This window comes from Pseudorca crassidens, chromosome 5, assembly GCF_039906515.1.
Source record: "Pseudorca crassidens isolate mPseCra1 chromosome 5, mPseCra1.hap1, whole genome shotgun sequence".
Lineage (NCBI taxonomy): Eukaryota > Metazoa > Chordata > Mammalia > Artiodactyla > Delphinidae > Pseudorca > Pseudorca crassidens.
The window spans coordinates 128,382,076-128,454,164 of record NC_090300.1 but is presented as its reverse complement, the minus strand read 5'-3'; positions in this window follow the sequence as shown (position 1 = coordinate 128,454,164).

Sequence of the window (72,089 nt, the reverse complement as noted above, 5' to 3'; positions counted from 1 at the left end):
GTCATTGACATAAATGAGTTGCCAGATGCATCTAATCCTCAAGTGAGCAGGAAAAAAAAATGCAAAAGAACTTCATAAAATGTGTCATAACAGATTGTGGCAATTTATGTTAAGCCAAAGAAATGATTTCAATTTCCAAAATAAAATACTTTTAGAAAGGTAAGTTATTTATTTTAAGAATATAACCAAGCTCCATATTTTAGCATTTGAAGATTATATTTTGTCTTCTATCTCAAAGCATAATTATAAACAAACCAAAGCAATAAATGGACAAAAAATAATAAATGCCTCAATTAACAAAGACAATAATGGAATGTATAAATGTAGCCCAGTTAAAATAATAGGATATAAAAAAAAAAAAAAAACCTCTTAATAGGAGCATCTGTTTACTGAGAATTTTTTTTTTTTTTTTTTTTTTTTTTTTTTTTTTTTGCAGTACACGGGCCTCTCACTGTTGTGGCCTCTTCCCCACTGCGGAGCATAGGCTCTGGATGCGCAGGCTCAGTGGCCATGGCTCACGGGCCTAGCCGCTCCGCGGCATGTGGGATCTTCCCGGATTGGGGCACGAACCCATGTCCCCTGAATCGGCAGGCGGACTCTCAACCACTGCGCCACCAGGGAAGCCCTGGAACTAAATTTTAATCTGGTAAAACGATTTGAATATCTTTCTCTCGCTTGCTCATGACAATAAGATTTTACTAGCTTGAACCTCAAAAGAGGCTAAAATTATACAGGGCAATGGGAAAAATAAAATAAAATAAAAACATGCAAAGAACATAATCATACAATAAACTTTACCAAGCATCTCTGAGAGTGAGGAAATTCAAGTCCTTTCTTAAAACCTTGATAACCTCTCCTCTTTTAGATTTCTTAGAAGTAGGAAGTGTCAGATGCCAGAAAAGGAATCTGTATTTTATGTGTTTGTGGTGTGTGTGGTGGCTAAAGGGGAGAAGTGAGGAGTGAAGGCTAAAACACATGTATGGAATAACAGGCTGCCAATTTATATCTTTTACTGTAAGCAAAAAAAGAAATTTCCTTTATTTTATAAGTCTGATGAGATATTCTCTATGGTTCAATTCTTCTACCACTGAAAGCAGCCTTATTTGCTTATAGTTTTTCTAGAAAATGGAGACAAAGTTAACTCTGATGTTATTGTTGGGATTTCTTGTGCTAAATTTTATCTCTATCTGCTAATATTTTTCAACATATATATATATCCTTTTTTTAAATTTTTTATTTTATTTATGTATTTATTTTTGGCTGTGTTGGGTCTTAGTTTCTGTGCAAGGGCTTTCTCTAGTTGCGGCAAGCGAGGGCCACTCTTCATCGCGGTGCGCAAACCTCTCACAATTGCGGCCTCTCTTGTTGCGGAGCACAGGCTCCAGAAGCGCAGGCTCAGTAGCTGTGGCTCACAGGCCTCGTTGCTCCGCGGCATGTGGGATCTTCCCAGATCAGGGCTCGAACCCGTGTCCCCTGCATTGGCAGGCAGATTCTCAACCACTCCACCACCAGGGAAGTCCTCAACATATATTTTTTAGCTCTATCCGCATTTATAAATGTGATCTTTGTTATAGGAATTCAGGTGAAAAATAGGCTCAACTATTTTATTTATTTTGCTTATATGCTTAACTGACTGCATGCAAAATTTTAAATCTGTGTTTCTCAGAAAACATGCAAAATGCTTGCATGTTCCTGTTCTCACAGCGAATAAATTAAATTGGGTAAAAGTGAATAGCACCTCCAAATACAAAACTATGTTGAATAAAAGTGGCAAAAATGGACATCCTTGCCTTGTTCCTGATCTTAGAGGAAATGCTTCAGCTTTTCACTGTTGAGAATGATATCAGCTGTGGGTTTATCATATATGGTCTTTATCATATTGAGCTATGTTTCCTGTATGCCCACTTTCTGAAGAGTTTTTATCATAATTGGATGTTGAATTTATCAAAAGCTTTTTCTGCATCTAATGAGATGATCATATGGTTTTAATTCTTCAATTTGTTAATGTTTTGTATCACACTGGATTGATTTGTGGATATTAAAAACTCCTTGCATTCCTGGGGTAAATTCCACTTGAACATGGCATATGATCCTTTTAACGTATTGTTGGATTCAGTCTGCTAGTACTTTGTTAAGGATTTTTGTGTCTATGTTTATCAGTGATATCGGCCTGTAGTTTTCTCTTTTTCTGTGATATCTGTGTCTGGTTTTGGTATCAGGGTGATGCTGGCCTCACAGAATGAACTCAAAAGTACTCCTTCCTCTGCAATTTTTCTGAATATTTTGAGAAGAATAGGTGTTAAATCTTCTCTAAATGTTTAGTAGAATATTCCTGTGAAGGCATTTGGACTTTTGTTTGTTGGGAGTTTTTAAATTACTGATTCAATTTCATTGCTGGTAACTGGTCTGTTCATATTTTCTGTTTCTTCCTTGTTCAGTCTTGGGAGACTGTACCTTTATAAGAATTTGTCCATTTCTTCTACATTTTCCATTTTATTGGCATACAGTTGTTCATATAGTCTCTTATGATCCTTTGTTTTTCTGTGGTGTCAGTTGTAACTTCTTTTTCATTTCTGATTTTATTGATTTGGGTCCTCTCCCTTTTTTTCTTGATGAGTCTGGCTAAAGGTTTATCAATTTTGTTTATCTTTTCAAAGAACCGTCTTTTAGTTTTAATAATTTTAAGATTTGTATCAAAACACAAATGATCCCAAATAGCCAAAACAGTATTGAGAAAGAAGAACAGCACAGGAGGAATCACTCTCCTTGACTTCAGACTATACTACAAAGCTACAGTAATCAAAACAATGTTGTAGTGGCACAGAAACAGACACAAAGATTAATGGAACAGGATAAAGAGCCCAGAAATAAACCCACATACTTATGGTTAATTAATCTATGACAAAGGAGGCAACAATATACAATGGAGAAAAGACAGTATCTTCAATAAGTGGTGCTGAGAAAACTGGACAACTATGTGCAAAACAATGAAATTAGAACGTTCTGTAACAGTATATACAAAAATAAACTCAAAATGGATTAAAGGTCTATATGTAAGACCGGATACTATAAAATCCCTATAGGAAAATATAGGCAAGACACTCCCTGACCTAAAGAGCAGCAATGTTTTTTTCAGATATGTCTCCTAAAGCAATTTAAATAAAAGCAAAAATAAACAACTGGGACCTAATTAAACTTAAAAGCTTTTGCACAGTGAAGAAAACCATCAACAAAATGAAAAGACAACCTACTGAATGGGAGAAAATATTTGCAAATTATGTGACAAGTAAGGGGTTAATATCCAACATATACAATCTTATAACTCAGCATCAAAAAAAACAAACAACCCAATTAAAAAGTGGGCAGAAGAACTGAATAGACATTTTTCCAAATAAGAAATGCAGATGCCAAAAGGCACATGAAAAGATGTTGAACATCACTAATCATTAGGGAAATGCAAATCAAAACCACAATGAGGTATCACTTCATGCCTGTCAAAATGGCTATCATCAAAAAGAACACAAATAACAAATTTTGGAGAGGGTGTGGAGAAAAGAGAACACTCATACACTGTTGGTGGGGATTTAAGTTGGTGCAGCCACTGTCAAAAACAGTATAGAGGTTCCTCAAAATACTAAAAACAGAACTACTCTACCATATGATCCAGAAGTTCCACTCCTGGGTATGTATCCAAAAGAAAAAAAAAACATTAATTCAAAAATATACATGCACCTTAATGTTTTTAGCAGCATTATTTACTGTAGCCAAGGTATGGAAGCAACCTAAATGTCCATCAACAGATGAATGGATAAAGAAGATGTGAGATATATATATATATATATATATATATATATATATATATATATATATATATATATATATATATATATATACACACATACATACATACATACATACATACATACATACATACATACATACAGTGGAATACTACGCAGCCATAAAAAAGAACAAAATGTTGCCATTTGAAGCAACATGGATGGATTTGGAGAGAATTACGCTAAGTGAAATAAGTCAAACAGAGAAAGAAAAATACTGTATAATATCATTATATGCGGAATCTAAAAAATATAACAAACTAGTGAATAAAACAAAAAAGAAGCAGACTCACAGATATGGAGAACAAACTAGTGGTTACCAGTAGGGAGAGGGGAGGGGGAGGAGGCAATACAGGGGTAAGAGATTAAGAGGTACAAACTATTAGTTATAAAATAGCTACAAGGGCATACTGTACAACATGGGGAATATATCCAATATTTTATAATAACTATAAATGGATTATAACCTTTAAAAGCTGTAAATCACTATATTGTACACCTATAACTTATATAATAGTATATAACAAATATACATTCATAAAAATAAAATTAAAAAATAGATGCCAGAGTTGAGGTAAAAATATGACATTCAAACAATGTTAATAATGGGACTTAAGAACCAGCATTCAAGTGAAACATGGTTTAAGAATTTAAAATGCAAAGGATTCTATAGCCTAATTACATATTATTTGAAAAGAAATTGTTTACCACAGCTTGAAAAATGCTTGAAAAGTTAATGTGTTTACTATGAGATCAAGTAGGGGAGGGCCTGTCCGGTCAATGGAAAAATTCCAATGACTTTGTCATTTAGGACACTCTTCTGAGAGCAGACTGTCACCTTTGCTGCTGGTTAGCTGTGTGACCTTGATTTGGGGCAAGATATGAATTTCAGTAAGCCTTAGTTTACACAACTATAAAATTGAGATAATCATTGTATTTCCCTTACAGGTACCAACTAGTGTGTAATATACTGAAACACTTAGAATACAAAGTAAGCATTAAATAAATGTCAGCTTTTATTATTAAATGTGCAAAAATTTGTCACACACATTGTTTATTCAACTTAGTTTTTTAATGCAGGTTTAAGGTACATTTCATAACTGATAATGGGTCTTCCCATAGTCTTCTTCAGGTAAGCTTTAATATGTCTTGACTATTCTAATTCTTCATCTTTCGTGAAATTTAGAATTATTAAATAAGTTCCAGGACTTCCCTGGTGGCACAGTAGTTAAGAATCTGCCTACCAGTGAAGGGGACACGGGTTTGAGCCCTGGTCCAGGAAGATCCCACATGCCATGGAGCAACTAAGCCTGTGCACCACAACTACTGAGCCTGTGCTCTGGAGCCCGTGAGCCACAACTACTGAACCTGAGTGCCACAACTACTGAAGCCCGTGCTCCTAGAGCCCATGCTCCACAACAAGAGAAGCCACCACAATGAGAAGCCTGCACACCACAATGAAGACTAGCCCCCACTTGCCGCAACTAAAGAAAGCCCATGCACAACAATGAAGACCCAATGCAGCCAAAAATAAATAAATAAATTAAAAAAATAATAACTTCTCAAAAAATTCATTTGACATTTTGATTGATAGTATATTAATTTGATAGATTTGTTCTCCTTCTGACATTCCTTCTTCTTAATTAGGGACAGGTTGTCTTTCTATTTATCCAAGTCAAATAATATATATATCTGTGTTTAAATTGATTTTTTAAAATAACATTTAATATGGCATTCTAAGTACTATTTGTTAGGTTTTGAGGGGGATGGGAAGTAGAACTAAATCATGCCTCTCTATTTAAATTTAAACACATTTATATGTTTTTAAAATCTCAAGTATTGAAATTTCAAGTATTCAAAGATGTAAGAAATGAAAAGTAATTTTTTATTCATTACTCTATTCTTTTTCTAGATTCTTTAGCCCCTCTTGTTTTTAACATAAAATTATTCAATCTTCATGCTTTTTGTATAACCCTTCAAAATATTGATATGTTTTATCAATTTTTCCATTTAGTTGTTTTGTTGACAAAATTAGCAATTGAATCATATTGAATATAACTTTATTTCATTACAAATATTTTTATGTTTTAGACAAGCCTTAATTTTTCCTTAATTTAAACTATTACTATTTTTACTATTTGTTATTTATATTATTACTGTAAATGGGTCCATTTCACAGGGAGCAGAATATTATAAAAGAAAAGCATGGTTGTATCATCTGCCTCATTAAATGTACTCAGAGAGAGATCAGATTGTTTTCACCCCAAATATACCTCATCAATGCTGGTAAAAGGGATCAAATTTATTTGACCTTATAGATTCTGATATAAAGATTAATTTTAGTTTTTAAATATTTTAGTGGGAATGCAAATTGTCTCAATACATTAGCATTCTAAACATACAATATAAAATGTAATCAAGTTAAGACTGTGATGTAAGAATAATATTTATAAATTGCTCTTTAGCCACAGAAGTATGTAGTTGCTTCTCATGTTGTACTACTAAAAGTCCTGATAGAAATAATTGAATAGTATTATTATTCTCTGATCAGAGTAATAGAAAGTACATATATCTTTTCTCTTAAAAATAACAATCCTACAATTTCTGTTTGTGTACTCTTTGCATTTTTCCTCTTGGAATATATCTATTTTTATACTTGGATAAATACTTTTTCTGTCTTATGAATATTTACAGGAAAAATATCAGTGATTATAAATTCATTACATGGCTGCATTACACTGCATTTGTAAGATGGACATACATTTCAAGAATATATAAATGCTTTAAAACTATCTCATCATTATTATTTCCCTATTTACTTTAGATTTGTCTATTTTTATAGATTTACATATAAGTTAAAAATTCTTTTGTTTTTTTTCTCTTAAATCTATTGAGTCTCAGGAATATTTTTATAAAATGTACATAAAATTCAAACTGTGATTCTAATGTTATCATCTGTTCCTTTGTTTTAACTCATATTAATAAAATGTTTTTGTGTTATTTTTTTGAGACAAATTCTCCCAATCCTTTTTCTAGTGTCTGTAATTGGCACTTTCTGTCAAAGCAGCCTACTGAGCAAAGTGCTTAAATTTGAAGAGCTTCTTTAAAACATTCCCAAGAAGTTCAGTCATTATAAGCAATCTACAGAATTCAGCAGGAGTATGTGAGAGAATATAAAACAGACAACATCAACTTGTTGCTAAGTAGAATGTGTGTGAAGAGAACACATGTAGGTGACTGTAATTTTTTCCTCTCTCCTTTTTACTACCTAATAATTAGTTATTTGTTTCTTTTATAATTTTCCCCTGGCATGTACATGACACTTAGAAAACAAGAGTGAAAACAAATCACAGATAAGAGCATAGCAAAATAATAAATTGTCCTCATTTTGTATTTCACTTGTCTCTGTTGCCTTTAATCAGGTCTATTTTGCACTGACTATTTCACTTGTCTATGTTGCCTTTAATCGGGTCTATTTTGCACTGACAGTGCACACCTGTGGCTGTGAACATAAACAGCAAATTAACTATTTCCTAATCTTTCTGATATGCTCAACTAAGAGTGTTATGACAGAAAATAGATCTACTGCAATAAACAGGAAGGAAAGAAGGGAGGGAGAGGAAAGAAAGAAAGAAGGAAAGAAAGAGAGAAGGAGAGAAGGAGAGAAAGAGAGAAAGAGAAAGAAAAGAAAGAAAAAGAAAGGAAGGAAGGAAGAGAGAGAAAGAAAGAAAGAAAGAAAGAAAGAAAGAAAGAAAGAAAGAAAGAAAGAAAGAAAGAAAGAAAGAAAGAAAGAAAGAAAGAAAGAAAAAGAAAGAAAGAAAGAAAGAAAGAAAGAAAGAAAGGAAGGAAGGAAGGAAGGAAAGAAGGAAGAAAGAAAGACAAGAAGAAAAATAAATTTCAAAAGTAATATATGTATACATATAGCTGATTTACTTTGTTATACAGCAGCAACTAACACAACACTGTAAAGAAATTATACTCCAATAAAGATGTTAAAAAAAAAAAGACAAAGTAATCAGACGTGTTTATAAAGTGCTTCCTGACAATTTTACTACCAGCCGCCAAAATATTTTGGGAGCAGAAAAAAAATGGATGCTGGGATACTTGCCTTATGGTGTCACTATGAAAATGAACACTAGCAAGACCAAACTCAAAGGGTTTACTTCATCCTACTCTTTCTCACCTGTCAGAGTTAAAAGAAAATGAGAATCCAATGTAACTTATCAGTTACATTGCTAATATTGAAAGAAAATTAAATTCCTTTGTTCATTATAATGTCCCTTTTGAAACATTATCTAGGCCTAAATAAGTAAAAATAATTTGGAAAGAATTATAGCATAAAACTGTAAATATAAATTAATTTAAAAATCCCCCATGTATTAAAATGATACAATGTACCTCAATGTTCATAGCAGCACTATTTACAATAGCCAAGATATGGAAACAACCCAAGTGCTCATCAACAGATAACTGGCTTAAGAAGACCTGATATATATATATATATATATATATATATATATATATATAGTGAAATATTACCCAGCCATAAAAAGGAATGAAATATTGACATTTGCAACAACATGGATAGACCTAGAGAATATTGCACTTAGTGAAGTAAGTCAGAGAAAGACAAATACTATATGGTATCCCTTATATGTGGAATCTAAAAAAATAATACAAATGAATCTATACCCAAAACAGAAACAGACTCACAGTCATAGAAAATTAACTTATGATTACCAAAGGGGAGGGGAGGGAGGGACAAATTAAGAGTATGGGATTAACAGATACAAACTAGTATATATAAAATAGATAAGTAACAAGGATTTACTGTATAGCACAGGGAATTATATTCAATATCTTGTAATAACCTATGATAATATAATCAGAAAAAAAAATGAATCACTATGCTACACACCTGAAACTAACACAATATTATAAATCAACTATACTTCAATTTAAAAAAAATCCATATGCTTATCAACTGTTCCCTCAACAATATCATGGTAATTATACTTTTATATATTAATTGGAAATAACAGAATAATTACTATTATCAGAACAGCAGTTATTGTATTCTTTAAATTATCATAAGTGTCAGATACTTCATTGATAATTGGTAATTAGTTTGATTAACATGAATACTAAAAATTAGGTAGATACCTTTTTAATGCAGTAATTAACATCTCTTTTCATTTCCTAAATGTTATATTGGACAATATTTTTAAATGTTTTGATAACACATATAATAAAGCAAAACAATTGTGTCAAACTTCTAAAAAGTTTACTCTATCCAACATGGTTTAATCATTTATATGGAAAAAAAGTTGTTTTTCTCATACTTAAATACCACTGCATTCAATATTCACAATATTGCATATGCAATACTTAAAGCTATATGTGCAAACCTGATTCAGGTGGGATAGAAGTCTGTGGACTTTTCCACCTTCTTGCCTTAATTTAGCTTTTGCAAAACTTTTGCTACCTTATGCAGATAATTCCACTGACCTATGCAGAATATAAGTCCCAGCAGAATTGCTATTTCATGTTCTCAATCTCAGTTGTTTCCTCACATTTTAACTCATCCCCACTATAATGTTGGGGGTATAAAGCTGTTGTGATATAAGTTTTTTTGTTTCTCTTATAGTCTGTAATCTTAATGTAAGGATATGAAGAATTAATGGTAACATCGACAAAAGTCCCAACTTATGGGGCTTTAATGCATCTTGAAGTCATAATCTATATAATAATAAATACTCAAGTGCTTCATATAAAAATCATGCAGTAATTTGTTTCTTTGGTACTGCCTGTCAAGTACTTACTTTGATGGTCAGCATACCCATGGTTGATTATATTCCACATTTTATAGAATGTGGAAAGCTTCCTTTTGAAACTCAAGAGGTTAAAAAATAATCCCTTCTATGTTTCTCATAGAATATGTTTTGTTTTTTGTTTTGTTTTGTTTTCTAAGTTTTTTTAATCTGGCTTTAAATTGGGGGAAAATAACAATGAAAATCATGTACGAAATCTGATGATTATTGGTAATCAGTGCTAGATCAATTGCAATCTAGTTGTAAAGGTAAAACTATAGGGCTGTCAAATGAAGAACAAACAAAAGTATTAAATTATAGATAAGAAGTGTAGATAACTTTTTAGAAGTTTGGATGAAAAGATGAGGGGAAGAGTTTGGTAGATAAGATCAGATGAGAGTTTCAAGATCTTTTTTATGCATTCTGGAACTTGTTACCTTCCTTCTATTACTTAATCTTTTCTCCAACCAGAGGCCTTTCAGGAAAAATAAACACTTTTACAGTTCCTCTCTGAGCTCTATTATGTGTTATCCTGTAAAATACGAGTTTACTTCCTCCACCCCCTCAGAAATTGTATTGATAGTAGAACATCATTAAGGCTTCCTTTAGCATGGTTTCTTATTGCTGCTATAAAAAACAAACAAAAAAATTACCACAGATTTAGTAGCTTAAAACTATACAGTCATTACCTATAGTTCTGGAGATCAAAAGTTCAACCGGAGACTCGCAGTGTCAAAATCAAGGTGTATGCTGGAAACCAGAGGCTCAGGGGAGAATCTGCTTCTTTTTCTTTTCCGCCTTGGAGAGGCTCCCCATATTCCATGGCCCTAGGCCTAGTCCCCTTTAAGCCAGGTCCCATCACTCTGACCTCTGCTCCTTCCTCATCTCCTTTTCTGAATTTCACATTTCCCTTTGTCTCTTATAAAGACACCTATGATTACGTTGGGCCCATCCAATATCCAGAATATTCTCCCCTTCTCAAGAGCCTTAACTTAATCACCTCTGCAGACACTGTTTTACTGAGATTAGGTCATAAACATCTTTGGAGGGAGGGGCACTATGCTGATTCCCACATGATCTATATGCTTAACTTCATTCACTCCTTTAAAGTGAGTCTTCAATGGTTTTCAGTTGCTCTACTCAACAGATCCCACTTGACTCCACCCCACGTCACCACCCCAGGTTACAAGTTTGCATTTCATGAACTTTAGACCTACCACTGAATTCCTGTTTCTAAACTGAGAGGTTGGACAGAGTTAGGTCTCAGTTTAGCTATTTTAAAGCATTTTTAGAAATTAATATTAATTGATTTTTTAATCAAGATTTTTTTACCTCAGGAAACTAGCACACTCAGCCATTGAGATTACTTTAGAGTGATCCCTGAGTTCTCTTTCGTTCTCCTCTCTCTCTCCTTAGAATACTGACTTTTACCAAAACGTGTAGTTACAGAAACAATACATACAATTAGAATCAGTGCCATTACAAATCTTTATGATTATGTAAGTCACATAAGCCATGTATTGTGAATAAAATAAACGCATTGATATTTAATTAAATTAAAGAAAATCCAAGATTCAAAATGATATTATGTACTCCTAATTGTATGAGAATGGAAATTCTCATCAGACTATCTCTCGCAATTCCTTCCACTTATCGGTGTTTTTCTCCCCTCTTCGTCCATTTCCAGCATTTGGTAACAAATACAGGGAGACTTATAAGTAATTTTGAATCCAACACAGTAAATCTTCCCATTTCAGGCATGTGACATTTATGTCATTTCAATTTTTTCATGGTAATTCTCTAAAACTAAAAGGGCCACCTCAATGTTCTACATCTTGTGAAGATCAGTTCAACTCCTACTTTCTTGATGAACACTTCCACAAACCTTCTAACCTGCATCAACCATCTCTTGTTTTTCTTTCAAAAACACAAATTATTTTTCCTACTTAACTATATTATATTGTTTTAGGTATGACTCTTCCTCTAAGTTCTCAGAGGCCAGAGGCCTTAATTCTTGCTCTTTATTGGCCATATCATCAATCAGAATGTTAGGTGTATAGAAAACAATGTTAGGTGTATAGAAAACCAAAATATCTCATTGTACAAAGTAATGAAATATAACTCATTAATTTATGATAACACATATATTTAATGTTCTTTCCTCTCCAAATATTTTTCTATGGCCTTGAGTAAAACAATATCAAAATATCTTTTGTAGAAATAATGTCATTACTTCTAGCTGAGTAATATTTATTATAATAAATATATTCCTCCATTATGAACATAAAATATTTTTAATACAATCATAACAATCTCAAGATTTTTAAAAGGACAAAAATCCTTTAGATTCTGCTAATATCGCCATTTCCAAAGTTAGCATGAATGTTTTGATAAATATTATTCCATTTAAATGTATGATTAGCATCTCTTTCGATGAATGTAGAGAGAAACATTATCTATCCCTTAACATTCAAAAATGTTAACTACCATTTCTAAAGAAATTTAAAGTAAAAGCAATTATTTAAACTGTGGGGTTGAGAGACTCTCTCACAACTTAAGTGATATCCTCCTACATATTTCTTTTATTGTTTTATTCACATAGTGAATGTTAGATATATGTAGACCTATTGTTAATATATTAAATTATTATTCATTTAAGAAATTCTAAGTTTTGTAGATTTTATTTTTAGCAAAGTCTTTACTGAATGCATTAACATTTATTACAGACAGTCATTTATTAAACAGCACTCAGAAAGTTCAGCTAATACTTCATTGTTAAAGCCTCCTCAATATTGTTAATAAATCTTTCAAAAGATGATCACAAGGAAAGAAACATGCCAGTATCATCATTAAAAGAATTTTGCTATGTAGCCAAATAAGGATTAATCAGGCCAGATTTTTTCCAATAATGCAGTCAGGACACCATCTTCACCTGGTAAGAGGGAGGGCCCAGGAACATCCTTCTAACCTCCTTTCTCTTGAACCAATTTCTAAGATAGGAAAAAATTTTCCTATCCCTTTTCTTCATATGCTGTAAAGGTTGTAGCCAGGATTTTTTCAGGTGTAAATCCAATAAAATGTATTAAGCTTTATGATGCTTATATTTTTGTGCGTGTTGATAATTTTATTTTATTTGGCAATATTAACTTATAACAAAATAAATCAAAATATCTTAAGGTGAAAAGATTATTTGTATAGTACATGACACTTTTTATAACAATGTATTGTACTTACACTTTTCAGATTTAGTTTAATAGAAATTGCTTTCTGGTTTTATTCCCAAAAGCTCATATAACTGTAATCAGTGCTTATACAACTTCTCACTTACCTACACAGCTACTGCCCTCACCTAAGTCACCAAAACATTTCACTTAGATTGTTGCAATAGCTCCTAAAACTTCTCCCCACTGACACTTTTGCCTCTCCATCATCTATTCTCAACAAAGCAACCAGTGTTATTCATATAAAACATAATGCATCATGTCACCTCAGTACTCACAAATTCCAGTGGTTTTGTACCTTATCAGGACAGAAAACAAAGAGTTTTTAAAATACCATAAAGGGCCATATGCTGCATTCCCCAAATGCCATTCCCTCAACACAATCCTTATACTGGCTTCAAATTCTACCTTACTACTCTCTCCCTTTCTCCTACTCTGAGTATATTAGTTGTCTTGCTGTTAAACCATGATATGCTTGTTTCAATCTCATGGTTTCTACACATGTGGTTTCCTTAGCCTGATGTTCTCTTCACTCAGACAACTCTATCGCACTTTTGCTCAGTTTCTCTACCACACGTCACCTATTAGTCACATATTAGTGAGGTCTACATGGACCACCATATAAAATGCTCCACCCAACCAGACCTTGCCACTCACTATCTCCCCACTCACCTGTTTCCATTTTCTTTGTAACATTTATTGCCACCTGGCTTGATATAAGTTTACTTGTTTATCCATTTATTGCTTGTCTACCATTAATAGAATATGTAAGGGATATACAATAAATGTTTGCTGGACAAACTAATAAATGAATGCAAGAAAAGGAGGAGCTTTTCTTTTGTACCAGAGTTAAGCAATCTGAAGCCCTCAGGCTAAGACCAGCCAGCCACCTGATCTATAAATGAAGTTTTATTAGAACAGAGCCATGCACATTTGTTCACATACTGTTTATGACAACTTTTGCACAACAATGGCAGAGTTGTGTAGTTGTGACAGAGAATGAGAAACTAACAAAGACAAAAATATCACTATTTATCTCCTTACATAAAAAGTTTGCTAACCACTATTCTCATAATTGATTTCCATTCTCCACTTTTTTTTTTTTCAGGTAAGTAGAAGTAGCTATTATTACAGTATTCAGTACTGCCATTAAGAGACTGAAGTCAGATTTCAGTAACTTCATGGGAACCAAGATTTATACTGCCTTTGCAGTCGAAAATTTCACATGAAAAGTATTGAGTAGGTAGAAGGAAGTTTAACATTCCTGTGAACATTCCCTAGGAAAGTTCCCTAAGAAAATCTGATAAGACTGAAACAAAACACCACAAGCTAGTCACTTAATCAAAGGAGTTAGAGACCATTACAAAATAAAAGGAAAGCAGTTTGGATGCAGGAGATGACATTTCACTCAGATATGTTGTTTTATCTTTCATCTTTCAGAGCTTATTTGGAAAAGAACATGTGATGTTTAGTTCCATTGAGCAATTAAATATTTAATGAGAAAGAGCACTAATTGGTGAAAAATGTTCTTATTGATTGTTTCTTAACCAGTTAGTAATTGCATATAAAAGTCATATATTAGAGACTTAATGAGCAATACAAATTACTCTGCCAAAAATGGCATATCATTATCACAGAATTTATGTTGTAGCCATCCTTATTTTCCCCTTTGGTTTTGAAACCTTAGCAGAGAAAAGAATACTAAATTTAAGTTCATGATTTGTATTCTTCTTCCAAATCTATTCAATTGTTTGATTGTCAAAGTCATGTATTCTCTAAGATCTCTGTTCCTATATGTAGAATATGATTAGTTGTTTATTACCCCAGTTTCCTGAAAAGGAAATAACATGATAAATAAAGTAGAGTGAGGGTCCTAGATGGAAACTGGATTAGTCAATAACATTACATTTATTCTTAGGAAATCCATGCCATGATTAAACAAGTTTGCTTACCAAAGTAAGAACACAATAAAACCACTTTTATTTCAAACTTGATTGTTTTAAATTTTGTGATAATTCAGTCAAATGAATTTTCTTTATTTGCTTACTGAATTATTTAAAGTTAAACATACTTGGATCCACTGTGTAGGTTAACGAATATAATTTTCCCAGCCATTCCTGAAGACTCTCCTAGTGCTCTAAACCAGTCACAGCTCCGTTGGTACGCCCAATAGTTAATCATTATCCTGATATTTATAGCAGTCAGTTCCTTGAATTTCTTTGTAGTTTATAAAGCAAGTGTGTAGCATTAGATACCAGAATTTAGTTTTCCCATTTTTCAGCTTTCTGTGTCTTTTACTCTCTATCCCTTTCTTTTCTTTATAATTTCTCTGTTTTAGAATCTGTGAAGTTTGACTTAGGTTTCCCTGAATCCAAATTAGGTTGATTGCAACTCATGGTGCAGCTTAACATGTGTCAGACAAAGATTTGATAAGATCTTTAAATAATAATAGATTCATTTAGCAGGAGGCACAGAATATTTGCCTCCTGGCTTTCACTTTTTGTTGTTCCTGTTCCAGCCATTTATACCCAATTTCTCATTTCATCTTCCGCTGGAGGTTAAAAAATTGTGATAATCTAATTCTATCATTTTACTTTAACTTTCCAGCTGAAACAATTTTGCAAAGTAATGTTACCTTTCATCTACTATTTGGTTACCCAGTGGTACATTTCATACACGAAAAGTGGGACAATCACCTGATTCTTTTTCTGTCATATACTCAGTTAAAAAAATGAATTATTATTTTTCACATTAATTAGGAGCTCACTTATTTATGATGAGTTTCAATCCAATACTTAGCCATATTAAATCTCAAATTGTCCCTTCTTGAATTGACAAGTGGAAGCCTCAGCAGGTTGGATCTTGAATCCTCAGGGCACGATCCTAGTGGTCCTTAATAGCTATCTTGCTATCTGATAATTCAGGAGGGTCCATGCTTATCTTGTACATTTTCTTCCCTATACATGTAATCACATATTTCTCCAAGAAACCCATTTTTCTTTTAACTGGACAGTACTGCAGTAAGAATCAATAATTTTTCTAAGCCTTCTCATAGGATTTAGGACCAATAGGTATAGATAAAGTTATACAGATAAAATGCCTTGTGAGACATATTAATATTATTTCCATTTCCATTCCAATAAAAAATTATGGAAATTTTATATGACTTCATCTTTATTACCTTTGTGTCACATTTCATATACATTGATAATTCTGGTTTTCAATGACGTGGGAGATGATATAGGGAGAATATCCCATGCTTATTTTTATGTTTCATTTCACATGGTAATACAGCTGCCTCAGAATAACAATGCTAATACTCCCATCTCCAACTACGATTACTAACAAGAGATTTATTGTTGATGATGGTGGTTTTTCATTTTCTCTATTCTCCAATTTTTATCATTTCTATCTTCTCTCCTTGTTCCTGATGAGTTTGACTAGACTCACTGTATTGATCTTCTCAATGAACCAGTTTTTGTTTTTATTGATATTTATTGTATTTTATTTATTTATTTATTTATAGGGTTAAGTGGTTCTTCTGTCAGCCTTGGTGACTTCCTTTTTCTGTTTTGCTTGGCTTTCTTATTTTTATCCTTCAGGTGTCAAATTAAACATAATTTTCTCACCAAAGTCTTCCCACAGTATTTGCAGAAAAAAATGGAACTGCATTCCATGCCATATGAGTGTTTACATAAACTTGGGAAGGAGAAAGAAAGATCACACAGGAACACAATTAATGTAGAAAATAAATGTGGGTCATTCTGTCTCAATGGCAGGAACTTCTCCCATGATACAGATCTCATGTCACTTTCATTGCTGTCACTTTCAAAAGTACTAGTGTGCTATATTATTTCCAATTATGGTTTTATTTCATATAATCCACAATTTTAATATTTTATATTAATAATACCCCTTTATAATTGAATCTATTTAATTTTACATTGTTTTTATCTTGATCATTTTCATGTGCTAGATTCTAAAGGGTGATGTTTATATGTAAATATTATAGAATGGTATAGAATTTTTTAAAATTTATTTTCATGAAAGGATTAATGTAATCCCCACAATTAATGAGAATTTATATGGCTATTTAATGGATTTGGAAATGATTATATTATGTTTTGGCAAACATATGAGAACTTAGGTAAGAAGAAAAGATAAATAAAGTATTTTATGAGTACACAGGCTCTGTTACATATCTCTATCTATTTTGTACCTATATCTATTAAGTATATCAGGGTTTAGCAAATACACTCTGTAGGCCAAATCTAGCCTGGTACTTATTTTTGTAAATAAAGTGTTGTTAAAAATCAGTGATGCTTTTTTGTTTACACATTGTTTATGATTGCTTACATATTACAGTATTACAGGGTCACAGTTGGGCAGTTGTGATAGAGACCTGTATGGCCCACAAGACCAAAATATTTATATTATGTATGGCTTTTTACAGAAAAAAGTTTGCCTACCTCTGATTTATATCATCAATATTATTATCTGTACCTAATCATATATATAATCTGTTTACATGTACATATAAATACAGTCATATATAGATGTAAATGTGTCACTGTATATATATGTCCAATATAGTACATGTATGTGTATATGTGTGTGCGTGTATATATATATATGTATATATATATACATATATATATATATATTCCTCCAAATAAATATTCTCAATATACACAGTCTTTCAGAAAAGGTTTTTGATGACCCACAAGTAAAAAAAGTCCAAGTGAGAAAGATAGAATACTATAAAATAAGAATAGAACAACAACAAAAATAACAACAATAACAACAAAAATAACAAAAAGCAATATTTTGAATCTGGTAAATCCTTCAATTTGGGTACAAGTTTGTTTTGAGGCCTGTAGCAGATTTGAAAATAATGATCAAATTTGGACTACATTTTTCTTCTTACTAGAATACATGATAAATTAAAACAAATTTATGAGAACAAAGGAATATTTCTTATTTTCTTGTATAGATTTAAAGAAAGCATCCTAGCTGAACTTGGGACTATAATCTCTTTTTTGGAGGACTTGATTTTAAATACAGAATGCCCCATAAAGCAAGTTTTCTGAGAGTTTTAGCAATAAAAATTGTACAATAAATTGTTCACTTTATATATTAGGAATGAATCTATGGTAATACAAGGAGACATATAATTGAATTATAAAAATTAACATTGACTTGTAAAAAAGTAAACATTTATAATAGCCTATTTAAATGAAATTAGTGTATATTTTTTGAGGGTCTTTTTCATTTATATTTTTATATGCCTAAAAGTTGTTATCAGTACAAATTTCCCTAAATTCTAATATGAAGTATTTACATGAATCATTTTAGTAATTTTTTTCTTAAAGATTTCAAAATATCTTCATTTCACTTAGTGTCTGTGTCCTTATGTATGTAGGGACAGGTGATATTGGCTTATTTAACCCAAGGAAATGTTGAGACTTAAAGAAATTGGGGGAGTGAAAATAATGTAAGAACTAAGGGCTCTTGATTGATAGTGCCATTCTTTTTTTTGAATGAAGAACAAACAGTGTACTTATAATAATTTTGTATTCACTTGCAATATCCTATAACAATATATTAATACAATTTTGACCATGTTGATGCCTCATTAATTACAGTTGATTCTGTGATGTAAGTATCGTAAATATTTGATATTTATTTTCTCAATATTGTACTGGATAATGCATTTATGTAATAAGTAGGATACCAAGTAGAAAAATATGTTTTGCATTATTTCACGTAATTCATGGCTACTAGAGAGGAAGCATGGACTGATTCTGTCCTCTTAGGAAGTTATCTAATTCTATTCAGCAGACATTTACAGTAAGATATATAACAAGTAAGATATACAACAGCTAATGGCTACAGAATGTTTACCACGTGTCAAACGCTGTCTTATCTGCATTAGCTCATTATATTCATTTATATTATAATAGATAATCAAAAGTTGTATTTGTTACATCACAATTTTATTTAAATCAAACATTAAAGATACATGATTATTATATATTCAAAATATAGTTTGAAACACCTCTTCTAACTAATTTTCTCCCATTAAATATATCTTCAAGCATTTAGAAGTGATCTTTCAGTAAAATCTTATTCTGACAGTAAAGTAACTAGACCAGTTTCCCTATGACTATTTTGATCTTACTTTGTTGATTGCAAGCATAGGACTACATTGTTTCAGTATATGAAAATAGCAACAGTTGCAATTTTGTCATTGTTTTATCAAGCAGATGTAATCTTTCATAAATGATTAAGAACAACACATTCTGATATATGGTTCAGCTATGAGAAAATATTTTTGAAGTATTCAAAAGGGAAGGATTTTTATTATGAATGTTTGCATATTTTAAACTTGGACTCAATGCTGGCAAAATATAATTTATAGCTAGTATGTCACATATAATATTGTCTATACTTTTTCCTGCAAAAATTCAGGTCATTCATAATAGCAAATTATGCATTTTATGGGACATTAATCAGGCAATCAGCTGTTGCGGAATATTAAAAAGGGCCTTGCTAAAGGAAGACTGATTGGAAAATTTCTTAGGAAAACTCAATTATAGACACAACAGTTCATTTATTTCCGCTGGTGGATATCATTAACCCTATGGGCAATAGCATGTAGGAATGACAGAACTCAAAATGGATCGAGACTCGGTCCCTGACACCATCAAGCTACCAGATCAGCCATATTGTTAGGTGAGAGACAAATATCATAAATTTAAAGCACTATGTCTTAAGTAAGGTCTCTTTCATAGCAACTTAACCTGTACCCAATTATTCATTACATCACATTAACGAATGCTAACCTATCAGTCAATAAATCTGAAATCTTGCATAATATCAGGTACATTTTATAAACTATAGTTTTTTCTTTTATTTATTTATTTTTATTTTTTTTTTGCGGTATGCGGGCCTCTGCTGTTGCGGAGCACAGGCTCCGGACACGCAGGCTCAGCGGTCATGTCTCACGGGCCCAGCCGCTCTGTGGCATGTGGGATCTTCCTGGACCGGGGCACGAACCCGTGTCCCCTGCATCGGCAGGCGGACTCTCAACCACTGCGCCACCAGGGAAGCCCCTTTTCTTTTATTTTTATTAATCATTTGTATATGCCAGTTCATCTCTCTATCTCTTTATCCATCCATCATGACTAAATATACCTAAGTATACTGATAGTGTTCACTCAAACATTCAGTTTGTGCTTTTTGTGTGTGCAAATTAACATTTTTGAAAAAATTTGTAAACCTGTAAATAATTGTACATAGAAAGAAATGTACAATTGTACATTTTATGATCTCTGTATAAATCCTGTTTTTCATACTGTGCCGAACCTAACTATTTGAGAAAATTAGGATTTCATTAAGAAATAGCTTTCTACAGAACAATTCCAAAGCAAACTACACAAAAGAAGACAATTTCTCTGCTCTTAAAATTCAAAGTTGTGATATGGAACACATAGTCCTCTGTGTATTAAATAATGAAATCCATGTGGTCCAGTGCAGCTTTAGCTTCCACTAAAGTTGGAGCTAGATCTTGGTTTTCTTCTCCATTTCAATAGCTTGGTAGTGATGAGGAATGAAGTCAGAAAGGAAACAAAGGGCTTGATTTTATTCTGAGTGCGGTTATTTCAAAAGATCTACTCCTGGCTGCTGTGTTCTGCCAGATTCAGGAGAGAACATTGAGACCATTTAGGAGGTTCCTGCAATAAAAAAGATTCAATGTGATAAAGCTGACTCCAGAGCCATAGATGTGGAGCTGGTGATATGTGTCATACTCTGGGTGTGATGAAGTGCAAATGTAAGTGTCTTGCTGTGCTGTACTTGTTCCTAGACTTGCAGGACTGTACTCTCTCTAAGGCCCTCTCCTAAACCTCTTTCTCATGATATAATTTTCTGAAAAGTTCAGACACTCAAAGAAATAAATAATACATTTTTTTCAAATATATATTTCTTTGGATCTTGCAAACTAAAGATCCCTGATTCAGGGAATATAAATGTCTTGTCTTGTGGCTTTTAGGCAGATGGAGTGGTCAACCATAGAAAGACCAAAACACAAATTAATATCTCCGAAAATATCTCAGAAAATTTTGCTGTCCTATTCTTCCCCTAATATGTATATACAGACATATTTTTTTCTGGAAACACATTTATTTCTATCCCTGTATTAGGGAGTGCAAGATGAGAATAAGTATAGACTGGGCTTAGCTTTAGTTGGAAGTAGCCTGCTGAGTGGATTGTATACATACCAAGGAGGTTTTCTACAGAATACTGCATCAGAGTACAAACGGAACATAAGATAATTTTTATTAATATGCATAACTGTAAGCAATATATGCAAATACACATGTATATTAACATAAATTTGCATATATTGAAAATAAAGTTAAATTAAGCTTTATCATATTTAAAATATAGAATATTTATTGTATCTTTCACATATATTTTATAGGTATTAGGTGTCAGATTTTTAAGCCAGGTAACCTGGAGATGATTTCTCTCTATGATTAAGGACAAGGCCAAGATAATTACTCTCATGATTTTTATTCCATATCATATGAAGGTTCTAGTCAGTGTGCTAAGAAAAATAAAATAAATAAAAATAACATAAGTAGGGCTTCCCTAGTGGCACAGTGGTAAAGAACCCGCCTGCCAATGCAGGAGACATGGGTTCAAGCCCTGGTCTGGGAAGATGCTGCAGAGCAACTAAGCCTGTGTGCCACAACTACTGAACCCACATGCCACAACTACTGAAGCCCACACACCTAGAGCCCAGGCTCCACAACAAGAGAAGCCACCACAATGAGAAGCCTGTGCACCGCAATGAAGAGTAGCCCCCCGCTTGCCAAAATTAGAGAAAGCCCACGTGCAGCAGCAAAGACCCAGGGCAGCATAAATAAATTAATTAATTTAGAAATTAACATAAGGGCTTCCCTGGTGGTGCAGTGGTTGAGAGTCCACCTGCTGATGGGGACATGGGTTCGTGCCCCAGTCCGGGAAGATCCCACATGCCGTGGAGCGGCTGGGCCCGTGAGCCATGGCCGCTGAGCCTGCACGTCCGGAACCTGTGCTCCACAACGGGAGAGGCCACAACAGTGAGAGGCCTGTGTACCACAAAAAATAAATAAATAAATAATAAAAAAATTAAAAAAATAAAAAAATAACATAAGTACAATTTGAATGAAATAAAGTTATCTGTCTCACAGAGGATATGAATATCTACCTAGAAAATCACAAAAATCTATAAACATTCACACACACACGCATAAACACACTTCAATTTGCAAGGTCACAGGTTACAAGGTTAATATTAAAAAAAAAAGTTAATATAATAGTACTGAGCAGTTGTTGATCAAAACTTAAAACAGAGTACCACTTATAATTTCACTCTAAAATACATGAAACACTTTTAGGTATAAATCTTCCAAATATGTGTAATGTCTATGTGCTATAAACTACAAAACACTGATGAAATAAATTAAAGAAGATGTAAGTAAATGATGGAGATACTGTGTTCATTGATTAGAAGATGCTATATTCTCATATATTGATATATGCTATACTCTTCTCAATGTGATTTAAAAAATCTAAAAAATCATTGCAATTTCAGTAAAACCCAGCAGCACTTTTTTAACATTGAACAGTCTGATTTTCAAATTCATGTAAAATCACAAATGAATTAGAATAGCCAAAACGTTTTGGAAAAAAAAAAAGAATAAATTTTGATGACTCACATAACCTGAATTCAAAACTTAATATAAAGCTATGGTAATTTTACTAAAAGTAAAACCTAAAATTTTAAACTTAAAAATTTTTAGAATAAAGCATACAAGAAAACCTTTGTGACTTGGAATAATCAATGATTTCTCAGCCATGGCACTAAAAGCACATTTCCTTAAAAAATAATTCATAAATTGTACTTCACCAAAATTAAGAACTTCTTTTAATAGAAATACAGTTAGGAGAAGGAAGAAAAGTCACAGTCTGGCTTTTATCATATATTTGATAAAGGATCTGTAACCAAAATAAAGAGAATTCCAAACACACCATTAAAAGATAAATAGCCCAATAAAAAAATGGATATAAGAGCTGAACAGACACTTCACCAAATAAGATATACAAATGTCAAGCACATAAAGAGATGTTCAACATCATTGTCATTTGGGTATTGCAGACTAAAAGCCACACTGAAGTATCACAGTATATCTATTCCAATATCTAAACAGACAAACAATATCAAGTGCTGACGAGAACACAGAGTAAAGGAACTCTCATGCATTGCTGGCAGATATGCAAAATATTACAAATATTGCAAAAATAGTTTGGCAGTGTTTTTTTTTTTTACAACATTAGACATATACTTACTATGACAAATTATTGATGCACTCCGTAGCACAAATGAATTTCAAATGAACTATACTAAGTGAAAGAAGCCAAACTCAATGCTACCTACCTTGTAATTTTATTTATACGATATTCTAGACCAGGCAAAACTCTCAAAATCTGAAAACAGATTACTGCTGGATGTATGAAGAAGCTAACTATAGCTACAAAGGACGTTTAAAGGAAATTTCTCAGGTGATGGAACTGTGGTGTGTGCTGATTATTGTGATGATTATATGGCTGCACTGATTTGACAAAACTCCTGGAACTGTACTTTAAAGTTGGCGAGTTTTATTGCATGTAAATTATACCTTAGTAATGACAATGTAAAAAATCCCACATGATATACTTAGTTATAACTGCAACTTAAAACAGTTATTATCTGTCAAAGTTTCCCTTTCTGATTATTTTCTTCTTTCCTGCAGTAATATAGTTCAATCACAGATCATTTTCCATCTTTACTATTTCTTGTAGAGCGTGTTTGCTAGCATCAAATCATCTAAGCTTAAGTAACTTTCTTTTTTGAAGAACATTTTTGCTGGTATAGGGGTCTAAATTAACATTTTTATTGTTGTGTGTTTGTTTTGTCTTTAACAAATTCAGGACATCATTCCATTATTTCTGGCAACCATGGTTTTATTAGGAATGGGTCTAAGCAGATAACCAGATCTCTGTAAACAAGATTAGCTTTAACTATAGTCAGTTACTTCAATTAGAACAAAACGTGAGGCAAAATGAAACCCAGGGTGATACTGCAAGTTGGAGAACTGCTGCAAGAACATCTTGACAGTGGATCTGGGGATATTTTCTTTTTTTCATTCCTTTCTTCAAACAACTTTTGCATAAAATTGAGCACAGTTGGAATATAGCTGACAAACTCTTAGTATAATTTTATTATATGTATATATATTCAGATTGATTTTTATGCTAAACACTTTATATACAGCATCAATAATCTGTACTCAGTATTAATACTTTGTACATCTAGCACTGTCCTACACTCACACTTTGTGCAGAAGATATACAACTCCTTAGACAGAGTATAAATTTTAATAAACTGACACTATCTCCTAAAAGGTTATAAATATAATAAATTTAATATGTAATAAATATGTGCTATATATAACATAATAAATTTTGAAATGTATTAATTTTATGATATTTGCAAGTATATAAAATGACAAAATAAATGCATAGTATAATTTCTTCATTATTTTATCACACAAAGATTGTAATATTTATAATGGACATGTATCTGAAGCAATAGATGGCGCTATTGGTCCACTATTATGGATGTTATAATAGGTTTTATCTTGTTTACCCCTCATCCATCTAACCCTCATTATTTTCCTACAGTTTCATAGGTCAGTGTAAGAAGATATTTGAAAAGTTAATCTGAAGACAGCTTTTTTTTCTTTTTTTAACTAAGCAACATTGATTTGCGTTTCCTCTCTGTATAGAGGGTATTAACTGAAGATTGACAGGAGCAGGAAACAAAACACTTCAGTTCTTTTATGTATGTTTCAGGATAGATTACTCACAGTCACTTGGGAATTGTCACAGTGTGCTGTTCTAGGACCATCCATCCTCTACATCTGTAGTTTAGTAGCAAGATTTGTTCCTAATAAGTTTTCAATAATGCTTTTTATAATACCTATTTAACCTTTGAAACCACTTGGATTATAATATATTTTTTAATCCTAAAGGTAAATCAAACGCAATGAGAAAAATCTGTTTTCTCGAAACATTGTTTTCTGTTGTCCTGTTAAAAACGTTAAATTTAAATGAACAATTGGATCTGATGTGGACAAGAAAGAAAACTATTAATTTTAAACAGCAGTAGGGATATAGCTAAGGAAAAGCAAATGATGACAATCATAATTATAACAAGGTGAGCCCTACATTGTGGGAGAAAGAAACAAAAAGGAGAATATTTCACAGGTCACCTAGTTTATGCTCTTCAAAAAAGTCTAATATTATGGGGGCAATTGTACTGACCTATGATGCTTATTCTGGTCACCTCTACCTTGAGATGATCATTGGTGGTTTTTGATAAGTAAGGAGTGCAACTCATCTGTTGAATCCATTTAGGTCTGTTGGCTTTTCTTTCAATGAGTATTTAGATTTCAGAACAAAGTAAGTTTTAAAAGTCGTACTGTATTTCCATTTTTTCCATAGAGGTATAAACTATCAATTGAAGTTAATAGCTGGAATGAGAAGGTACCAATTTAACATCATCAAATTTTCATGAAGGCTTCCAGCTATAAGAATGCAATATTATGGAGACACAATAAATTGTGTGTTAGCAATGTTTTTTCCTCCACTTGTAAAATAACATAGCACACTTTTGCGCGGCACCATAAATAGCAACTGATATGGAAGCAGGCTGAGCTTCTTTGTACATTTATGGGATAATCAAGACACCATGGAACTTCTTCCTTCTGAATTACTCGAGTTTGAAAAGATAACAAAATTATCAGGATCAAAATTTTCTTTGTGTTTGAACCCAGTTTTTACCTTGTATGACTTCAATATCCAAGCCATGCAAATGACAATAAAAACTTCAGTTTACTCAAGGCGCGCAAATTATAAAGCTCTTTGTAACTGTTCTTTTTTAATTCTGAAGACTCTCCTTAAGATAACTAGGTCAGATATTGTAATATCCAAATGCCAACTGTCATTTGAGAAAAATGATACTCGGTGTGAAGAAGTAAATTGCCCGAGGTCAAATAGTAAGTAACTGACAAGCCTTCAAATGAAGAATTCTGATCTTTTGCTCCTGAATCTTTCTGCTACCTTGTGCAGCTTCCAATTTGAAAATCAGATTTAATTCTCAAATCATTCCTTTAAGGACCTGATGTTTTTGAAAATATGTTAATTTTTACAACCACAGGGTGATGTTATGAAGAGATTACTTTATTTACCACAATGTTATTGTACTGTGCAGTAGCCATAATATCTAATGAGCATGAAAACTTATTTAATAATTTATTTGTATCCATAAAATATTCTACATGCTATGTTTAAAAATGGAACACACCATCTTTACAATATATAAAAATAGCTAAATTTTAACTATAAAATTTTAGAAACTAATATACAATTATACCTTAAAATACATTGAACTTTTAAAATAAAAAAAGAGAATTTCTTAGAAGAGCTCTTTTGAAATTATAGCTCAGATACCAAAAGCACAAGCAACAAATAAACGAAAGATAAATTGGACTTCATTAAATTTAAAAACCTTTGTGCATCTAAGGACCCTATCAGAAAGTAAAAAGACAACCTACAAAATAAGAGGAAATAGTTGCAAATTCTATATCAGATAAGGGTCTATATCCAGCATATATAAAGAACTTTTGCAACTCAACAAGAAAAGAATCAGCTCAATTTTCTTTTTTTGATAGGCAAAGAATTTGAATAGGTATTTATCTAAAAAAGTTATGCAAATGGCCAAGAAGCAAATGAAAAATGTTCAACAGTTTTAGGCATTATAAAAAGTATAAATCAGAATAATGAGGTACCATTTCACACCAGTTAGGGTAGGTATTAAAAAAAAAATCAAACAAACCAGAAAATAGTGAGTGTTGGGAGAATGTGGAGAAATTGGAACCCCTCTGTAATGCCCACCTTCCTACAGTTCCTTAGCCCTAGACAATCACTAGTCTGTTTTCCATTGTTATAATTTTTTTCACTTCAACGTTGTTATATAGATTACTTCATATAGCCTGACCTTTGAGATTGTCTTTTGTCATTAAGCATAGTGCCTTTGAGTTCCACTGAAATTATTACTTGCACCAAGCAGTCTATTTATGCTAATGGCTAAGTCATATTCCTTTGTATGAATGCATTGTAGTTGGTTTAACCATTCACCTATTAAGGAATGTTTTGGTTGTTTCCAGTTTGGGGCTATTATAAACAAACACGCTATAAATATTTTTGTAGAGAATTTTGCATTTTTAGTTTTCTGGGTTAAATGCCCAGAAGCACAATAGATGGATCATGTGATATCATGTTTAATTTATTAAGAAGCTTCCAAACAACTATAAAAGTGGCTGTTCCATTTTACAATCCCACCAGTGGTGTATGAAAAATTCAGTTTCTCTGTATCCTCACTAACATTTGGTATTGTTTCTGTGATTTTTCTTTTTTTAAATTTAACTGTTCTAATAGATGTGTAGTAATGTCTCTTTGTAGTCTTAATTTGCATTTCCCTAATGTCTAGTGATGTTGAACATCCTTTTATGTTCTTAACTGCCATGTGAATATCCTTATCAATGAAATGTCTCCATATATCTTTTGCTATTTTATAATTGGATTTTTACTGTTGCATTTTGAGACTTCTTTACATATTCTAGGTAAGTCCTTTGTCAGATATGTGGTTTGCAAATATTTTCTCTCAGCCTGTAACTTGTCTTTTCCTTCTCTTTACAGGATGTTTCATAGAAAAATATAACTTTATTTTGAAGAAGTCAATTTATCTTTTTGATTTTAAATACATTGTGCTTCTGGTGTCATGTCTAAGAAAGCTGTAGATCATGAGATTTTAGTCTCTATCATCTAAAATTTTATAGTTATATTTTATACTTCTTTAAATCTATGATTGATTTTGAATTAACATTTATTTTATGTGCAGTGTGAAATTTAGGTGATATTGTAATGATATTTTATAGCTTTTTTTCCCATCCCAGTAAAGAAATGAAGCAATAGATGATCTGATTAGTCAATAAAACTCCTCAGATTATTAGTTGTGAGACTGAGCATAGTTGATATTCCCCATTTATCTGGAAATGATAACCATAATGGTAGTGACTTTACAGGCTTAGAATATTCCATGATGATTACAGGTGCTAATTCAAAGAGGAAATATGTTTTTTCCAGTGTGAACTTTGGCAAACTCTCCATCCTGTATCTTCCATCACACTTACTACATGAAGAAAACTCGATTATTGAAGGGACAATTCCCTTCTTGTATCTTCCATCACACTTGTGTATCTTCCATCACACTTGATTCTTGAAGGGACAATTCCGTATTTTGGATTGTTAATTGTTAATTTCTAGGGTATAGAAATATAATTGATTTTTATATATAGATCTTGTAGGCTACATCCTTGTTGAACTCATTTATTAGTTTAATAAATATGAAAAGATGTTGAGGTTTTGTCAAAATTTTTTCCTTTTACTGCTGAGAAAATATTGTTTTTTTGTTCTTTATTAACACGGTGTAATATATTGATAAATTTTCAAATGTTAAACCAACTCTGCATTGTTAAGATGAATCCTGCTTAGTCATGATATATAATTCTGTTAATTTGTTGCCGAATTTAATTTACTAGTTTTTTCTTAAAGATTTTTGAGTGTATATTTAGAGAAGATATTGGGTATTTTTCTATTCTTGTGAGTTCTTAGTCTTGTTTTAGTAGCAGGGTAATTTGAGCCTCAAGAAACTAGTTGAACATCATTCCATTCTCTTTTACTTTTTGGAAAAGTTTGTGAAGCATTAATCTTTATTCTTCTTTAAAAGTTTGGAAGAATTCATTACTGTAGCCATAGGGCCTGGGCTTCTATTGGCTGGAATTTGATTACTAAATTCAATCTCTTTACTTATTCTAGATCTATTGGGATTATGTATGTCTTCTTCATGTCTTTCTAGAAATATGTTTACTTTAGTTTAACAAATCTTTTAGAATATAGTTTTTTCATAGTAGTCTCCTATAATCCTCTTTTTCTTGATTTTAGTGTTTTGTGCCTCCCTCTACCTCTCTTGCTCTCTTTCTTCCTCTCTCTGGTAGGTCTAGATAAACTTTTGTCAATTTGGTTAATCTTTTAGAGAGTAAACTTTTGGTTCTGCTTATTTTTTTCTATTATTCTTATATAACCTATTTAATTTTTTCCACTCTAATCTTTATTATGCTCTCCTTCTGCTTACTTTGGGTTCAATTTTTCTTTTTTCCTACTTTACTAAGGTGGAAGTACAGTTATTGTATTGATATGTTTTCTTTTTGTTTTTAACATAGGTATTTATAGCTATACATTTCCTTATAGGCACTGCTATAACTGCATTTCATAACCTTTGGTATATTATAATTTTGTTTCCATTGATCTGATAATTTCCCTTGTAATTTTTTATCTGATCAGTTGGTGTTTTAGAAGTGTATTGCTTAATTTACACACATTTTTGAATCTCCTAAATTTATTTTTATTATTAATTTTTAATTTAATTCCATTGTAGGTAGAGAATATAGATTGTATGACCTAAACCATTCAATATTTTGAAACATATTTTATAATATGTCTCACTGTTCTATTATTGAAAGTAGGGTATTGAAGTCTTTAACTACTGTAGTTGAAATTGTGGATACCTCCCATTAATTCTATAGCTTTGGTTTCATGTAATTTAGAACTTTGATATTATAACAAGTATATAACTATGCCTTTCTGATAGGTTTACTCTTTTATCATCATAAAGTGTCCAACTTTGTCTGCAGGAACAATTCTTACCTTAAAGACTATTTTTTTCTCATTTTACCATAATTACTCAAACTCTCTTCTGATTAGTGTTTTTATGACTGTTTTATCTTTTCCCATAATTATACCTTCTATTGTGTCTTTGAGACTAAAGTGTTTCTCCTGTAAAGAGCATACAGTGTTTAGTTGGTTTAAATTTACTGTAAGCACTACAATAATAATGTAGATTTACATCTGAAATTTGCTATATTTCCTATATATCTTTTATGTACCTCTATTACTGCCCTCTTTAAATTTAATAGTTATTTTCTAATATGTTATTTTAATTCCATTATGGTATCTTTTACTTGTTTTTCGTTTTTTTTTTTCTTTTTCTTTTTTGAGTAATTTTCTTGGAAGTCACACTTGGGATTAAATTAACATAAAGGGATCTAGTTTGGATGAATACCAAACTAATTGCAATAGTATAAAAGTCTCTCCTTTAAGTCTCTCCTGCAAATCTTATAACCCCATCAAGATGTTTTACCTTTATAAGTGTTCATTGTTTTTTTATGTTCAAGTTACTTTCTAGTGTCCATTTTGCACTTAAATATTTCTTTTAGTGTTCCTTGTAAGTTAGGTCTGCTAGTGATGGAGTGTTCTCAGTTTTTGTTTATCTGCAACTGTGTTACTGTTTCCTTCATTCTGGAGGGAAAGCATTGCTGCATGTTGAAATGTTGAATGGCAGTTTTATTTTCTCAGTGCTTTGAATAAAATAATATTGTTACCTCTGGCCTCCTTGGTTTCTTTTGAGAAGCTAGGTATAAATATTTTTAAAAAGCTCTTGCATAGGATGAGTCACAATTTTCTTGCTGCTTTCAACATTATCTTTCTTTGGTTTTCAATAATTTATTCATAGGTGTGGATATTTTTGAGTTCATCTTATTTAATTTGCTTAAGTGTCATCCATTTATCAATATAATGTTTTCATCAAATTTGGAAAGTTCTCAGCTATTATTTTTTCAAATATCCTTTAGCCTCTTTCTCTCTGTAGTCATTTGAACAATAAATGCCCACAAATATGAGGTCATTAACCTGTGGCCTGTAAGTGTTACCTTATATAAAAAAGAGTATTTTCAGATGTAATTAAGTTAAGGATCTTGATACTGGAAAATTATCCTGGATTATCCAGATGCATCTTAAGTCCAATTATGAGTGTCCTTACAAGAAACAGGCAGAAGAATGTTTGATACACTGAAAAGATGAGGAGGTACTATGACCATGGAGGCAGAGGTGAGAGTAACACAGTCAGAAATTAAGAAATGTTGGAGGCCCAGATGTTGGACAAGAGGAAGAACAGATTCACCCCTGCAGCCTCCCGAGGGTGTGTGGTCCTCCTGAAGTGTTAATTTCAGCTCAGCTCAGGAAACTTATTTCAGACTTCTGGCATCCAGAAGTGTGAGAGAATATATTTATGGTGTTTTAAGCCACTACGTCTATAATACAGCAGCCACAGGAAGCTTATATACTCTCTGTCACTTTTCTCTACCTGGGGACTCCCTTTATGTATATGTTGGCTTGCTTAATGATGTCCCATAAGTCTTTGAATCTCTGTTCATTTTTTTAATTCTTTTTCTTCCTGTTCCTCAAAAGTATAATCTCAGTTGACCTCTCTTATTCATGTTTAGATTCTTTCTTCTCACAGTTCTAATATTGTGTTTTTCCTCCAGAGTTAATTTTTCCACTTTATTGTATTTTTCCACTCCAGAATTTCTATTTGGCTTGCTTTTATAATTTCTATCCTTTATTTGGTATTCAATGTTTCAGTGATATATTGTTCTCGTATTTTCCTTTTAATTCTTTGGGTATAGTTTTCTTTCAATTTTGGACCTAGTTATAGTAGCTGACTTCTTTTAAGATCAGTATTGGGGCTTCCTTGGGAAAATTCTTATTGATTTTTTTTTTTTTTTGTACCCAGTACATCTTTCATTATTTTCTGTTTCTTTACATGTCTTATAAATGTAAGACATTTAATTTTTGTTGAAAACTGAACATTTGAAAAATAGTTTGTGACTTTTATGAAGGTCAGATCCTTCCCTTTCCCCATAGTTTGTTGTTGCTGCTGTTTGTTTTTTTTAGACCATTTAGTTATTTTCCTGAACTGTAAAATCTGTATTCTTTTGTGTTTGTGGCCACTGAAATCTGTTCTAGATATGCTTAGTTATTAGCTAATGATTAAACAAGATTTCTTCAAATGCCTTGATCCAATAAATCTCTCAGACTTTGTTTAGGGGTCCTGTGTATGTGTTGAGGCACATCTTCCACACTATGCAAGCTAAATCTTTTCCTTAGCCTTCACTTCGTGTTTGTGCAGAAGTTAAAGATCAGTCAGAGTAAGATATTGTCCTACTTAGATCTTTCCTTGGTATGTGCATAACCCTACACATGTGTATGGCTTTCTAGATTCCCAGGAATATATCAGACATTTTCAAAGCTCTCTTTGGTCTTCTTCTTTCCTAGGTATTATTTTTTAAATATTTTAGTCAGCCTTTTGCTTACCTCAGCTTGTATTTCTACCTGAGGCTGCAAAGTTAAACTGTTGCTAATTGTTTTTGACAAAAAACCTGGGTTTATAGCTGCTTATGCTGACAGAATTCAAAGTCAAAATAATAAAGAGATTTTTCTGTGGATGGGCTTTTAGGGAATTCCAAATTTATTCTGCTTCCTATAGTGACTGCTAGAGTGCTGCTTTTTACAGCTATCTTGTTTGTGAAGTAATTGCTTTTCAAGACTACCACAGAGCTAAGAAGAGGGGGATGGAAACAGTGCAAGGTAAACACCAGCTCATTGCTCTTATTGAGATTCACTCATTTTAGTTAAATAAATAGTCTCAAATTATTGTAAACTTTTGGTTACTTTGCTTTCAGAGCCCTAATTTTTTTTTATTTTGCTATTTTTTGCTAGTGTTCTCATTTCATTCTTTTTTATAAAGATGCAGATTTGGAGCACTTATTCTACTATTCCTGAAATGCTTTCTCTCTCCTTGATTTTAATTCATTTTTTAAACAAATATCCATTGAGTACCTAATATTTTAAGCATTTTTATAGATGTGGGATATAAGGTGAACAAAAAGACTTTTTCCCTAGGCTCATGGAATTCAAAATCTAGTGGAAGATACAGACATTATTATATATATGAATTTATTATTATAAACTATTATTAGGGAAGAAACAACTATGAGATTTTTGGAAACCTGAGGACACAAAGAAAATTTCTCTGAACAATTCACATTTATATTTTAATACATAATATATACAGATTATATTTGAGATATGCTGACCAACTAATGGAGAGCAAAATAAATGTATATGTTCTGTGAGTTAGTTTGTACAAAGGCACTGAGATTAATGGAAATGACTTAAATAGACTAAATAGATGTTTTAGAGAGGGAGAGGGAACACCTGGTGAAAGACAGGAAGATCAACCAGTTTTTTGTTTGTTTGTTTTTTGAGAAAAGTAAAAAATGTATTTCATGCAGGAGAGATACATGATCCCATATTTGTTTGAAAATATATCCTGACTGGAATGTAGAATACTGAAATATACACACAAATCTCATTTAGGAGACTTTGAAGTAGCCCAATTGAGAGATGATGACAACAATGACTAGTTCATTAAACATTCAAAACTTGAGGTTTAAAGATATATGTATTTAATAATAATATATTATATATGTAATAACCTAACTTTATTGCAGCAATATAAAGGAGATAAGAATATGAATATATGTCCATACACTACCATATGTAAAGTAGATAGCTAGTGGGAAGCAGCCACATAGCACAGGGAGATCAGCTCGGTGTTATGTGTCCATCTAGAGGGTTGGGATAGGGAGGGTAGGAGGGAGATGCAAGAGGGAGGAGATATGGGGATATATGTATATGGTATAGCTGATTTATTTTGTTATACAGCAGAAACTAACACACCATTGTAAAACAATTATACTCCAATAAAGGTGTTAAAAAAATAAAATTAAAAAAAAGAATATGTGAATAAAATTCATAATCTAATGAAGCTGAGCAGTTCACTAGAGGTAATTAATGTGAATTATACCAGGATACTAGTTTTGTTGTTGTTGTTTTCCTTTAATATACACGTTTAGGGCTTCCCTGGTGGTGCAGTGGTTGAGAGTCCACCTGCCGATGCAGGGGACACGGTTCGTGCCCCGGTCCGGGAAGATCCCACATGCCACGGAGTGACTGGGCCATTGAGCCTGCATGTACGGAGCCTGTGCTCTGCAACGGGAGAGGCCGCAACAGTGAGAGGCCTGTGTACTCCAAAAAAAATAAAAATTAAAATTAAAAAAATACACATTTATTGGCAACATCTTGGTTTTCCCATCATTTCTATACTAAACAAGCAAAATATAGGATGGAAATAAGAGAAGTTCAACACTAAAACTTTATGGGGCTTATTTTTCTATAGAAGTAATTAAACACATTCTCTGAATCTAAAATTAAAGATATATATATATATATGTAATATATATTACATATAATGTATATATACATAATATATAATATAAAATTTTTGAAAATAGTTATTGAGAAAATAGGTATTCAAGATTTAGCAATTATTCATAAATGATTTTTAAAATTTTGTTTTTATTTTAAGAAGCTATCCTAGATAGAGTACTTAATCCTTAATGAAGGACTGATATTAAATATTGTCTGAAGTATTAAATGTTTAGTAAGATTTTTTTTTCTAATATATTACATGAAAGCTGAAAGAGTTCACCCATCTACTTAAATGCCTATTATTTTTAAAACAACAGAGAATTTATGTCAAGGTATTTCTTTAGGTTTAATTCCCAGAGCAGAACAAACCATTTTCTGCAGATTACAAATTAAACTATTTTTCTTCTTGTATCCAAACTGTATTTTACAGCTCATGAGGTTCAAATGGGAGGCAGTTTTCAATAATAAATGTGCTAAGATTTCCTCATATTTAAAAAAAATAATAGATGCATAGTGGTTTACGGGTACTTTAAGAGAGGGTCTATAAAATAATCTATCATTTAAGTAGCTAAAAATAATTTTGAATATTATAGCAGGAAAATATTATGTTGAAGAGAGTTAAAACGCTGGTGCCACATCTTGAAATAGACAGTAGAAAGAGTATTATCCTACTGAATACCACAGTTATTCACAATATAGTAAAAATCGATTTTGGATCAATAGTCTTAACCAGACATTTTTATGCAAATTTATTTTTAACCATATCTCACTTCCTGAATATGAAAATGTATGTTTAAAATCAAATAAACATATGAATTCAAGTTACGTATAGACATTTTTATATAATTAACTGTGTTCCCTCAAAATTTATGTGCTGAAGCATTAATCCTCAATGTGACTGTATTTGGAGATAAGGCCTTTAGAAAGTCAATAAAAGTTAAGGTAGGTCATATAGGTGGGGTCCTAATCCAATATGACTGGTGTCACAGAGAAAAAGCCATGTGAGGACACAACTAGAAAGCAGCCATCTACAAGCTAAGGACAGAGGCCTCAGGATAAATCAAACCTGCTGACACCTTGATCTTGGACTTCCAGCCTCCATAACTGTGAGATGATAGATTTGCTGTTTAAACCACCCAATATGTGATATTTTTTCATGGCAGCCCTGGCAGACTAATATACACATTAAAAGAAAATTGAGTATGTGAAAGAGAAACTTAGGGAAAGTTACTACATTCTTCTGCTAGGGCTACCACATCAAAACACTAAACTGGGTGGCCTCAACAACAGAAATTTATTTTCTCACCATTCTGGGGGCTAGAAGACCAAGCTCCAAGTGTCAGCAAGATTAGTTTCTCCTGAGGCCTTTTTGCTTGGCTTGCAGATGCCCACCTTCTCACTATGTCCTCATGTGATAATCTCTCTACACATATACATACCTGGTGTGTCTATTTGTGTCCTAATCTCCTCTTCCTATAAGAACATCAGTTATATTGGATTAGTGTCTGCCTTAATAATCTTAGTTTAATCTATTAACATTTTTAAAGGTCTTTTCCAAATACACTCACATTCTGAAGTGTGCGGGTTAAAACTTCAACACATGAATTTTAGGAGGACAAAATTTTGCCCAAACAGTTACTTTCATATAACTTATTTCTAAAAGGCTTTTAAAAAAACAAAATAAAAGGATATTTTAGTTTTGAATATATACTCTAAGAGGAAAATACATTTAAAATGGCAAATTGCCAAAAGGAAAGCATACTTATATACTTGCCCACATTGATTTGTTTGATCTCTTCTAAGAAGGAGTTTACTACTAATAAAATGACAAAATAAAGGTGTACAATTTCATTGTCTGTTTGATACTAACATTTTTGAGTATTAGGAAACTAGGTGAGAATCAATGTTTTTATACTAGATGGTTAAGCTCCCTACACATTATTTTGCTTTGTTCTGTTTTTGTTTTATGAAAAAATTAATTATAAAGTATATGTAAAATAAATCATATGTGAATTTCTTCATTACCTTAGCAATTAACAATTAATTGAAATTAGTTAATTAGTTAATAACTAATTATTAGTTAATCATTAGCTAATAACTAAGTTAATAGTTATTAACTAATAACTAGTTAATCATTAGGTAATAACTAAGCTAATAACTAAGCATATCTAGAACAGATTTCAGTTAATTGCCTTAGCAATTAACAACTAATTAACAATTAACAACTAATAATTGCAATTTTATCTGACCTATACAACTTCAACTACCCATCCATCATCTTGAATCAAATTCCAGATATATCATTTCATCTATGAATATTTCTTTAAAATAAAGACTTATATGAACGTACTTTTTTTTTTTTAACACATGATTACAGTCATTATTCCATTAAGCACACCTAGGGTGAAAATTTTATTTAAATAGGTGGGATGTTAGGAGTAATTACATGATTTATTTGAACTCAAATTATGAAAATATGTTAAAATTGTCTTACCAATAATTTTGAGAAATTGTTCAATGTATCTCCCATCTTTGGAATGAAAATTAGAAGAAATATGTAACATCCTAGTAAAAATTCAGGTAATTTTTAACTCTAGATGAGCATTTATCAAACCAAGATTCTGTGAGGCATCATTAAGGGGTCTACAAGGTAAGATGATTGAAAATAAAACAATTATTGATTTCTGTATTAATGCAGGACAGTGACAGAGAAATCTCATTAGAGATTTCATTAGAGGTTTTCCAGGTCTGCAGCTCAGTGTCAGTGGAACATATTCACTTGAGTGAGTCAGTTCTTGATGATATTTTAGCCTACATGGAATAACTGAAAAAATAATTATCAAGTAGGTATTTTAATTAAAAAAAGAAAATTAAAGTTACATTTATGCACACTAATGATCTGCTTTCGAGTTTTCTTTGTGGGAATAAAAAAAAAATCAAGATAATAAGTTTCTTAAAAATCAGATCTGTAGAAAAAACAGCATTCCCTTTCAAACAAAACTTGAAAATTACTATTCTCTTATCATATCTTCAAATCACTAATTTTGCTAAAGTACCATGAGATGTCTACATAATAGTATGTATGTATGTATGTATTTATATCAGAGGTTCTCCCTTATATGTTTCACAAGGCAAAAAGATTGAGAATGACTTCTTTAAAATAAAACGTTCTGTTTAAAGCACGGACTAAACATACTGACATGTAAAATAGCATACCAAGTGGAATTTTCATTTATCACAGGTACAGTGGTTATTTAAATATTTTTGTCCTTTGACATATTTGAGATTTTTAAACAAATATTATGACATGAGTTAATTTTAAAAGTATTTGAGAAATTACAAGGGTTATAATAAGCTACTAAGTTTATACAAATTAAAAAAAATCAATCCTGAAATATTGATCAAGCTGCAAATGTAAACCTATATTTTAATGAGTTCAATTAAAGATACCTTGGGGATGTGCCAATATATATTGAGCAAACAGGTAGTAGATGAAAGCTATAAAAGCTTGATTAAAGGAAGAAAAATGTATCTGAACAAATAAAATTTCTGGGCTAAGTTTAATAGTTAAACTCTCTTGAAATATACTAGTCAAAATTATTTTGTTTTCTTATATCTGATCCAAACTAAAGATTTCTGAAATTCTACCTATATCAACAATTTTCATTTATATTAGTACTAAATATGTTAATAAGAAGAGTCTTTAATCATTTCAGGTCATTATATTTTACTTCGTAAATCATTTGTTTCTATTGTAATTCAGTAAATATTTCTTGAGCATTTGTTATGCACCAGGGACTCTTGAAGACAATGGTGATAGTTGCAATCTCTGTTTTCATAAACTCCCAGTCTAGGAAAGAATATAAATTTTAAACAACTAATTACATGTGCAATGAATTCATCAAAGGAGAAGAAATAAACATTACAGGAACACATACAAAGGAGATTTAACCCAATACTAGGGGATCAAGCAAGATAATGTACAAGAAATGATATATTAATGGAGATTCAAAGGAATGAGTTAAAAATGTACCATGACTATTTTATTTCTATTAAATTCTCATATATATATATATATTTTTTTTTTTTTGTGGCCTCTCCCACCGCAGAACACAGCCTCCCGACGTGTAGGCCCAGCGGCCATGACTCACGGGCCCAGTCGCTCTGCGGTACGTGGGACCCTCCCGGACCAGAGCACAAACTGGCGTCCCCTGCATCGGCAGGCGGACTCCCAACCACTGCGCCACAAGGGAAGCCCTACAATTTATTTTTTATTTCTACCTTACCTGAAGTATGTATTTTTCTTTTGTACATCATGGTCTCTTCTTTCTTTTCTTATCTTTCTTTTCTTTTTTGGAGTTTTATAATTTACTATAGGGATTGCTTTCTCTTCTTATTAATTTGTTAGCATTGCTATACTTTTAATTTAATCAAGTATCTTCCCTGTTCTGGCATTCATACTCAAATACATATTTTTCTACTAATACATGACAGAAAGATGTCAAGTTTCCAGAAAATTAAATAACCATTGACATGGCAGAGAGCCAAATTTGTGGAGGCAATTAAGTGAAGACAGCTTGGGGGTATCTCCATTAAGTCCAGACTGTTATTCTCATCTGCTCCATTATACTCTGCCTGGTGTTACATTGGTCTTTCCAATATTTGACCTTCTATTACAGCTGACTTTAAGTCATAAAAAGATAATGAGCCAGTTCTCATGAGAAACTGCTGATTCATACTGGAAAACTGGAAGCCATTGATGTTAGTAAGAGGGTGCTTTAGGGAGGGCTTGTGAGGAGTCCCTGATTCAGATTTGTTTTATCTGTGTAAATATAAGTTATTTAAGTATAGGGGATACAAGTAAATATGTTTAATACTATGGGAAATTTAAACCATGATATTCCTATTAATTGGAAACTTGAGAAACACTCTCCAGGTGGAGTGCTATGTCAATGGCATCAACAAGAATGGCAGTAGTCAGAGGTATGTAACAGTATCTCATGACTTTTTAGTTGTTTCCTATGGAAGTACAATTTTTCCCCTCTTGGCCCAAAGCAGTGAAAGTGTTTCTGAATAGAGTAGTACCATTTGTGTAATATGCCCTTCTCACTTTTAGATTATGGCAACTTTGTATCAATTAAAAAAAAATGTTTTCCTCTTGTGAACCAGGGAAAGAGAAAGCCTTTAACATTCTAAGTCTTTCTGTTCAGTAGTTCTTATGCTTGAACCCACTTCCCTAAAAATACTGTGGATCAAAAGTGAAAGAAAAAGCGTCCCCACCTTTCTTATGTAAGTTCTTGTCTCATGACTCCAAATGTGGGGTTTTCATGATATTCTTTAAATTCTTTTTCTTCATTATTTCAAAATGAGGATTTTTTTTTTCAAAAGGAGAAGTTGTGATTTGGTATTGTGAGTTTTCTTTATTAATTTTTTCCTTGCACTATATCTAAATGAAATTTCCCTCAAATTTGTGATACAGAGTGTTCACATTCCATGTTTTAGTGCTAATCAAAATATCTTCTGATTTTTATTTCCTTTTAATCACTTCAAAAAACCATACTGTTAAAAAATTCTATTTTAGTAAACTGACTTGGGATTCTAAAGAGATTTTATGAAATGCTTTGTTTTAAGGTAATTTTTATGCAGATTATTCAGATACAGTTTAAGTGAAGAAAAAACAAATAGTTTTAGTGGTAAATTAAAATTCATAGAAAATTAAAGGCTAAATATAAATTATGGTATTGAATTATTTTGACTTTTCATGTACCTGGACAAAGCTTATATTTTCTTAGTCATGTTCTATTTTATTTTTGCTTATTTATTTTAAAGTTTCCATTTGTGACTATAGAAAAACTAACATTTACTACTAATTTATATAGTTTTTTTCCCCTTTATTTCTCCTTCTGGTTTAGACTCTAAAGGTTTTTATTGTTTAATGCTGAACACACTGAATACTTCCTTCCATATTATGTAAATCTGTAAGCATTTGAAATAAAGCCTTAACTTTCTGAAAACTGTGATCAATATCAGGAACTTTTGTGAGATTTAATTGAGAGATATGAGAGACATTTCTCTTTCTTCCTTTTTAAAATGACTATAGTGAACTTTACAATTAAATAGTATTTTCATCTCAGAAATGATCCCTATTATGTTTCACATTTAATTTTTACATGGCCTGGACCAACATAATCATACTGACTCAGGTCAGGTCATGCAATGGGCAAATGCCTATTTTCCTGGTGTTTATGATCCAAAAGAGTATGAAGGAAACAAAGAATATAAATACAGATGTATATATTATACTACAGAATGAAAGTAATGAAGACTATTCTGCTTTTCTCAAACTATATGCTAATTCATTTCAAAAAAATTGACTTACTTTTGGAATTACTCTGTTTTTTGGGTATGTTAAAGTAATTCTAAATAATTTTAACACTTACTTGTGACAGTAGCACCAATAATGACTGAGTACATACATTTTGGTCACTAAAACTATGATTGGAATCCATAAAAATTAACTGGGAGAGAGCTATCTTTCACACTGTAATGGAGAAAAAATGGGGTCCAATTAGAATATCTATTTGGGTTTGGAAGAAAAGAGAAGAAAGGATCAAATTAAGGACATAAGCCAGGAGATTAGTGTTCCCTGAATCAAGAGGGTTTATTTGAAGCCTGTTTTGGTCCCAGGTAGGTGTTCAGATTAGATATAAAATTTAGTAGCTTATATTCTCCACTGAGAGAACATGAATGCTGAGCTGATATTCTTAGCTACATTGCACTTATACTATTTTTCTAACTGAACTACAATCTTCCATTTGCCATAGAAATGATAGGATAGAGGGACTGCTTTTATTTGTTTTATATATATATATATATATATATATATATATATATATATATATATATATACACACACACACATGTAAGTCAGGTTATGTGTGTGTGTGTGTGTGTATACATATCTGACTCTTCTTATGTAAATTAACTGTTCAGGGGATATACATATATACATATGTATCTTTAGGTTCATTTTGATAGAAAGAAACTGGTTCCTCTGAAGAAACTTAGTTGAGAAGATAATGGTTGAAAAACAGTTTGTGATTCATCTGAATTATAGATATATTTAATTATCTTATTCTTGGAGTTCAAAACTAGATATTATTGATTCAAAGGTAATGGTCTCAAATATAAAATGCTACCACTAAGAATCTCAGAATAAGAAGAAGATAGTAGAATTGGTTGACTGTTGTGACTAAGCTGCAATTCTCTTTCTGTTTTCTACTTTTCTCAGGAAAAGAGTTTGAATTGACTAATTAAAGTCATGCCATTTTTGAAAGACTGAAGCAAAAACAGTTTGAGCGTTCCTAGGATATGAAACATTTTTCAATGATAACATTGGTAAAAATATTGGACAACAATGTACAAATTCCTATTAACTAAGAATCTGTATTGGGGTAAGAACCTTGCCTGCCTTTTCAGATTTCCTCAGTTTCATGTTCTTCATCTCTCATTGGTGCACTTTCTTTTCCTGCATGTTTCCCCATGTTCAGACTTCAATGAAACAGCATACAAGGTGATCTAGGATGACCACATAGGGATGACTGCTGTGACTCAGACCTGTTTCTCCTGTCTTCTCTTCCAGTAGGCTGGTTGATAAATACTTTTATAACAATGGTAGAAGAACAAATGGAGATGTGCAAACACTAATGTGCTTTGTTGACAAAGACATGATTTCTGCATTCATCACACCTCCTAACTACTTGTCAAAGCAAGTCACATGGCCAAACTAATAATCAAGGATAAAAAGATAGACTAATTTCTCTCAAGATGAACTTCCAAGTCAAATGACAAAGGGTTGAAACAGTGAGGGATGAAAACTATAGGCCTATAATGTAATCTACTAAATTTACCTTAACTCTGTAGACCTAAGGGAGTAATGGATTAGCACTGGTGGTAGTCCTTGGGTGTCTGACCATATATTGTTGGTTCTCTTAACAATGACTTATTTAGAGTAAATAATCCCTTGGATATATAAATCTATTTGACTATAACAGCTCTTTTTCCCAAGAGCACACACCGATATATGATAATATATCACTCTTCTGCATAACCTGTTGGCCTAGGTTCTTAGTCGTATTTAATTATCTATCCACTCTTTACCAGAGCTACACATGATAAATAACCCCAGGGTCCCTTCAGTCTAGCTTTCTCTTTAGGTTTAAGTTCTTTATTATTAAGTTCATGCCTGCATATAAATATAAGATACTGCTCAGTTTAAAATGTTGGTGATATTTTAGCTCAAGAATTCTGTCCAGTAATGCAGGTGTTAACTCATTCTCTTCATATTACCCACTGAGAATTGGGTCTTAGGAAACTAGTGCATAAATCCTGATACTCTGGCTATGGTAATTGCTGATATTAATGAACTGTCTTTTGTCTCTGACCCAGGGGTCTTTTGTCTTCTATTATCTTTCATGAAATTTCAGAAAGATAATTAATTAGCTTTCAGGTAGGGTAAAATCTCTGATCTTTCACGGTCCTTGAAAAATAACTATATATATATATATATGTGTGTGTGTGTATACACACACACGTATTTTTATATATATAATCAATTACACAATAAATCATTTGTCTTGGATGCAAACCATGATTTAAGCAAAATAGAGTACATGGCCATTCCTTAGAACATGTTTTCAATGAATTTAAAAATAATGTGATATATAACAAAACGTAGATATATATCATAAAGGTTTTTTTTTAAAATTGGCACTTTGCATGATTATATTACAAGTTCCAAGTCACACCCTATTCAGTTTTTCCTTCTTCAAAATGGCACTAATAGCAATAAATATTTCACAGGGTGTTAATTGGTCTCATTTCCAAAAGTATAATACTTGGAATAGTGTTTGTTACATAAGGTATTAAATTAGGGTTTTAAATGAGCATGCATTTCATACTGTTAAGAGGATGGATGCAGGAGCCAGACTACCTAGTAGTCCATCCTCTCAAACAATGTAGTATGCTGCTTCATAAGAAAATTATAACATTTATTTACATATAATATATATATATCTCCTTGACATTTTTGTTTTTCTATATAGAACTATTCACATGTTACATTTATTTTTATTTAGTTATAATAAAGGTAAGTAATAAAAAGATTAAGACAGCTTTATTCTGAAATATCTAACTTGTTGTGTACAGACAGCCAAAGTGTGATATTAAAGGTTACAGGAGAATATAGAAGTTTTGAATTGCATTGAAGCTTTCCTAAGTCAGTGGTTATAATGACCAACAGACTCCACAAAACCTTTTACTCACAAGATGAAAAATAGCACTGATTGGAGTAGAAGTGGAAAGACTAATGCACTTTTGTCCTTAAGGATTAGAAGAAAAATGGTTGTCTCAGCTCTGCAAGGAAGCACAACAAGCAATCCAAAAGCGTTATTTGTGTGAGGCAGTTTGTAGAATCTGCTTCATTTGTCACTGGAAGCAGTGGTTGAGGCTCGGAAAATTTGAGTTATGATTCAGTCCCAGGGTCAGTGTCCACATATTCAGAGCAATACCTTAGGTTTAAAGGTGATTCACATCCTCAGAAACACTCAGCAGTACCATCAACCCTAAACTATCAATCCTTAACATGCAGTACCTTTGTAAAGGAAGATACAAATAAGACCAGATAAAATGGAAAAATATATATATATATAATATGTGCATGTGTGTATGTGTATATAATAGATACATAATTTTTTTCCATGTTGTAGCTATTAAACATTTTTAGTGAATGGTTAAATCATATGTATCTCTGAGAACATTTCCATTTATGTATATTTATTTCTTAACCTTGAACTTGAGAGTTTACTGCATGCAAAAGCTGTTCCACTTTCAGGTGAATTGGTATCTCAGGAGCTATTTCCCTTAAAAAGGAAAAAAAAAAATGCTTACCCAAACCATAGACTATCTGAGATCTTTGAAGTGCAACAGCAGCTAGAAAAGGAGAATTTATACAGTATAGAAAACAGGCATTGGCAATCTGTATGTGGTATCTCCCATTCCCTATGGTTACAAGGTGATAGGTTACAGAAACCAAGTATGTTTCAAGTCACCAACCATAAAACTTCATAATGGTTAAAAAAAAAAACTAGGTGATTCTTTGGTCATTTTTGTAGAATCAGCATCTAAAATCTAATATAAAACAATGGCAACATTGATCTGATTGTGGATAATGCCTACCTGTATTATGTATCAATAAAATGACTTCAATATTTTAACTATTTTCAAGTAAAATTAATTTGTTTATATAAACAATAAGCTAAATGAAGAAAATTCATTTTCAGGAAGAAACTTTACACTGGACCATTTATATGTGTCAAGCATTGTTTTAGACATTAGGCAAATAGCATCCCTGCTGTTGTTGGAAGAATTGTAAGATGCTCCCTGATTCCTACCCCCTGCTGTACATGTCTTGTAAAATTGACTGCCCTTGACCTACAGGTGGGACCAGTCATTATGACAGAATACTCACTCCCTTAATTAGGCTATGTTATATGGCAAAGGTAATGAGATAGTGCTTATTTTTCCATACAACAACCAATTCTCCAATCCTCTGACATCAACTGGGTGTATTAAAATTAAATTCAATTCTGAGAGTAACTACTTGGAATTGAGTGCAGACCCCAGAAGTTAAGAGCTCAGTTCCATAACATTGCCCCATCTCAGATGCCAGCTGCAAGTGTGGTTCCCAGGTGACCCACACTTCTGCCCAGACAATTACAAATATGGGGGTTCCCACACAGATGACTCAGGTTCAATTATTTGCTAGATTGACTCACAAAACTTAGAAAAGCACTATATTTATGATTGCAGTTTTATGATAAAAGATACAAATGAACAGCCAAATGAAGAGGTACATAGAGCAAGGTCTGCAAGGGTCTCCAGCACAGGAGCTTCTGTCCCAGAGGAGTCAGATTGCCCTACTGTCTCAGCAAGTAGATATGTTCACCAACACAGAAGCTTCCCCAAATCTTGTCATTCTGAGGGTTTTTATTTATTATTATGATTAAATTTTTATTATGTAGGCATAATTGATTTAATCACTGGCTGTAGGTGATTGAAAGCAATCTCCAACCACTCTCCCTTCCCCAAAGGTTGAGGAGTGAAGCTGAAAGTCCTAACACTCTAATCATCTGGTTAGTTTTTCTAGCAGCCAGTCCCCCTCTGAAGCTATCCAGCCCCCTCTACCCCCATATACACACCTGAATCATCTCATTAACATACAACAGACTCTCCTATCACTCAGGAAACTCCAAGGGTTTTAGAAGCTCTGTGTCAGAAACCAGGGACAAACCAAATATACTTTTGATTATACTACAGATACTTACTTTAATGGTTCTGTAACCTTATATAGCATTTTGTCTTAGCAGACTGAAGGAAGAGATTCTCCAGCTGCCCTTGGAATGGTATGAAGGTTCTAAGAACTGAGAATAACCCCATTTGACAGCAAGTAAGAAAGCAGGGACCTCAGTCTTATAACTGCAAGGAAGTAAAATAACACCTAGTAAAGTTAGAAGAGGATGCTGAGCTTCTCTGATAAAATCATTGCCCTGGTCAACATCTTGATTTTATCCTGGTTGATACCTTGCCCAGAGAATGTAGGAAAACACTGCCCAGAATCCTGATCCAAGGAAACTGTGAGATAATACATTTGTGTTCTTTTAAACCACTATGTGTAATAATTTCTTACACAGCAATAGAAAACAAATTCACTTGTCCTCATGGAATTTATGCTATATTGAGGGAGACAGATAATAAATACCTAAGCAAAAGTTAAATAATGCAATTTCAGAAGAGAAGTGGTTTGAGGTACATTAATATAGCATGGGTGTAAGAGGAGGTAGGTGTATAATGTCTAAATGATGAGGAGTGAGGATGCCAGGAGATCACTGAAGGTCCAGAAATGGGAGGGGACTTAGCACATTGCAGAAAGAGCCAAAGGGGTGCATAGCAGAGTGGAATGAAGCAGAAGGAACAGAAAGGAATAAGGTAGAGGAGGAGTCTGAATAGGAAGTAAGAGATCTGATAATGAAAACTCACAAGTGTCATTTATTTCTACCTTTTGGAACACTTTCAACAGCTTAAGTGAAATCTATTCTGTAGACTTAAAAATGCTGGTCAGGACTTCCCTGGTGGCACAGTGGTTGAGAATCTGCCTGCTAATGCAGGGGACACGGGTTCGAGCCCTTGTCTGGGAAGATCCCACATGCCGCGGAGCAACCAAGCCCGTGAGTCACAATTACTGAGCCTGCGCGTCTGCAGCCTGTGCTCCACAACAAGAGAGGCCGCAATAGTGAAGAGGTCCGCGCACCGCGATGAAGAGTGGCCCCCGCTTGCCGCAACTAGAGAAAGCCCTTGCACAGAAACAAAGACCCAACATAGCCAAAAATACATATAAAAATAAATAAATAAAAGATTACTATTAAAAAAAAATGCTGGTCATTTGTGAAAGAATTTTGATAGTTTAGTCAATGTTTTACAACTCTGCTTGTATGTTTATTCTCCCTTAGCCAATGTTGCTGATGTATGTTTTTATATAAATTAATTAATTTTATTTATTTATTATTTTTTGGCTGCGTTGGGTATTCGTTGCTACTCTACGTTGCTCTGCACGAGCTTCTCACTGCAGTGCCCTCCCTTGTTGCGGAGCATGGGCTCTAGGCATACGGGCTTCAGTAGTTGTGGCACGCTGACTCAGTAGTTGTGGAGCACACGCTTAGTTGCTCCGCGGCATGTGGGATCTTCCAGGACCAGGGCTCAAACCCGTGTCCCTTGCATTGGCAGGCGGATTCTCAACCATTGCACCACCAGAGAAGCCCTTGCTGATGTATTTTATTTTCACCCAGTGGTCTATTTAATTGCTATACACAACTTTATATAGATTGTAAAGAGAGCTCCAATCTTCTATATATACATTGGGAGTCAATAACAAACAGTTGGTGACATTTTGTCTAAGTGAGCTTTGGTATTAGTTAACAACGGTATAGTGTTTTTGATTTATTATGCATTCTTTATGATTGAATCATTAGGGAGTTATTCTTATATGTTTTGACTGCTTTGTATTTATTTAACGACTTTTATGCACATAATATCTACAACTTCATTAACTATTATTTGATCATGATAAAATAATCATTAGTGACAGTGGTGTGCTGGAGCTGGCTTGCAATGGCTCATGAGAGTCCATTGTGAGTATCTCTTCCCAGCCCCATGCTCAGTGATATCATGTTGGTATCTTGAAATTGACCATGGTGGGAGTAGCTACACCACAAAGTCTGAAAACAATACAAATATATTATTTCTTTCCTCAGAGAACCAGTTGTTAAACTTTGCCAGCATAGCAGTGATCAGATATGTCATTAATGTATGTTAATTAATATAAATTTCAACAAAATGTTTTTGTGTCATTGGTTTACTTTGATTTTATATTACTCATAAAAGCAATTTTTGAAAAAAATATACTTTGTTCCAGTTGCAATTTTTGCATCTGAAATTATATGTATACCTTTGGTAGTCACATTTAATGTAATAAAATTTAATTTGCATGTGTAAGAAGTTAATTAAATAACAATTTATTCTGCATGCTGAAATTAATATAGATTTATCACATTCAATTATATTTACTAATTAGAAAATCTCCTCTCCATACCAACATCTTCTTATTGCCCAATTCAATTATCATCCACGAACATAGTGTAGCTTTCTGCTTATAGGTAATTGTTGGTAGCAAAATAAAAAGTCTACAATGCCATAAAATTTTCCCATTATATTAACTGCAAAGGAAAATGTGCCTAGTTCCACATCTATGCACAAAGGAAACATAGAGAACAATTATTTCCTTCCCTACAACATTTAATTTTTCAGAGGAAAAAGCCAAAAAGCAAAAAAAAAAGGAAAAGTACATTTTAAATAACTTGCTAACAGAAAATGAAATATTGCATTTGTATCTCAGTGGAAAACAAGTAATAAAAAGGAGTAATATGATAGTTCTGTATTTTAAATACACTTTATGAATGGAGTGTCAGAATAAAGAATCAAAATTTATAAAACTGTGATATAATGTAGATTTATCTAAACACTATCTTGTTAATAGTAGCTTATTTTCCTCTCCAAATAACTGTGGGTTACACCCATTTACCTGTTTTCACTCCAAAAATGTTTTATCCAGTTCTTTCTGGAAATTTAGATTTGGGATTTCAGTTGCTTGTACCAATTTCTGCCTAGGAAAACAATGAAAAGAATCATATTTTAACTTTTATTACGTAGCAGGCTCTATCATTGGGGCCCCATTTTCTTCCCTGTCTATGACAACTTCTATTATTTCTGATAAAAAGAAAAAAAAAATGAAAACTATCCAATGCCTTTGGAATGAGCAGTGCAAAGCAGTTTCCTGACATTTAATATACAAGACAATTCATAAGCCATTTTACACACTCTACTCCTTTTCTCAGGCTTTTAAAATACACTTGGTTATTTACTGTACAAAAAATAAAATATTTTGTCAGCTTCTTTGATTGTTAGCTTCTTTCATGATCCTCTTCAAATAAAATTTGTATTACAATAAACTGCAAATCAAAATCTCAGGAATTTCAGTTTTAGAACTTGATGATCCTTTTGAAAATTAATATGGAGGAATAAGCGAACAAAAACAATGTAAAAAACGACATTTTCAGTCCAACATGCCAACTTTTCTATAACTTTAGATAATTAAGTTTTGTCATGTCACTTCCCTACATTTCTTATTATGTATTAATATTTAATGTTTTTGTCTAATATATTTCCTAACACATTAAATGCTGCATCTCTTTTTCACCTATTTTTTATTTGACCTGTTATATAGTAATCTCTTCCATCAGTTCTAATGAGTGTTTCAGTTGATTCTCTTGGGTTTTCTGGATAAAAATTACCTACAAATAATTGTAATTTACTTTTCTAATTCTCCAATATTCATATATAATTTTTCCTTATTTTTGGAATATTTACATTACTCAATCTCTTAATCCCCAAACTACATTGAATAATAATTTTGATAGGTGGTAATTCTTCCTTTTTTCTGACTTCAAGGGAAAACTTTTAATTGCTCACCTGTGTAGTGTCTTTATTATTAGTTTCAGATACAATCTTATTCAAGTTTAGGAATTTGTTCCAGTTAGGTAAAATGTTTTTGTTTTTCTTTAAAATGGATGTAGAATTTTATCAAACATATATCAATACAACCAGGATTTTCTCCTTTCCTTCATTAATTTAATTTAATACATTAATATATTTCCTAATTTTAAAATATTTATTCCTGCAATAAAAACTCCACTGTTTTATTATATCTTCCTTTTTTAAATAATGAGTTGTATCTGCCTGCTAATATTTTATTTAAAATGTTGGTTTCTGCTGCCAAATAAGATTGATCTACAGTTTTTGTGTTTTGTAAGATCTATATCTCATTGGTATTAGAGTTAGGACATTTTTTTTTCCCAAACATTTTTAAGGCCTATTGACTTTCATGTTATTTAAAAGTTTAAGTAACACAATGATACATATTTTATAAGTTTAATAAAATATGTCTATAAAACATCTGGGAATGATATCATTTCAGGGGGGAATAAACATCTTTCTACCTTTTAAAGCAATGCTATGCCTATTGGTTAAGTCAGAATTATTACTATTCCCTCCTTAAACCTTTCTTTTGCAGAAATTTGTCCATTTTTTCTTCCTTTGCAGATCTATAGGATTAAAAAAGCTGAAAAAAATATCTTTCTATTTTCTAAGAATTAGTTTCCATCCTTGTTTTTGAATTTCTCAAAAGCAAAACAAGAGAATGCAAGTGATGTATTAAGAAACTATTCCCAAGAGTAATCCTCAAGGAAGAAAAGTAGGGCAAAGAAGAAGGAAGAAGCCAAGCTATGATGTTTCTTATAATGTTCCATCTGAATCTGATTTCATGGAGAACTCTGGAGCATAAATTTTACACCTTTGAGATTATCCCAGCTATAGGCAACAAAATTAGCTTTCATTTCCCTACACTATTCTAACCTTGGTTAAAGGTTACCTGAGAAAGCAGGTAGAGGGGGGCCATTTGGCGGCGAAGGTATCATAAGCCCCCAAACCCTCTAACTGTTTGCAAAGAATTCTGGAAAATGTCATGGGTGAAGTCTTTAGAAGCTGGGGAACAGACACACAGCACAGGCAAATGGATCTGAGGGTATCTGGGGAGCACAGAGTGTCTGTTATAACTATATTCTTTGATCATGGCTTTGATCATGTAATGTACTGAGTGATCCACTTTAGAATCCAGTTAGATTTTGTATCTAATTAGCCATATGGATTTGAGTCATATACCTGTCTCCCTTTTGCCATTAACCTGTGATTAAGAACAGCCAAATATAAATAGATGCTTAGAATTAGGGATATGGTTTTTGAACATAGGCCTGTGTACTTAAATAGAATAACATTACTCTTCTTATACTATTTTTAATTGAGATGAAATATATATACCTTATAGCAAAATGCACAATAAAAAATATATATATATGTATTATTTGATTTCAAACATGAACATAAGTGTGTGTGTGCTTGTATATAAATATTTTTTCACTTTATAACTTAGATTATGTCCAAATAGTTAAAGAGTTAATGAACTTAATTACCAGAATATGTTTGTTATTACACATATGTGTGACAGTTTTCACATTTCTTTTTTAAATTTTTGAGGCAAAATTCATGTAATAAAAAATTATCTATTAACCATTTTAAGGTATACTTTTTCCTTGCATTTAGTATATTCACAATGTTGTGCAAACATCACCTCTTCGAGTTCCAAGACATCTTCATCTCCCAAAAGGAAACCCTGTATATACTAAGCAGTAATTACTCATTTCCCCTTCACCCATCTCATGGAAACTCTTTGTCGGCCTTATGTTTCTGTGGATGTACCTCTTCTGGAAGTTTCATAGAAATGGAATCCTACAATATGTGACATGTTGTGGCTTCTATTATTTAGAACTTTTTTTTTTATAACTTGTCCACATTGTAACATAGCAGGACTTTATTTCTTTTCTTGACAGAATAATATTTTATTGTATATGTATACCACTATCGTTGACCCATTCATCACTTGATGGACACTTGACCTGATATTACATTTTGGTTATGGTGATTACTGCTTCCATGAAAATTTGTATAAAATTATTGTTTGAATACCTGTTTTTAATTATTTTGCGTATATATCTGGTAGTGGAAATAGTGTGTCATATAGCAATTCTATTCTAACTTTTAGAGGAAATGCCAAACTGTTTTCCATAGTGATTTCACAATTTTACATTCCAACCAAGCAAAATACAGGGTTCCAATTTTTCACATCCATGCTTACACTAGTTATTTTCTGATGATGATGAAGATGATAATGATTACCACTTCATTGTGAAGTGGTATCTCATTGTGATTTTGACTTGCATTTTTCTAATGACTAATGATGTTGAACATCTTTTTATGTTCTTGTTGGCCATTTGTATATCTTCTTTAGAAAATTTTCTGTTCTAGTCATTGTTGCAGTTTTTAATAATTGTGTTGTTTACCTTTTTGCTTTTGAGTTGTAGTAGTTCTTTATATTTTTTAGATACTAGACCCTTATAAGATTTGTGATTTACAAGTATTTTCTCCTATCTGTACATTGTCTTTTTATTTCTCAACAATGTCTTTTAATATAAAAAAAAGTTTAAATTTTAATGAAGTCCAATTCATCTATTTTTCTTCCTTTTGTTGCCTATGCATTTTGTGCTATTTCTAATATAGAATTACATCTTTATATGAACTCTCATATCCTCCACTCCTATGGCCACCACTAATGTTGTGTTTACACAATATGATTGATGACTAGTCCAAGTATGTACACCTTAGTCATTTCAAGAGTGTCCTCTGGACTGCCCTGGTGGTCTAGTCGTTAAGACTCTGCACTTCCAATGCAGGGGGCGGTGAGGGTTCGACCCCTGGTCGGGGAACTAGGATCCCACATGCCACTTGGTGTGGTCACAAAAAGAAAAAAAAAAAAGTGTCTTCCTTTTGGACCCTTGAATTGAGTTTGAGTACATCAGGCATCCTTAGTGGTGGTGCTAGGAGGTGTAGAATATAAAATTATCATATTGTTGTAGCCACATTTCCTGCTCCATGGAGAAAGTCTTCAATTAGAGAAAATCGTACTAAGAAGAGAAGAGAAGAGAATCAGAGACAGGGGCCTGAGATACAGTTTTGATTATTCAAGCCACTGGTTAAAGTGGTCTCTGAGGTCCACATCCAATCCTCAGCTTACGTTCAGTAAAAGTGTTTAATACTGGGCTTCCCTGGTGACGCAGTGGTTGAGAGTCTGCTGCCGATGCAGGGGACACGGGTTCGTGCCCCGGTCTGGTAAGATCACACATGCCACGGAGTGGCTGGGCCCATGAGTCATGGCCACTGAACCTGCGCGTCCGGAGCCTGCACTCCGCAACGGGAGAGGCCACAGCAGTGAGAGGCCCGTGTACTGAAAAAAAAAAAAAAAAAAAAAAACTCATACTAAGTAAAATTCTTATAGAAATTTTTATCCCTCTGATTTTTAAGCTGAGTCAATTTGAGTTTTCTTTCTAAGCATGCAAACGATCTAACTAATACATGGCTAATTTGAGCTACATAAAACATTAAAATGGAAAGTGATGCTTAATCAACTAAATTACCATTGTATTGATTTTATTTATCCTGTAAGTTAAATAATTAGAATCACTTTCTTGTCTCCTCAACAAGCACCACTACCTCATCATTCTGAATCTTATTCGTTATATATCATCATCTTTTTTTCTTCTTAAATCTGACTTCTGTTTCTGAACTAGCTCCAGTTATATCTTAAAGTTGTCCACTGAAACAAAAGTTGTGACTTAAGTTTGATTCAGGGATTCTACTGAGGACTATAGCCCTGGAAATAGCCTCTCAGATAGCTCTGAGGAACAGCTCTGAATAGGCAAGGGAGGAGCCAGAATATATATGAACTTTTTTCACTGGAAAACAAATAGTCAAGCATAAAGACTTACTGCTAATCACAAAGAGCAGATCTCAAGTTAATAATTTTAATGATTTTCTATGTATGGGAAGATGCAAGAATCTGGGGTCATTGAATTTTTTTTTTCTTTAGATACGTATCTTAATTATCTAGGGGCTGGTATAAGCCAAGTACGAATGTTTCCTGTTTTTCTCCATCCTGAATTCCCCTCAGGTGCACTATCTGTGGGTGACTGCAGTGGCTAATGGCTTGATTCCTGTAGAACTGTAATGGCAGGCAACATTTTTTTCTTTATAATCCTCAAAAATAACCCATCCCAAATATGCATAGCTTCTCTCTTATTTTCCTTACTTAATCACTTAAAATTGCCTGTATTTTCAATTGCATAAATGGGCACATTGTGTTATCAAAGTTAATTTGTTTTCAATAAATGATAAAGCAGGAATTTATATACCAAAAAACACAAAATGTTATTGATACTTAAGGCCAAGAAATGCAGTCCAATAATATAAAGGAATTGTTAATCAAAAACAGAAGTTACCCTAGCTTTTCACACAAAGCTATCATTCTTTCCCATTTTTCTGGACCTCTATGCATCTTCACTGTCATTTGTTCCTCTTCATAATGGTGAACGTTTCTTCCTTGAAGATTCTCTGACAGTCAAAATATGTCTTTGTTACCTACAGTTATCAAAACTTAGAGGCTTAAAACCACATACTTTTATTATTTCACCACTTCTGTTGATCATGAATCCAGGCATGGCTTAACTGGATCTTCTGTTTCAGGTTTCTCACCAGACTGCAATCAAGGTGTAAATTGGGGCTGGGACTGCTAAAAGTTCAACTGGAGAGTAAGCAACTCTTAAACTCACTTATGTATCTGCTGCCAGTATTTATTTACTCAAAATATATTAGACTGAGAGTATCAATTCCTTCCTGGCTGTCAGACAGAGACAACCTGCAGTTTCTTTTCACATGAGCATCTTGTTTCAACATGGCAGCTTGCTTCATCAAAATCAGCAAAGGACAGAGTCTGTTAACAGTATCTTCTTTTTTTTTTTCTAAACATGGAAGTAACACCCCATCATCTTCGCCACATTCTTTTGGTTAGAAGTAAGTCACTAGGTCCAACTCACATTCAGGACGAGTGGTAATAATACATGGGCATGACTACCAGGAGGCAGGAATCACTAGAACTCTCTTAGAAGACTATGCCCACAGAATTATTAGTATTATTTATACATTTTAAGTTAACATTTGTTTACTCATATATTCATTAAATCAGCTGATATCTGCTGAGTCTCTACTATATACCAAAGAGTATGTTAGGGTTTAGGGAATGAAGAGTGAAATGTATATAGTGCTTGCCTTCATGATGTTTACATTCTTGTCTAGAAATAAGAATTCCAAAGATAATTAGGTTCCATTTGTTTATTTGTTTTTTATTTCCATTACTCTAGGAGACGGATCAAAAAAAAATATTGCTGTGATTTATGTCAAATAGTGTTCTTTCTATGTTTTTCCCTAAGAGTTTTATAGTATCTGGCCTTACATTTAGGTCTTTAATCCATTTTGAGTTTATTTTTGTGTATGGTGTTAGAGAATGTTCTTATTTCATTCTTTTACATGTACCCGTCCAGTTTTTCCAGCACCTTTTATTGAAGAGACTGTCTTTTCTCCATTGTATAGTCTTGCCTCCTTTGTGGTAGACTAATTGACCATAGATGTGTGAGTTTATGTGTGGGCTTTCTATCCTGTTCCATAGATCTATATTTTTGTTTCTGTGCCAGTGCCATACTGTTTTGATTACTGTAGCTTTGTAGTATAGTCTGAAGTCAGGGAGCCTGAACCATCCATCTCTGTTTAACTTTCTCAAGACTGCTTCAGCTATTTGGGATCTTTTGTGTCTCCACACAAATTTAAAATATTTTTTGGTTCTAATTCTGTGAAAAATGCCAGTGGTAATTTCATGATTGTATTGAAGTTGTAGATTACCTTGAGTAGTATAGTCATTTCCAGAATATTATTTCTTCCAGTCCAAGAACATTGTATATCTTTCCATCTGTTTGTGGCATCTTTGATTTCTTTCATCAGCATCTTATAGTTTTCAGAGTACAGGTAGGTTTATCCCTAGGTATTGTATTCTTTTTGATGCAATAGTAAAAGGGATTGTTTCTTGAATTCCCCTTTCTGATCTTTCATTGTTAGTGTATAGAAATGCAACAGATGTCTGTGTATTAATTTTGTATCCTGCAACTTTACTGAATTCATTGATGAACTCTAATAGTTTTGTGGTAGCATCTTTAAGATTTTCTATATATAGTATCGTGTCATCTACACTTAAACTCAAAAGATTTTGTACACCAAAGGAAACCATAAACAAAATGAAAAAGGAACCCACAGAATGGAGAAAATATTTGCAAACGATGCGGCGGGCAAAGGATTAATCTCCAAAATTTACAAACATCTCATGCAGCTCAATATCAAGAAAAAAACAACACAACTAAAAAAAAAAAAAAATGGGCAGAAGACCTAAATAGACATTTCTCCAAAGAAGACATACAGATGGCCAAAAGACACATGAAAAGATGTTCAACATCACTAATTATTAGAGAAATGCAAATCAAAGCTGCAATGAGATATCACCTCACACCAGTCAGAATGGCCATGATTAAAAAGTCTACAAACAATAAATGTGGGGAGAAAAGGTAACCTTCCTACAATGTTAGTGAAAATGTAAATTGGTACAGTCACTATGGAGAACAGTAAGGTGGTTTCTTAAAAAACTAAAAATAGAGCTACCATAAGATCCAGCATTCCCACTCCTGGGTGTATATCTGGAGAAAAGCATGGTTTGAAAGAATACATGCACTCCAATATTCATTGCAGTGCTGTTTACAATAGCCAAGATGTGGAGGCAACCTAAATGTCCATTGACAGATGAATGGATAAAGAGCATGTGGTACATATATGCAATGGAATATTACTCAGCCATTAAAAAGAACAAAATAATGTCATTTACAGCAACATGGATGGACCTGGAGATTATCATACTAAATGAAATAAGTCAGACAGAGAAAAACAAATATCATATGATATTGTTTATATGTGGAATCTAAAAAAATGATACAAATGAACTTATTTACAAAACAGAAACAGACTCACAGACTTAGAAAACAAACTTATGGTTACCAAAGGGGAAAAGTGAAGGGAGGAATAAATTGGGAGTTTGGGATTGACATATACACAGTACTATAGTTAAAATAGATAAACAACAAGGACCTACTGTATAGCATAGAAAATCTGCTCACTATTCTGTAATAACCTAAATGGGAAAAGAATTTGAAAAAAAAAGAATTATGTATAACTGAATCACTTTTCTGTACACCTGAAGTTAACACAACATTATATATCAACTGTAGTCCAATATAAAAATAAAAATAATTCCAAAGATAGAAAGGATTAAAAATTCAAATATGATCTATACAGAAATACTAAACTAACTGACAGATTATCTGGGAGTGGTGGAAGTTTCTCCAGGAAAATGGAATATAATTAGAGAAGTGAGATCCTTTGAAGAATCAGGAGAGAAAATACCAAAGGATGGAGAAGAGAAAGTGGTTTTTGCAAGTTGAACAGTAGGTACAAAACCCTGGAAGCAAGACATAGAATGACACATTACGGACATGAAAGATCTATGTTACAGAATCACAGTAAGTAAAATGGAAAATGAAGATGGAGAGATTGACCTATTGAGCTTAAATAGGCCCTGTGTGCTATAGTAACAACTATAGATTATATTCTAGGTAACTTTGCATGATATTAAACAGGGTAGTCACAAGTACAATTTTGTTGTTGTTGTTTTAAGAAGATGAATCCTTTATAGTATAACATGATTTATGTCATACTTTCTCAAAACTATAGATCATTTCCCTAGAACTTGATCTGTACACTGCTTAGCCCACTATCATGTGCAGAGTTCTTTTAAAGCTATTTTCAAACACTTGCACTCCTTCAACCACTTCCAGTAACTGCATTGAATTCTAATATGTAAAAATTGTATTTACAGGGGCAATTTGAAGTATGAAAAATATCAAAAACATTAATGTACTGACATGAGCATATGTTCATCTATTTTACATGAAATTTAACTTCTGAAGCAAATGTGTGGTTTAGCTTAGAGATTTTTCTGTTTCATTACTGACTCACTTTAAAAAGCTATTCTTTTGAAATATGACTTGCTATCATTTTATGGACTAAATGGAATGAGTTGATCTCAATATCCATGTTTTAAGTGCTCTCATCACAATCTAACAACGAGATGGAGGTAATTGACTCCCTAGAGATGAATGCCTTACAGTGAGTTATTGAGTCTGCTGTCATGCTCCCACAAAACTTGGATAATGTCTTATTAACAGAGAAAAGTGCAAAACATATCTCTCTACAATACAACTGTTGGATCTAATCTTAAATTGTAGGGGCTAGTCCGTCTTCAGTTTGAAGTAAAGGATGTTTTATGGTTGCTGATTTCTAAATTGTGAACCTTGAAATGCTTTGATCATTTAGATTTACTGTTAGGACAATAAGAGTATCTCAGAAAAATAAAATATATCATTGATTAGGTTTTTATATTATTTTCTGACAAGTAGCTGTGATTAGCCATTAGAATATATGATTTATGTAAACACTATTAATATTTTGTAAGCATCACTCTGAGTTTTGACTACCAATATTCTAAAATTAGTCCTTAAAAGATACATGGATCTCCTCATTCTTATTTTTAATATACTTATTCTTAACAAGTGACAGTTTTTTTTCCCTCCTGTTACTGGGACTCATCCTGCTGAAAATATGCATGATTTTTAAAGTAGACAGTGGTCATGGGGCTTAAGTTTAAGAAACTCTGGGCTAAGTTCCAGTTTTCATGTCTATTAATTATTGTGATAAGAAGTCCAATATTACATTACTTAATCTTAAAAAACCTTTAGCAGACATCACAATTCAACTGATTTGTAATTGAAATTAGTCATATTACTTGAACTACCTATAATTAAGATTGACTCTAAGACCTTGGGGGAGGAAAATAAAAACACCTTGTACCAGTTACTATTTACAAGTCTCTCTCTCTTTTCTATCTGCTCATGAAGCTGCAAATGCTTTTTCACACCATGTATGTGAAGTTAGTATTTAGGGAAGATGACAAAGGAGGATGAGCTGGTAATATCAATAGTAATGGGTGAGCCTGTAATATTAATAGTAATAATACAAGTAGACAATAAAAATTCAAAGATTTTAAGTGCTACATAAAGTACACTCTAATCCTGGCATTATATACAACACATCAATAGCCTATTTTCTTTTAAAATGCATCAAAATTATCACTCAGTTTTCATTAAGATAGATAGTAACAAGAATAAATGGAAAAATCTACCATTTTATTATATATCTTTCTTTAAGTAAATCTCATTCGTTAGGGTTTGTTTTTCACAATTCAATTTAGAGTATCACTATAATGAAAGAAAAAGAAGTATGTTAAAGCTCTGGGTCTATGTAATTTAAGCAGAAGTTCCCTTTAAACAAAACAGATTTATTTTACCTTCTCACAAACACACACAAACAGAGCATTCATGTTGTAGCACATGATAATTGTGCATTGCTGGAAATAAAGCACAACAGCATTTATGGCTCATGGCTTAGTGGAGAGGATAAACAAACCAAAAACTGAACTCAGCCCTGACACGTCAAAATTTAAGGAAGAAAAATACCTGTAACTGAGCCTCAATATATATGTACATTTAAAGGAAAAAGAGTGATCTTTCAGGTGTCTTTCAGATCCATTTCTATGAATCTATAAACGTAACAGCCCCTTAATTTCTGTCTTTGCCAAAAAAGATTCTACCCATATGTTGCTGTAAAATAGTTTTAGAATTATAAATATGTAAATGAAAACAAACTGGTAAATTTTTTAGATTGTCAAGGAGGTCAAACTCATTAATTATGTTAATTTTCTGTTATAGATATTTCCTGCATGTTTATCCTTTCATCATTTCCATTCCTTGTATATTTGATTTTTTGTACATTTGAAAATTTAATTTGACTTGAAAGCTAATTGTATTTATTTCGTTTATCATTTTTTATTATTATATAACATATTTTAGATAAAAAATGGATGAGAAATACAGACTTGCATGTGACATTGCAATTACATTCTCTTTCTCTAATTACCCTCAAAGAGTGCTTACAATCATGTCCTGAGATTATATCATTCCTATGCATATCTTTGTTATTTTCTACTTAAAAATTATTGTCAAATATTATATAATACTATTTTGTACATTTTAAACTATAAATAAATTTATATGACATTGTATATATCATTCTGAAATTGACTTTCTCATTTATATTCTTATACTACTCTAATACTAATCTGTTTATCCTAATCTATTCTCCTGAGTTAACATGTATTTAGGTCATTTTCCATTTTCAATATTGTGTAAAATTCTGAAATTATTGTTAGTGATGTTACCTTGTGCATATATGCAAATGTTTTTCAACGTACATATCTAAGATTATCCTTACTTTGTTACAAAGTCAGCTATACGTTCAAAATTATACCAGTATAATTTTATTTGGAATTCCAAATGTGCTTTCACTGGAGTGATGGTTGGGATAACTAAGAGGCCAGATACCAAAGTCTATTCCCCTTAAATTTTAATGAAGACATAGATTTGTTTCTAAACATAGATTTGTTTATTTCAATAGTTTCATAAGAAGGTTAAGTAATATTTTCAATTTTGATCTTTTTTAATCATTGGTAATTATTTTACACAATTTATTATTTTTATTATTGTTTTATTTTATGCCATTGTTACAACTTTCTGTTTCTGTTTCTCAAAAGATAGATATTACTACACTCAGATAAAATATTTCTTAAAAATTTCTTGGTGCCTTTAGCAGATACTTTAGAGTTGTTTTTCCTAGTCTTCTAGAAGAACTCCATTGCTCTAGTGTAATTTTATACATTCCCTATTTAAAACTAATAAATTTGAAGTTATTAAAACAGTGTTATATTTGTATACCCCTCTATTTGCTCTGCTACTTTTCTTCTAAGTAGTTGGTCAGTTGTCCTTATTCCCCACTATTTTTTCCTTTAACCTGCTACGTTAATCATATAAGGTTTCAATAGTTTTAAAAGCAAGCTAAGCTGCATAGGAAATTTTGAAAGAATAACATATTTAAAAATAGATGACTCTCCTATAATAGTATTCCAGAGCACTGTATAAGTTACTCTTTCAATATTTCAAATATAGAACTATTAAATAAATAAGCATTTTCATCATAGAGAATAACTATATTTCCAATGGGTAAAAGATGTAAGTTTTTATGTAAGGAGGGTGACAATGGGGAAAGGATGCACTAGGTTCCCTCCTCTCCCATATACTTCTGTTTAAAAAATGAAGGATGTTCATGCCAACAACATTTTTCAATAGTATTATAATTTTAGTGATATTTTAGAAAATGATAGATTTTTAATAATTCTTTCAACACATATCTTTTTTTTTAAAACATATTTATTGGAGTATAATTGCTTTACAATGGTGTGTTACTTTCTGCTGTATAACAAAGCAAATCAGCTATATGTATACATATATCCTTATATTCCCTCCCTCTTGCATATACCTCCCACCCTCCCTATCCCACTCCTCTAGGTGGTCACTAAGCACCGAACTGATCTCTCTATGCTATGCAGTTGCTTCCCACTAGCTATCTATTTTACATTTGGTAGTGTATATATGTCAATGCTACTCTCTCATTTTGTCCCACCATACCCTTCCCCTCTGTGTGTCCTCAGGTCCTTTCTCTATGTCTACGTCTTTATTCCTGTCCTGCCCCTAGGTTCATCAGAACCTTTTTTTTTCCTTTTTCTTTTTTTTGATTCCATATATATATTTGTTAGCAAATGGTATTTCTTTTTGTCTTTCTGACTTACTTCACTCTGTATGACAGACTCTAGGTCCATCCAGCTCACTACGAACAGCTCAATTTTGTTTCTTTTTATGGCTAATATTCCATTGCATATATATGCCATATCTTCTTTATCCATTCAGTAGCCAGGACATGGAAGCACACTTAGTCTTCTTCCATGTCCTGGCTACTGTAAATAGTGCTTGCAATGAACACTGTGGTACATGTCTGGTTTTGATTTATGGTTTTCGCAGGGTATATGCCCAGAAGTGGGATTTCTGGGTGATATGGTGGTTCTAGTTTTAGTTTTTTTAAGGAACATCCATACTGTTGTCCATAGTGGTTGTATCAGTTTACATTCCCACCAAGAGTGCAAGAGAGTTCTGTTCTCTCCACACCCTCTCCAGCATTTATTCTTTGTAGATTTTTTGATGATTGCCATTCTGACTGGTGTGAGGGGATACCTCATTGCAGTTTTAATTGACATTTTTCTAATGATTAGTGATGTTGAGCATCCTTTCATGTGTTTGTTGGCAATCTGCATATCTTCTTTGCAGAAATGTCTATTTAGGTCTTCTACCCATTTTTTGATTGGGTGGTTTGGCTTTTTTTAATATTTGAGTGGTTTGTTTTTTTTAATATATTGAGCTGCATGAGCTGCTTATATATTTTGGAGATGAATCCTTTGTCAGTTGGTTCATTTGCAGATATTTTCTCCCATTCTGAGGGTTTTATTTTCATCTTGTTTAGTCACTTTCACAATGTTGATTCTTCCAATCCAAGAACATGGTGTATCTCTCCATCTGTTTGTATCATCTTTAATTTCTTTCATCAGTGTCTTATAGTTTGCTGCACACAGGTCTTTTGTCTCCTTAGGTAGGTTTATTCCTAAGTATTTTATTATTTTTGTAATGGTAAATGGGAGTGTTTCCTTAATTTCTCTTTCAGATTTTTCATCGTTAGTGTACAGAAATGCAAGAGATTTCTGTGCATTAATTTTTCATCTTGCTACTTTACCAAATTCATTGATTACTCTAGTAGTTTTCTGGTAGCATCTTTTGGATTCTCTATGTATAGTATCATGTCACCTGCAAGCAGTGAGAGTTTTACATCTGCTCTTCCGATTTGGATTATTTTTTTATTGCTATTTCTTCTCTGATTGCCGTGGCTAAAACATCTAAAACTATGTTGAATAATAGTGGTGAGTTTGGGCAACCTTGTCTTGTTCCTGATCTTAGAGGAAAAAGTTTCCATTTTTCACCATTGAGAATGACATTGGCTGTGGGTTTGTCATATATGACCTTTCTTATGTTGAAGTAGGCTTCCTCTATGGCTACTTTCTGGAGAGTTTTTATCATAAATTGTTGATGAATTATTTTGAAAACTTTTTCTGCATCTATTGAGATGATCATATGTTTTTTATCCCTCAATTTGTTAATATGGTTTATCACATCGATTGATTAGTTTATATTGAAGAATCCTTGCACTCCTGGGATAAACCCCACTTGATCATGATATGATCCTTTTAATGTGCTGTTGGATTCTGTTTGCTAGTGTTTTGTTGAGGATTTTTGTATCTATACTCATCAGTGATATTGGCCTGTAGTTTTCTTTTTTTGTGACATCTTTGTCTGGTTTGGTATCAGGGTGATGGTGGCCTCGTAGAATGAGTTTGGGAGTGTTCCTTCCACTGCTATATTTTGGAAGCATTTGAGAAGGATAAGTGTTAGCTCTTTTCTAAATGTTTAATAGAATTCACCTGTGAAACCAACTGGTCCTGGGCTCTTGTTTGTTGTACGATATTTAATGACAGTTTCAATTTCAGTCCTTGGGATTTGTCTATTTATATTTTCTATTTCTTCCTGCTTCAGTGTTGGAAGGTTGTGCTTTTCTAAGTATTTGTCCATTTCTTCCAGGTTGTCCATTTTATTGGCATATAGTCACTTGTAGTAATCTCTCATGATCCTTTGTATTTCTGTTGTGTCAGTTTTTACTTCTCCTTTTTCATTTCCAATTCTCTTGATTTGAGTCTTCTCCCTTTTTTTCTTGATGAGTCCAGCTAATGGTTTATCAAATTTGTTTATCTTCTCAAAGAATCAGCTTTTAGTTTTATTGATCTTTGCTATTACTTCATACCTTTTTTATTATTTATTTCTGATCTGATTTTATGATTTCTTTCCTTCTGCTACCTTTGGCTTTTGTTGTTGTTGTTCTTTCTGTAATTGCTTTAGGTGTAAAGTTAGGTTGTTTATTTGTTATTTTTCTTGTTTCTTGAGGTAGGATTGTATTGCTATAAACTCCCCTCTTTGATGTGCTTCTGCTCCATCCCATAGGTTTTGCATCGTCTTGTTTTCATTGTCATTTGTTTCTAGGAAACTTTTGATTTCTTCATTTTTCTCTTGGTTATTTAGTAGTATAATGTTTAGCCTACATGTGTTTGTAGTTTTTACAGATTTTTCCTGTAATTGATATCTTGTCTCATAGCATTGTGGTTGCAAAAGATACTTGATATGATTTCAATTTTCTTAAATTTACCAAGGCTTGATATATGAGGCAAGATATGATCTATCCAGGACAATGTTCCATGAGCACTTGAGAAGAAGGTGGATTCTGTTGCTTTTGGATGGAATGTCTTATAAAGATCAATTAAGTCCATCCTGTTTTATGTGTTATATAAAGCTTGTGTTTCCTTATTTATTATCATTTTGGATGATCTGTCCATTGGTGAAAGTGGGGTGTTAAAGTTCCATACTCTTATTGTGTTACTGTCGATTTCCCTTTTTATGGCTGTTAGCATTTGCCTTATGTGTTGAGGTGCTCCTATGTTGGGTGCATAAATATTTACAATTGTTATATCTTCTTCTTCAATTGTTCCCTTAATCAATATGTAGCGTTCTTCATTACCTCTTGTAATAGTCTTTATTTTAAATCTATTTTGTCTGATATGAGAATTGCTACTCCAGCTATCTTTTGATTTCCATTTGCATGGAATATTTTTTTCCATCCCCTCACTTTCAGTCTGTATGTGTCCCTAGGTCTGAAGTTGGTCTCTTGTAGACAGCATATATACAGGTCTTGTTTTTATATCCATTCAGCCAATCTATGTCTTTTTATTGGAACATTTAATCCATTTACATTTAAGGTAATTACCAATATGCATGTCCCTATTACCATTTTCTTAATTGTTTTGAGTTTGTTACTGTAGGTCTTTTCCTTCTCTTGTGTTTCCTGCCTAGAGAAGTTCCTTTAGCATTTATTATAAAGCTGGTTTTGTTGTACTGAATTCTCTTAGATTCTGCTTGTCTGTAAAGTTTTTAATTTCTCCGTGAAATCTGAATGAGATCCTTGCTGGGTAGAGTAATCTTGGTTGTAGATTTTTCCCTTTCATCACTTTAATTATGTCCTTCCACTCCCTTCTGGCTTGCAGAGTTTCTGCTGAAAGATCAGCTCTTAACCTTAAGGGATTTGCTTGTATGTTATTTATTGTTTTTCCCTTGTTGCTTTTAATATATTTTCTTTGTACTTAATTTTTGATAGTTTGATTAATATGTGCCTTGGCATGTTTCTCCTTGGATTCATCCTGTATGGTACTCTCTATGCTTCTTGGACTTGATCAACTATTTCCTTTCCCATATTAGGTAAATTTTTGACTATAGTCTTTTCAACTATTTTCTCAGTCCCTTTCTTTTTCTCTTCTTCTTCTGGGACCCCTTTTAATTTGAATATTTTTGCGTTTAATATTGTCCCAGACGTCCCTGAGACTTTCCTCAATTCTTTTCATTCTTTTGTCTTTATTCTGCTCTGCAGTAGTTATTTACACTATTTTATCTTCCAGGTCACTTATCCGTTCTTCTGCCTCAGCTATTCTGCTCTTAATTCCTTCTAGAAAATTTTTCATTTCATTTATTGTGTCATTCATCATTGTTTGTTTGCTCTTTAGTTCTAGGTCCTTGTTAAATGTTTCTTCTATTTTCTCCATTCTATTTCAGAGATTTTGGATCATCTTTACTATCATTACTCTGAATTCTTTTTCAAATAGACTGCCTGTTTCCTCTTCATTTTTTTAGTCTGGTGGGTTTTTACCTTGCTCCTTCATCTGCTGAATATTTCTCTGTCTTCTCATTTTGTTTAACTTACTGCATTCGGGAGCTCCTTTTCACAACCTGCAGGTTTGTAGTTCCCATTGTTTTGGGTGTCTGCCCCCAGTGGGTGAGGTTGGTTCAGTGGCTTGTGTAGGCTTCCTGGTGGAGGGGACAGGTGCCTGTGTTCTGTTGGGTGGGACTGTATACTGTCTTTCTCATGGGCAGAGCCATGTCCAGCAGTGTGTTTTGGTGTGTTTGTGAACTTAATATAATTTTAGGCATCCTCTCTGCTAATATTTGGGGTTGTGTTCCTGTTTTGCTAGTTGTTTGGCATGAGGTATCAATACTGGAGCTTACAGGACATTAGGTGGAGCTGTGTTTTAGCATTGAGACAGATATCTGTGGGAGAGCTCTCATTGATATACGTTACCTGGGGCCGGGAGGTCGCTGGTGGTCCAATATCCTGAACTCAGCTCTCTCACCTCAGAGGCTCAGGCTTGACACCAGACCAGAGCACCAAGACCCTGTCAGCCCATGGCTCAGAAGAAAAAGGAGAAAAAAGGAAAGAAAAAGGAATTTAAAAAATAAATAAATAAAACAGAAAACTTATTAAAATAAAAAATGTAATAATAAAAAAATAAAAGAGCAACAAAACCAATAAACAAATCCACCAATGATAACAAGCACTAAAAACTAAACTAAGATAAACATAAAAATCAGAAACTAATCATTCACAGACAGCAAACCCCAAGTCTGCAGTTGCTCCCAAAGTCCACTGCCTCAAGTTTAGGATAATTCCCTCTCTATTCAGGTATTCCACAGATGCAGGTTATATCAAGTTGATTGTGGAGATTTAATCCACTGCTCCTGAGGCTGCTGGGAGAAATTTCCCTTTCTCTTCTTTGTTTGCACAGCTCCTGGGGTTCAGCTTTGGTTTTGGCCCCACCTCTGTGTGTAGGTCGCCTGAGGGCATCTGTTCCCTGCCTAGACAGGAGGAGGTTAAAGCCATGGCTGATTAGGGCACTCTTTCTCCGTCAAGGTGAGGGAGGAATGTGGTAGTCATAATTGGAATGCAGGGAGAGCCTGCTGTGGCAGAGGCCAGTGTGACATTGCAACAGCCTGAGGCATGCAGTATGTTCTCCCAGGGAAGTTATCCTGAATCATGGGACCCTGGCAGTTGGGGGCTGCACAGGATCCCAGGAAGGGAGGTGTGGATAGTGACCTGTGCTTGCACACAGGATTCTTCGTGGCTGCAGCAGCAAACTTAGCATCTCATGCACATTTCTGGTGTCAGCTTTGATAGCTGTGGCTCGTGCCTGTCTCTGGAGCTCATTTAGGCAGTGTTCTGAATCCCCTCTCCTCGCACACCCTGAAACAATGATCTCTTCAGCCTGCCTCTTCAGCAGGTCCAGACATTTTCCTGGACTCTGTCCCAGCGAGCTGTGGTGCACTAGCCCCCTCATGCTGTGTTCACACAGCCAACCCCAGTCTTCTCCCTGGGATCTGAATTCCAAAGCCCAAGCCTCAGCTCCCAGCCCCTGCCCTCCCTGGCGGGTGAGCAGACAAGCCTCTCAGGCTGGTGAGTGCTGGTCAGCACCGATCCTCTGTGCAGGAGTCTCTCAGCTTTGCCCTCTGCACCCCTGTTGCTGCGCTCTCCTCCGTGGATCCGAATATTCCCCCCCACCTACTCCCTATCTCTGCCAGTGAAGGGGCTTCCTAGTGTGTGGAAACTTTTCCTCCTTCACAACTCCCTCCCAGAGGTACAGGTTCCATCCCTATCTTTTCTCTCTGTTTTTTTCTTTTTTCTTTTGCCCTACCCAGGTACATGGGGATTTTCTTGCCTTTTGGGAAGTCTGAGGTCTTCTGCCAGCGTTCGGTAGCTGTTCTGTAGGAGTTGCTCCACAGGTAGATGTATTTTTGATGTATTTGTGGGGAGGAAGGTGATCTCTACATCTTACTCCTCTGCCATCTTGAAGGTCACCCCCCAGCACATTTCTTGACAGTGTTAGTTTTCTTTTTGTTGAGAATTTCACCAACTTCTGCATCATTATGGGCACTTGATTATAAACTTGGTGGAAACTATTTGAGTCTATGGGTTAAATGTCATTTTAGAATCATCTACTACCATAAAAATACATTCACTATCACATGAGATAATGTATATGCGTATGTATTAGACCGAAAAAAAAAACTATAAATAAATGAAAATCACTGTTTTCAGAAAGAGAGGGATAGATCTAAATTTGAAGTTTCATTTAGATACAAAAAAGAAAAATGAAAAACAAAGATCATTGCTCGCTATCCAGTTCTACAAGGATTACTTCATTAGTTTCTACAGTCATTGACTGATAATGCACCCCGAGAGGACATCAGAATGAGAAACTGGATGAGACACTCTGTGCTTGGGTAAACAGGTCCCTTACGTAATTAGATGTATATCTCAGGAAGAATGTTATTGAACCCAGATTCTTGCATCTTCCCCTGCAAAGAAAATGACTAAAATAATTAACTTGAGATACCTGTTCTTTGTGAATAGCAGTAATCTTTTACCAAAAATGTATGCCTCACTGCGTATATTCACTAGCCAAAAATCATCCTACCACTTTGGAGCAATTTCCTCAGAGCTAACTGAATGTCTGTCTCCCAGGCTATATTCCTCAGTAAGATCCTGAATTAAACTTCAATTCACAGCTCTTGTGTTGTTCATTTTTCTTTAAATTGACATAAATGTCTGTAGGATGCAAAAATTATTATTATAACAAAATATAGGTAGGAGTTGAATTAAGAGTTTTGACTGTGAAAAATTGCAGAGAAAAAATAACCTTAGCTGGAAATCTGCACAGAAGTAATGTCATCAGGGGAGATGCTACATTTTAAATTGTGCTACCCAGAAACAATCTGCTTGGTAATTCCTGAGAAGATTCTGCAATGACTATTATATGGGACTCACCAACATAATAAATTATCCAAACTCTCTGGTTTCAATTCAGTCATAGAAGAATATGCATATTATGAAGGAAAATAATCGTATCCTATGTGTATACTTATTTTCCTCTTCTTTCCTTCTGCCTCCCTCATGTCCTTTTTTCTTCCTGACTGGGTTTTGGATTCTAGAAGCACTTAATTTATGGAAATAAATTTTAGATAACCATGGACATAACTTAAATGTGACTTCATACCCTGTGAATAATGTTACTTTTGGCTGAAGAATCATTATACATAACAGTTTACTGTGGAGGTTTTTCCAGAAGAATCTGAAAAGTTTTCAGGTGAAAAATATTTATTTTCGGTCCTCTTCCCAATGTAGAATTAGAAAGATCCAACTCTCAGAGTATAAAATACCCTAAACTGTTCTCTGAGATTAATTTATTTATCCATCACAATTTCCTGGCTTGCAGAAAAAATACAAAGCTTTTGCTTCCTTCTTGAACGTGAAGGACAATAAATTATATACCAAATTTTGTAAAAGGGTATTGTCACCTCCCCACACTTAATTATATTAATAAAATACAAATTCCAGAATTTACATAAATAAAAAACTTTTGTGTTCTTTAACTAAAATAAATTAACGTCCATAGGAACAATAATGGATTTAAACTATAATTAGCTTCATAGGGAATATTTATATGTACTAGAGCTTCTTAACATATTGTGTAAATCTCTACCTCAAGGAAACAGGAAATAGAAATGTTTACTAGCTTCTTTGGGGATTTTTTGAACCATATTTTAAAATACAAGTTGGCTATGTTAACTTCATTGATTAGAGTTATTTTAAAATAAAATTCAAGCAAATTTTACTGACCCATTGAGCATTCATTCCAATTAGAATTAAGTGGTTAAAAGAATCATAAGTTGTCTACTGGGAAATGTAATTTTGCATCCTGAAAGGGGGGGGAAATACAGCATGTGTGGAAAGATCTAGGAAAGTGGTTCTGAGATCACTGTAGGAAGTTGGCTAAGGAATGGAGAGGTTTCCATTTTCAAGTGGATGTGACTCCTAAGAAAATAATAGCAATAGCATTCTCTAAAGGGATAGGATGATTCTATTTATTTAGAATAAAATTGCTTCTCTAGTTTTAAGACATTTTCAAATTACATCTCAGTGGGAGTTTGGCATTGGGATTCTCCAAAACTGTTGTCTGATGATGGGACAGCATTCTGCTGACTGGATAAAAATAAGTCTAACATTTTATTTTCTTTTTCTGTAAGTTTCAATCTTGGTGCCTTAATACAACAAGGTCTGTTTTGCTTTGTTTTGTTTTTACTCATACAAAGTCTAAAGTGGGTGTGATAGACCCTCTAGGCAACTGACTTCTACAGGGAAATTTAATTTTTTGTTTTTTTTTTTAGGTACGTGGGCCTCTCACTGTTGTGGCCTCTTCCATTGAGGAGCACAGGCTCCGGACGCGCAGGCTCAGCGGCCATGGCTCACGGGCCCAGCTGCTCCGCGGCATGTGGGATCTTCCCAGACCAGGGCACGAACCCGTATCCCCTGCATCGGCAGGTGGACTCTCAACCACTGCGCCACCAGGGAAACCCTACAGGAAAATTTAGAAGTCAGACTTAGAAAGGTTGCATCATACTGTAGGCACATCAGGACATGCAAGCTTTCCTGGAGAGCACACACACAAGAGAGACAGACAGGCACACACACACACACACACACATATGTTGGAGAATCTCACATCATCTATTTGATTCTTCAAACTGAAAGGGATATATGTTACTTGCAGTTGGAATTGCTTGTCTAAAACCAGCTACATGATCCTTGCATGCACAGCGAGGTCAGCGTGTAAAACTTTATTGTGCACAGAAGAGACCTGGATCTGGATGAGATTTTGAGAGTGTCTGCTACATTGGATATCCTGTGTGATCAGGCACATGGTCAAAAACTAAAGCTTAATATCCAGTTGTGGTTATGATGCTCAACTAAGACTGTAAGTTTAAGATTCTAAAAGACTATAGCCTTTAATTTTTGCATCATGGTAAAACAGTAAGAAGTTCAAGCAGTAAAATACTGATGAATTGATGTTATTCCTTTTCCATGAATAAGAAATATTAGCTTCAGAGTAACTATGTAAATTCACCACATTCATACACTAATAACTTCTCAGGATTTGTACCCACTTCAGTTTGGCTCCAAAGTCAATGGTTTTCCCACTACACTATACTATTTCCCAAGAAGAACAAGAACTGAAAACAGTGTCTTTCACGTCACTAATGAAGAAGTTGAAGACAAAAGTCACAGAATGACCTGCCCTGGGGCTCACTATTAGGAAGTACAAAAGTCGGAAGTAGAATTCTGTTTTTCTGAAACACTGTCCTGGGGATAAAAAGGAAGAGGGTAAACAAGTTACTTATGGACACAGATCTTTTGAGGAAATCACTATTCAGATCCTAAGATGTGATGCTTAGGAGTCATGAAAGATCCTTAAAGCCACAACTGTACATATTTGCAAGGGCTAAAAGGAAAATAACAGACTGATCTATAACTTGATGAGAAAGTGTATGCAAGGAGAGATAGGATGTCATGTTTTCAGATAGATGAATCCTGAGTGTGCAATCTCTAAAGTAAAGGAATAGTTGAGAAAAGTATGTGAGTGGGAAATTAGAAAGAGTGGGGTCCCAGAAAATGCAAGTGAGGATGAGAATAAGAACATTCATGCAGGTTTGTAGCCTCACTATTTTTGTAACATATTAGAGAGAGAAAATAGCAATATCATGTACTCTTCGAAAGTATTTAGTAATGATTTAGGTTGTATTTAGAGGTAATAGGTTGTCCATAATTTTAACATTTGGTTCCAATGATATTGACAGCAAAGAAGCAAGGAATTTAAAACTAAATATAGTGATAATAGTTGATGTTTATATATATATATATATATATATATATATATATATATATATATATATGCAGTGCATCATTCTCCATACATAATCCTTTCAGTAAATATTTTTTAAACTTTACCCCAAATAACTTTAATAGTTTTTTTCAAATCTAAGGCCAGTGTCTTTACCATATTTATCTAGATGCCATAAGTATATTTTTGCCATGTTTTATTTTGATTATTTGAGCTTGTTGATTTGCTTTCAAGACGAATATGAGTTAAGAGTGTCAGAATTTAAAAGGTGGGGGACATAATATGAAACATCTTAGACCTCAAGCTCAACAAAAAATATAGTCTTTATAAAAAATTTTAAAACATCAGGGCTTCCCTGGTGGCGCAGTGGTTGAGAGTCTGCCTGCCGATGCAGGGGACACAGGTTCATGCCCCGGTCTGGGAATGATCCCACATGACGCGGAGCGGCTGGGCCCGTGAGCCATGGCCACTGAGCCTGCGCGTCCGGAACCTGTGCTCCGCAACCGGAGAGGCCGCAACAGTGAGAGGCCCGCGTACCGAAAAAAAAAAAAAAAAAAAAAAAGTCAGTTTATTCTTGTGTTTAGTATTTATAAACCAACTGAATTAATTTTTTAAATTATAATTTTCCACATGAATTTAATTACAGATGAGCTGGATTACTAACATCTAGCCCAGTTTTCTCAATTTCAGCTTATCAAGCATATATCTAGAAATCTGTGACTAGAAAAATTCGTGCTGATATTGAACCAAAAATATGCAGTACCCACATCCTAGAGATTACTTAATGTTGTGATATTAAATAAAGCTAGTATTTTATAATTAAAAGTTTGCAGGTAAATTCATCGTATTTGTATTT